The 72,089-nt window shown below is 39.1% G+C and overlaps 1 protein-coding gene across 2 annotated transcripts; it reads right to left on the bottom strand.

The window, feature by feature from the left end:
• Window positions 1-2,028: 2,028 nt before the first annotated feature.
• On the bottom strand, window positions 2,029-35,895 carry LOC120301137 (membrane cofactor protein-like). Of its 2 annotated transcripts, XM_039327901.1 has the most exons (3): window positions 35,774-35,895; window positions 9,327-9,437; window positions 2,029-4,309 (listed from the first exon to the last, which is right to left on the bottom strand). In XM_039327901.1, the coding sequence occupies exon 3, from the start codon at window positions 4,269-4,271 to the stop codon at window positions 3,027-3,029; it is 1,245 nt and encodes a 414-aa protein (XP_039183835.1). In that variant the 5' UTR covers window positions 4,272-4,309; window positions 9,327-9,437; window positions 35,774-35,895; the 3' UTR covers window positions 2,029-3,026. The 2 variants fall into 2 exon arrangements, with proteins under 2 accessions (XP_039183835.1, XP_039183834.1); XM_039327900.1 differs by lacking the exons at window positions 9,327-9,437; window positions 35,774-35,895 and adding an exon at window positions 5,563-5,743.
• Between the last annotated feature and the right edge of the window lie 36,194 nt (window positions 35,896-72,089).

The following is a 72,089-nucleotide window of genomic DNA, read 5'->3' on the forward strand; positions in this document are numbered from 1 at the left end:
AAAGATGGGGATCTGTACCTTTCCAGAAGCTATTTGATTACAACTCCCATGGATCTTGATCACTGCCAATGCTGGCTGGAGTTGATGGATACTGGAATAGCTGGAGAGCTATCACTTTGGTTCCCCAGGTGTGGGGCCATAATGACTAGACTGAACTCTAATGTTACATTTCCTAACTAGCTTTATCCCTAGTATCCACTCAGTGTGAACATTTACAGGAACTTGGTGTATATGTATGCATGTATTATGTATGTATGTATGTATGTATGTATGTATGTGTGTGTGTGTGTGTATGTAGGTAGGTAGATAGATAGATAGATAGATAGATAGATAGATAGATAGATAGATAGATAGATAGATAGATAGATAGATAGATATAGTCATAAGTCATTTTTTTCAGTGCCTTTGTAACTTTGAACGATCATTAAATGAACTGTTGTAAGTTGAGGACCACCTATAATCCACTCAGGGAATAGGGGGCTAAAGAGCAGAGAAGTACTGGGGATCAGAATCAGAATCATAAATAAAACACCACCATCCAGAAACTTTAGAGGATACTGTCAAAGGCTGAGATCCATCCATTTCATTCATACTGCATGCTGTTGAGAAGTTTTAGCCTTGAATTGGTTCCTTAGATAAGAAGAATTAAGATCATACTTCTAAAGTCATCTCCTCTCCTATAAGATACATTATTTTGTGGCATTGAGTCTGTAGAATTAATAGCCTTTTGGTTCTATTTCTGTGGGACTGATTTACTGGCACTTAACGGTGGCTGAATGTCCTCTCTTGCTTTCTTTTTTTCCCTGAAGGTCAAAACAAAGCCTTAAGGAAGTATTTCTCTGCAAGTGTTAAAAAGAAGAGCAGAAAAAACCTGATCTAAAAGGTTTGGCAGGCTACAGAGACTGCATACAGAATGCTAGATAGCCACATGTGTTTGCCTATACCTGTTTTAAAACATAACATATCACTAAACTAACGACTCTACATGCAATCATGTAACCACAACAGTACATGACGCAGCAGTTTCACTAGAACTGGGCACACTCTTAGCCAAACAAAAATTGGACTTAGCTAGTTACCACATATTTCTTTGCAGCAGAAGTGTTCTCTGGAAGGGACACATATGGATCTATTCTTCTGTTTGTTTAATAAACACACAAAAACAAGGCTGTATTGTTTTTTCATGCAAAGAATTATAATATCCAGCGATAACATTGAGTGTGGACAAGTGCAGGAAAGGCTTGTGTGCTTGTGCGTGAGTGTGCATGTATATGAATATATTCTGTCCTCCACTTTTACAAAGCTCTTGGTCTTGAAAACAACAGCTCTGTTATAATTTCTGTGCAACCTCCCTTCGAAATTGCAACCTTTCCCCCTGTGCCCAGCAAAGAAAAGTGGTGACATGTGCACACACCAGATGGGGGCCCAAGGTAACAGAAACAGTCAGAATTCCTTATGAAAAGCACCCTTACAGTACACCAGCTGTCTAATTGCAAGTTGCACTTCATCGGTTAAGTCTACCCAACTTGACAGAGAAATGAAAAGTCAAAGAAAAACATGTATTGTTTTTCAGGCAAGTTCAAACTCGAGATGGATAAATAATTGCATTTATTTCCTTTTTCAAAAGAAAACCAAAACCCGTAGCCGAACATGCATGAAAGAAAAAGAAAAAAACCCACTTACCATTAATTCAGATATCCCAATGGCCCAGCCAAGGATTTAGAAATCACCCTTACTATTTTACTGCTCGTTGGTGAGGAATTTTACAGTGAGTTTAACAGTCATAATCTAGTTCACTTGATTTATATCAAGAGGACATAAACTTTCAATTTTTTTATATGAATTGAGCCCTGAAAAGCTTGATCAGCATTTTTTAGATAGCTATTATGTTATACAACAATTGTATGTCCGGGTTTGGATTGAAACATGAAGAACATTTAGATACTTGAACCAGTGGAACAACTACATCATAAATTATTTACTAGAAGGCTTGTCAAGAAATTATAAGAAATTTTATTCACCGTTAGATTATAATAAGTAGGCATAGATTTCTTCCAAAATATAAGAGATGAGAAAGATACACCAAATTTAGCAATTATTATTTACTCAAGAGCACTTTTTCATTTATTCTGGCATCTTATCATCTATTGCCTGACACATATGTTGAATATTACAGGCAGGACTCCATTTAACCAAAGCACAGTGGTATCTGGTCACAGTGAATTTAGTGATATCAATTATACAATAAGTCTCCTAAAAGTTTTGCTTAATTTATTTGGTCCAATTTACAAAGTTTACACTGACTGCTAAAAGGTATACCAGATCACAATTTATATGAGGCACAGTTTTAGCACAATTTTAAAGCCTCAGAAGCAAACATGACGCTTGTGACTCTTGTTCTGATGTCACACGAATTCAGAAACAGATTTAAGAACAGATTTAAGAGAACTTGCAGAATGCTTTCATTCTAGTATCTCTAAGGCATCATCCCTGAAGCAGATGCCTGGGCAGCTCCCTCAGATTCTGTATCTCAGACATACAGAAAGAGACCCTCTAAGGCAGGGGTGTCAAACTGGCAGCCCACAGGCCAGATGAGTCACGCACAGGCCACACGCACTCCAGCTCCGCAAAGGCAAAAAACATCATGACACGTCACAATACATCACATGAGGCGATTGAATTTGATACCCGTGCTCTAAGAGAGAGGTCCCCAACCTTGGCCACGTTATGATTTATGGACTTCAACTCCCAGAATTCCTCATCCAGCAATGCTGCCTGAGAAATTCTGGGAGTTGAAGTCCACAAGTCATAAGGTGACCAAGGTTGGGGACCCCTGCTCTAAGAGATATCTGGAAAGGGTATAAGTACAGAGTACTAGAATAGAAAAGCAGCATATGCAAAAGGAGCATTTGTTGGAAACTGAATATGAACTATTTCAGGAACTAGCTGCTTCATGCATTGCAAAACCGTAGAACTATGAAAATTAACTTAAACTTTGGACCCAAACTTCACAGAGTCTCCGTTTTCTATTCTAAAGAAGAAAAACGCTGAATGTTTCCTGAAGTTTTACTTCCAAGTTTTTGTGGTCTCTGATCACCCGTTGTTTTTTCTTTCTCTGAAGCTATCTGACTATTTTCAGGAGCATTAGCTTTCCACTGGCTCCACCATTTCACAGCTGCAAATATCAAAGCAGCCAGAACTATAAGGGCAAAAATAATTCCAAAAACAATTCCAACAATTTTGCCTGATTCAGATCCTGATTCAGGTGTAGGAATTGTTGCACTTTGGGTTGGGTACATTGGAATAAAAGTAGTCTCATCTTCTTTTGGAGGAACAAGGGTAGGGAGAATTGTGGGGGGGCCAGGGGGTGGATGAGGGACAGGAGGAGGGACAGGAGGAACTGGTGGAGGTGGTCTGGTTGGTTTGGTAGTTGCTACACCCTTGTCACAACGTGGAAGAGGAGGTTTCCATGTATTATCAGCAGCACATTTAACCACAGTGGCCCCTACCAAAGTATAGCCAGGATTGCATTCAAATGATACACTATCACCATATGTATATGTAGGTCTATATAAAGTTGCCAATCTCCCGTTTCGGATGCTTGGTCTCGCACAATTGACTTTTTTACATTCGGGTGGAGGTGAACTCCACTCTCCATTCTTACCATCAGCTGCAACTACACAGTTAATTGTTGAATGTCCAATAAGGGAGAAATCGGCATCACACCGGTATACAACAATCATGCCCACAGAATATTCATCTCTAGGATCAGCTTCATATCTTCCATTGGAAATTGCAGGAGGGCGAACACAAGGAATCCGGTCACAGTATGGAATGTCTCTGTGCCACCTAACTTCGCCTCCTCTTAGAACACATCGAAGGGTACTTTCACCTATCATTCTGAATCCAACGTCACAAGCCAGGGTTACTGTTTCACCAAGCCGAAGATCATCTGAAGTTACTATTCTTCCATTTTCTAAATGTGGAACCGGACATCGCTTTCCTTGACATAATTCTGGAATCTTTGTCCACGTTCCATCTGGAGAGCATGTCATAAGAGGACGACTCCCAGGTATAAATTCATGACCTGGGATGCACACTAATCGCAAAACAGTTCCAGTAGGATAGCTATCTTTTAGGTCTTCTGAACCTCTTAATCTAGAACTGGGGGGTAAGGTTGGAGTTAAGCAGTCACACAAAACAGTGGAAGCCAGGAACAGCAGGAACAAGACAACTATTGGGACCCCATTGGAACAAGGAGAAAGAGCCATCGGAACACCTACAGAGTCTGGAGAAACATCCTCTGGACCTACAAACAAAAAAAGTTGAAGTTTGTGGAAGAAGTTTTATATTATATTTGTGTTATAATATAAATAACATAAATAAATTTGTGTTATAATATAAATATATATTATATTTATATTACATATGTATTATATCACATATGTATTATATATATATTAAATATAATATATATTTATATGTAATATGTAATACATATAATATATATATTACATATGTATTATATATATAATATTTATAATGGGACTTCGTCGAAACGTCGCCAAGACACTTCCAATTTTACGTGGGAGAAAACCCGAACATCCAAAGACCTAAATATTTATAATATTTATACTATATTTGCAGACTCCACAAAACTGGTCACACCTAGCTGAAGCTGTGGCAGATACATTTAGCAGGCAAAGCTTAGCAATTTGTGTCTATTTTAAAATTTTGTCTTTTTATAATTTATAACCAATCATATTTGAAATCTTGCATTTTTTTAATTTATCATCTTTAGAAACTGCCCAGATTCCTCACAGAGTGAATATATTGTTTCCTGTTGTATTGGGGTCTTGCCCATAGAATGTTACCAAACATATCCATGAGTGCTTAACCTGGCTTTGCAAACCCATAATATGTCTTGGAAACCAAAGTCCTCTAGTGTCTTGCTTGCAGATGAGATGAATCTCATCTTGAGAAGGAAGAGAAAACTTGCAAGTTGCAGATTTTTCTCCCACAGATCCTAGATTATTAGGATCGAAAATGGAACACCACCACTTTTCTGCTACAGGGACATGAGCAGCTTTGCACACACTGTGGGACTTTCAAAAGTACAGGGAGACATTTTGTAAGGTGGTGGCATGTCCAACGTAACATTTGAGTTGATTCTTTAATCTAGAAAAACATTGCAGAAGCATGCTCTTCTGGAGCTATGCAGCAGATGGTGGCCCACTGGCAGGAACGCTTGCCACGCAACATCCCCAAATCTTGCATCCAGGGCCAGTGGCAGGAAAATGACAGGAAAATTGGTAGCCTTCCTCTTTCATGACATAATTCCCTTCCCAAGCTCTCTTTTGAGGATCTAGGCCTGGCCTGTTCTGGTTAACTATGGTGACTCTACATGCCTGCGAATTAATTGGGCCTACAAGGCCCCCTGTGAGAAATTTCTAGAGAAATCCTTCCCCAAGACTACACACTTGTCTTGATCTCTCCCAGGACACCCCACAACTGGCAGCCCTCTGCCCCAGGACCATGCCACTAGAACCTGTTGGTACACACCTGGATCCTCCAGGGTCTACCTCAGGTCTCTCTGACAGGCCTCAGTCACAGCTCCACATACAGCTCTCCTGCTGGGCAGCTTCTGGTCTCCAGGGCCTATGCAAAGACCAGCTCTGCTGGACCATCTAGGCCTCTGCTTCACTCCTGCTGGGCCTTTTCCCGGCTCTGCACAGCACAAGTATGTCTAGGCCAGCTCGGCCCAGCAATACTGAAGCAGCAGCAGGCAAACTTTTGGTAATATAGTTTGTGCTTAATCTTTTTAGGGGCTGGGAGATGCAAACTGGACAGGATTGTGTATGGATGGTGCTAAAATTTGGGCCAGGTTTTGTAGATTCTCCTCTTTTTAAAGATGATATTTGGCTGTTTTGATTGCAGAAATGGCTAAATGGACTTGTTTGATCAAAGAGGGAACTACAATTACTTTGATAAAAAAAATTCTTTATAAGACTATTTTGCTGAAAGTGGATACAAATGAATTGCTGATTTAGGGAACTGATTTAAAAAGTTTGTTTACGGGAAGAAGGAAACAATGGCAGAATGTGGATGGTAATTACTACGTTTGTAATGTTGCAAAGACTGCAGGTCACCCCTGTAAATATCTTTCTTACTTTTTTTATTATTCACTGTTTCTTTTACCGTTTTGTGGTCTTTTTCTATTTCTTCTTTGTTTCTGCAGTGTTATAAATTTGTAAAATATTCTTTCTTTTTTAAGGTGATATTTCAGAGCTCAGGCTCTGCATTTTCATTTATTTCCCATCTCAGGGGAAAACTAACCTTAGAGCAGGTCAGTGAGGATCCATAAAGCATCAGTTGGGATGCAGAACTGGAATGGAAAATGCTACTTAGCAGCTGTGAACCAGTGAAGACACTGCAATTGTTGTTATACAACTCTGAGGAAGTGAGCCAGGAAATGAAATTAACTGCTGTGGGATCTTTACAGGCCTACTATTTAACTGACAAGCACAGAAGTGTGAACTATAATATTTCAAATGCATCCTCAAGGTGATTGGAAAACTTGGCAGACATCATTGTGAATGCTGGAATGCAGGAGGGTTAGTTTAGAAGATGTTCATGGCTGACATTCTTGGGCTTTGTGAATGTAAATCAAAAGCAGAAAGAATCAGTGGGGACTGATCACATAATATGCTTCTCAGTCTATGGGATGTAATGTTATCTGGGCATCAGTCTCAATTCCTATGAAGTTGGTGGAGAGCCTAGAGTGTTTTTATAGCTGCAGGCAAATCTAGGTCCCCAATCTAGCTTTCCAAACAATGATGAAAGAATCATCTTTCTGTTCCCTTTGTTCTCAGGAAAAGATATAGTTCTGTAAGAGTATAAATGATGTATGAAATATAAAGAAAAGCCTAGTTCCAAATGAACAGAGTAAAGGAAGCACTTAATGCTTTAATGTGTTATTTATCTATTTGTTAATTGGCACTGTCTTTAGACAAATTGCCTTTGCAAAGCAAAAACAAAACCTCAAGAGCCTAATAAATAATCCTTTATTTCACCCACATCTTTTCTTCACAAGCAGAGGCATGTTCTCTTTCCATCACATCAGATTTGTTTTGTTTTGTGTGTGTGTGTGTCTGTGTTGTGTGTATGTCCTCAAGAGTCCCTTCCTTTTATCTATCTATCTGACATTTTTCTTCTTCACTGATGTGATGAAATGAGAAGTTGTGGGAGAAGCAAACGCAAAATGTTTTGTCTCTGGAGACGAAACATTGAGAGGAACTCCAGAACATTCTGTTCTTCCTGAAGACAACACCAGACTGGCCATTCTGGGGTGGTCCAGCAATTTTCCAGAAGTAAAGCTTTCCAGAAGAGGAAGTGGTTTTTGACATGAGCAATTACTTTTCATGGTACACAAAATTCTTTCTCTTTGACTGGGTTTGTACAATGCACTAATTGAAACTATACTGTATCCCTGAGTTCTTCATACAGCACACAACTGAACACAATCTATAGTGAGCCACAAACTAACAAAGCACATCTCATCTTGATCTGGTATTACAAAACCAGAACTGATTACAATATGAGAAAAAAGCAATAAAATTAGCCTTTCTAAACTTTGAGAAGTTCTCCATTCATGTCATTTTTTTCCAGCACTCAGGGAAAACTAATTACTGCCAAGTTATTGGAAATACTGTGAATTGAATCTCGGATCTTTTGCACAGAGAAAATGTCAGCTAAGCTGTTCAGAGGATTAGAATGGTGTAATTTAACTAGTTTACCATCACTTATAGAAACACAGAACTCATTGCACCGGGAAACATGACTAGTGAAATGGGTCTGGTGAAAAGCATGTCCAATTGGTTGGAATTTCGTATGAATGTATGAGATACAACAGTCCTTACATTCAAGGAGCAAAAGTTGAGTGATAGCCCTGCAAAACTGTAATGTTGACAGGAGATGATATGATGATTATAAGAGCAGTATCTTTTTGGTCTTAAATATTTAAAATGCCTTAACTAGAATAAAGAAATGTCTCAGAATGTTATGTTTCAAAAATAACTCTTTATGTTTGATTCCAAATTACTTATGAGAGAACCAACTGATGTAGTGGTTAAGGCATCAGATCGAAACAAGGAAACCATGAATTCTAGCCTGCTTTGGGCCAGTCACTCACTCTCAGCCCTAGGGAGCAGGCAATGCCAAGTCACTTCTGGAAAACCTTGCTAAGAAAATTGCAGGGATTGTCAAGACAGTTGTTTTTAACACTGACTCAAAGGCACTGATAAATAAATACTGACTTGGTAATACCATGCAAATCCTGCCAAGTGATCCTCTTTCTACATTCACCTTGTTCTGGCTTTCAGAGTCCTCTAAAATATATTCTGAGTTTGTAGTAAGGCAGGAAATGAGGATTCAAGGCTGCATTTATAGCAGAAAAATTAATGTACAAAAAATAGTTAATCAAAGTGGGCTTTCTGAATTTCACCTCAAAGGTTATTGGTCTACTAATAATTTAGTAGGGGAACAGTTTTCATTTTTCACATAGAATTTATTATTATTTTAGTGCCAGTTTGCCTCCAATTGAAATTATGCTTCTTCGCTCTGTCTGGGACTGTTAGCAGCTGTAGATGTCTTCCAGGCCTGCAATAGGTTTTTTTGTAAGCATGCGGAGGGACATTATATTTCTTTGTTTCTCCTGTTTCAACATTTCTCTTCATTTTCACTGAAGTATCTCTTCAGTTCTTAATCCAGGGATGTGTAATTGGTCCTTGTTCGGTGTTTACACAAGACAGATGGAGCATATTGTACTGGGAATATGTGGAATTGCAGATGCGCCTTTCAGCTTTTTTTTAAAACATAGAATTGGGGAAGGGGAATGGCTTCTTAATAAACATTATTAATAAACTAAATTCATTCTGTGCATTCTCAATTTACTGCGACAAAAAGGACTTGCTGGGCTTCGCTAGGATTCCCCAATCACGTGGTATCACAGAATGAATGGTGGCGTGACCTCACCCCAGCTTTACACATTATGATGCTAACATCATTGGGGCCTGCGACCACACTGCTGCTCCCTGTCCAATATGCTTTCATTATGCACCAATAAATATTTGAAAAATGATTATATTCTAAAGAAATTGGGTATAATAGCTGATCTACAAGCAGCTGCACATATGAAGCTTCAAGCTTTGCCTGTTTGTTATGATTATTTATATCAGCCTCATCATCCGTGTTTTTTAGAAAAAAGGGGTTCCCAGAGCCAAACATGTATAATCAATCATTTTAAAAAATTTAAAAAATATCCTTACCTGCAAATATTGTCAGACTCCAGGAACTGAGAACGACACATGGAATAGTGTCTGAATAATTTCCTTTAGTGTTCTTCACCTATTGTTTTGACACGCAGGCAGGAGCAGATGCTAGGATAGTATCCACAACTACACGTAAATTAAGCAGTTTTCCAAAGCAACCTGACAGCCCCATTAGTTATACTAATAAAGTTCAGCCCCAATTTCCCACAGGGCAGCCACCCACAATCAGTGAGAGCACAGTTCTCGGACAAAGCCCGATCTCTACAAAATAAGAGCAAAGTTCAAAGTTCACAGAGCAGGGTCCAAAATCTACAAGGCAAGAACAAGGTCTGAAATCTACAGGGCAGGATCCAAAGTCCATAAGAACAGGGTCTGAAGTCCACAAAACAAGATCCAAAGCCCACAAAGCCAAAGCAAGATCCGACATTCAAAATGTAAATTCCAAAGTTCACAAAGTCAAAGAGAGTGTGTAGCAGACACAAATGGTTGTTCCTGACAAACACATCTTCCCTTGTGCCTTGCTAAATCACCTGAAATCAGGTGGGGGGTTTTTTAGGAGGGGCAAAGGCTGTTTCCTCACAAATAGCCTTGCTGACCTCTTCTGTGTTACCCTACACTCTGCCCTTTTCTCCCACAGATCGGAAGGGGGGGTGGCAGCTATTTCTAACCAGAAGTGGTTTATTGCTGCTCATCAACACTAACCATTGGCAGACGATCCTGCCCCACTTCTTCTAGTGCAGGCAGCTGACCATCCAATCAACCACTCCCTCGAATGCCAAACTGGCCTGGGACTGTGTCTTCCTCAGCCCCTGGGCTCTCAGGACGCTCCTGGGGATTCATGTCATCCCTTTCAAAGGGCCTCATTTCCGGTTCATCTTCCTCCTCCATACCGACTTCCAATGGGACCATCACACCTATAGACAGAATCTTGCCAGACTGGAGCAGCTATTTGCATCACTGTAGATCAGGGCTTTTCAATCAGTGGAACGGGTACCACCTGTGGTACATTGGCACCTGGCAGGTGATATGTGACCATCCTAGAACAGTGGTAGCGGGGGAGGGGAATGAGCTGAACCGGTGGCAGCACCGCACAAGCCTGAGTGAGAGATGGCTGACAGGGCTCAGCAGAAGCGCCAGGCTTCAGCTGGAAAGCAGCACTGATCCTGGTGCTTCTGCTGAGCCCAGAAGAAGTGCCGATCAGCTGGAATGTTGCAGCATCTCCAGGGTCTTGTGATTTACATTCAGATGCTTGGCAACTGATTCATATTTATGATGGTCACAGTGTCCCAGGATCATGTGAAGTGACCAAAACCTGCTGCAACCATTCAGCAGATGGGGGGAATAAAAACCAACACCCCCCCACCCTACCCCTGCTGCCAATTCTCAACAGAAATGCTCACAACAATGAAAACCTCGGACAGGAGGAAGAGCACCGCTGGGTGGGCAGGCAGGTGTCTTGCTCGGCTGTGCCTTGGGAGGCACTTTTTTCAGTGCCATTGTAACTTCGAACAGTCACTAAGCGAACTGTTGTAAGTCAAGGACTACCTGTACTTTATCACTTTTTTTTCCTTTTTTTGTTTTTTTTTTTTTGGTCATCAAGTTTTTGACACCTTACTAGGCGACTGGTGATACTCAGATATTGCCATATCCTAAAAGTGGTAAAATGGGTGAAAAGGTTGAAAAGCCCTGCTGTAGATAACTCTGAGAAGGCACTTTAACCCTCTTTCTGCTGACAAAACTTTACAAACTCAGCTGCCAATGCCTGCTGGAAAGCAGCCCTTCCTCCTGGGAATTCAGACTAATTCACCTCAGACTTGAAACTGAAACCATCATACAAAAGAGGAAGAAGGATGGGAAAAGGAAAAGGGAAGAAAAACCAATATCTTCATTAATTCTTCCATAATAAATAGCTAGATATAATTCAGGAAAGAGGAATCTAATAGAGTGAATTTGGGGGCAATGCTGATGGAATAATTCTCAGTTTATTTACAAAGGATCTAGTGGGGACCAGGATATAAACACAAGGTTAAAGGGTTAAGTTTGATCTAGGATAGATAGTTTGGTGCAGTGGTTAAAGCATTAGGCCAGAAACCAGGAGACTGAGAGTTCAAGGCCCACCTCAGCAATGAGAGCCAACTGGGTGACCTTGGACCAGTCACTCTTTCTCAGCCCAACTCACCTCACAGGGTTGTTGTTGTGGAGAAAATAGGAGGAGGGAGGAGTATGAGATATGTTTACAGACTTATTTCTGAAAATAATAAAGGCGGGATACAAATAAATAAATAAAAATGGAGCCCTCCTAACTGAGGTAGGAGCTTTAGCACCTGATTTTGGCCATATTAAGCAAATGCAATGTCTGAATCAGTTGTGCTGTCAGAGCTTAGAATAGAATAAAACTGGAAGGGACCTTGGAGTCCAGACCCCTGCTCAAGCAGGAGGACTATACCATCTCAGACAAATGACTGTCTAGCCTCTTCTTAAAAATCTCCAGTGATGGAGCGCCCACGATTTCTGGAGGCAAGCTGTTTCACTGGTTAATTGTCCTCAACATCAGGAAGTTTCTCCTTAATTCCAGGTTGCTTCTCTCTTTCATCAGTTTCCAACCATTGTTTCTTGTCCTGCCCTCTGGTGCTATTGTGAATAACATGACCCCCCTCTTCTTTGTGCAACTTTTCCTAAGACAACATTGTATGGTTAGGTCGGTTAAGCAGCTGGAGAAGAAAAAGAAGAGACAGGATTAGAACAGCCAAGAACAGCTTCTATGGCAGCATAAGAGTTTTCATGGTTGTGTGTGTGTGTGTGTGTGTGTGTGTGTTGGGGTGGATACAAGATAACAGGAACTTCCTTGGCAGGAGTTACTATAAATGCTTCTTATATTCACAATTTGAGTAGCAAGGCCACTTTGGATGTTTGTGTTCAGCCTAAAATTAACAATCCCCCCCCCCCCCAAGATCAAATATAGGGAGAAAACAGATCTTTAAGATCGTTAAAGAAGCTGACTGTACACAAAGTTTATTATCTAACACCTTCAGTATTAGCAATGTTAGCAACAGTAAATCCTGTTTCTTGTTTCTATTAGTCTTGGGGGGGGGGGATGGTAGAAATCCCAGTCATGAGTGACTGGTTAAGTGCACATGGGCCATCCATAAAAACAAAATGAGGTAATTGTATGGAAGAAAAGTTCAGAGTGATGATGACTCCTGTGTTTAGTTGGCTGGTATAAACCTGCATCACCTCACATTGGAGAGAGGGCAAGAGGCCCGACGCATACGAGTCACTTCTCTTTATACAGTACATCAGTTTTCACTTAGAACCACTATTTTGAAGATCTGTCTTAGCCCTGAAATTCTGGAATGTGACAAATATATATTACAGAAGATATATAGATGGAGGTAATACGTCTTTGAGAAATGTGTTAAAAGTCAGATGGATTCATAGCTCAAGATGATGCTGGAGCATACCGATAAAGCAATATATTTGAAAGTTGTTGTAGGAAACTTCCTAAATCTCTCTGATAGGCCTAAGCCTGACATAAATGGTCCAGAGTCAAATACCATAGTGTATTGCGAAAAAGAACAGATCATAAATCAGAAGGAACAGTATTATAATTACTTATTTCACTGATGAAATCTCCCATAAAGTGAGATGTACAGTATAGCAAAGGTCATTAAGGCTTAACCAGAATATAACTCAGTACTGTCAAAACGCCTGACTGATTCTCCAGGGTCACTTGATTTTCTTTTTCCAATTAGTGAGGCTGGAAATAGAAAAAAGAGAGAGAGAAATACTTCATTTTGAGGTAAGTTAATTTAGGACGCCTCTCTGACTCTTTATTATCCCAAGAGCTGCAAAATAACATAGATCCCTTTCTCAGCAGAGTGGATAAGAAGGGTCTCCCCATTCCTGAAAATATGACTACAGTAGTGACCACTTAGAAAAACAATGTCTGGGATGAAATATGAACAAATTGTCAATTGTAATCTACCTTTCATGTATGCATTTAATATACTGCAGTGTCCTGTTTATACATTCCTGTGGGGATTCATATCTTGCACATGTGAGTAGTGTTTTTGTAAATGAACACAAATCCAGGATTAGTAGAGAACATGGGCTTTGACCAATACAGGCCTTCTTCTTGGCAGTGGGTGCAGGATGTCAGTTATTCCTCCACATGTAGGACCAGATCAGATTCTCAAGTATTATTACAAAATGTGGTAATTACTTCTTTGTTAAGTACTTAACCACATTGTACCAGTTCATCTAGTTTGCATACACCTTATTCAGGCGTCCACTCCCTGCATAATTAGTAAGCTATGAATGAAAAGGAATCATACAACGCAAGGGTTGGTAAGGACTTTAGAGCTCACCGCACCCCTGTGCAGGAAGCTAATACTTCAACATCCCTGACAGGTGGTCATCTACCCTTTTCACTAAACTACCTTCCCAGTAATTTGTTCCAGTTGTTGAGCAGCATTTTCCTTTAGGAAGCATCATCTTTCTTCATCCTGACCTCACATTCACATTTCCAGCTCTGAGCTCCATCAGCTTCCATGCCCTGGTGGTTGCCTGTTCATAGCAGAGAGCTTGTTCTACTGTATGAGCTCCCCATATTAATTAACTGATTGATTGATATTATTTTTTAAATAAACAATTCAAGGTGGAGAACATATCTAATACTCCTTCCTCCTCCTGTTTTCCCCACAACAACAACCCTGTGTGGTGTGGTGTGTTGAGCTGAGAGAGAGAGGGGGGAGGGGCTGGTCCGAAGTCACCCAGAAGCCTTTCACGCCTAGGGCAGGACTGGAACCCACAGTCTCCCGGTTACTATGCTGCAAGAAGGTTTATAAATTACGCAAAGAGCTTCTAGAAGTCAAAGTAGAACAATCTTCCCTGCTTCTTCTGCCTAAGGTATCCCTCAATTAGCCAGAAAACCACAAATGTACTAAGTAGTCTCAGGAATATCACTACTAACACAATATTATATTGCAGTGGAGAAATTATATACAGAGCTGGGGTAAGAATTACAGTGATAATATACACAGAAGTCAATGTATAATAATGTTATTTAACTTAGTTAGTTATACTTAAGTAGGTGGTATACTTCAACTAGATAGAGATGCTTGACATTCTAAAAGATATGCAAATAAACAGTCTTAAAAATATTAAATTCTCTAAGAAGGGACGATGATAGGCACAAATACTCACTCAGAAATAATTCAGAAGAAATGCTTTAGGTTTTGCATAAGCATAACACGTCTCTGCTACTCATTAAACCAGGCCAATTCTATTTTTAAATTTTAAAAATATGCTGCTACTTTAAGGAGTTTAATTCCTCAAAGTTAATGTGACTCTTAAAAATCCCCTTTCTTCAGCTTTGAAAAAAAAAATCAGGATGCTTTAGCAAATTTTCAAAGTATGCACAACTATAATAGGTACAAAGCAAAATGATCTCAGTTTATGCAAATTAGCAGGGTTGCTTTTCCCAGCAAGAAGAGAATTTGGTAGAAACTCACCTATTGAAAAAGCCCTCATGACATTTCCTTGCTAAATGTCCCTAGGGGGGAGAGAAATTCTCCCAACAGGTTTTCTGGGTTGTGTTCCCTATTAGCTGTGAAACTTTTCCTTCTTTGTTTTGCTTGCTGCCTAGCAAGCCCTCACAGAAGCATTTGTGTTCACAAAATAGCATTTTCCAGTGACTACAATGACCAAACCTATTTAATCCCAGGGCACTGGGTAGTATACCCTTGTGTGTGTTTATAAGGTGAGTGGGTGGTATAACAACCCATTGTACAAAATAATAAAATAAAATACAAAGCAGATTCCACTAGCAGGATAACGATAACGATAACAATAACCAGTGCTTTTTTGTAAAAAAAAGAAAAAGGTGCTGGAACTCACACACGTCATACAACCCGCCTTGCCTACCCTACAAGGTTCCATCCAAAAAAGGTGCCGGAACTCCGTTCTGGGCGTTCTATGACAAAAAAAGCCCTGACAATAATAATAACAATAACAAAGTTGGAAGGGACCTTGGAGGTCATCCAGTCCAACCCCCTGCTCAGGCAGGAAACCCTATACCCTTTCAGACAAATGGATGTCCAGTCTCTTCTTAAAAACTTCCAGTATTGGAGCATTCACCGCTTCTGGAGGCAGGTTGTTCCACAAATGAATTGTTCTAACTGTCAGGAAATGTCTCCTTAGTTCTAGGTTGCTTCTCTCTTTGGTTAGTTTCCATCCATTGCTTCTTCTCCTCCTTCAGGTGCTTTGGAGAATAGCTTGACTCCCTCTTCTTTGTGGCAGCCCTGAGATATTGGAACACTGCTATCATGTCCCTTCTTGTCCTTCATTAAACTAGACATACCCAATTCCAGCAACCATTCCTTATATGCTTTAGCCTCCAGTCCCCTGATCATCTTTGTTGCTCTTCTCTGTACTCTTTCTAGAGTCTCAACATCTTTTTTACATCATGGTGACCAAAACTGAATGCAGTATTCCAAGTGTGGCCTTACCAAGGCATTATAAAGTGGTATTAACACCTCACGTGATCTTGATTCTATCCCTCTGTTAATGCAGTTAATGTTTTGGCTTTTTTGGCAACTGCAGCACACTGCTGGCTCATATTGAAGTGATTGTCAACTAGGACTCCGAGATCCCTCTCACAGTAGCTACTATTGAGCAAAGTACCACCTATATTATACCTGTGCATTTGGTTTTTCTTGCCTAAATGTAGGTGCTTCCTTTTTTCACCACTGAATTTCATTTTGTTAGATAGCATTCAATGTTCAAGTCTGTTAAGATCCTTCTGTATCTTAAGCCTGTCTTCTGGAGTGTTGGTTATTCCTGCCTGCTTGATGTTGTCTGCAAATTTGATGAGTTTCCCATCTATCCTCTCATCCAAATCATTGTTGAAGATGTTGAAGAACACTGAGCCCAGAGCAGAGCCCTGGGACCCCCCACTACACATTTCCCTCCATGTAGATGCAGTTCCATTGAGGACCACACACTGAGTACGGCCGGTCAGCCAGCTACGAATCCATCTGGTGGTGATGCTGTCTAATCCACATTTTTCTGTCTTATCAAGTAGTCGGTTGTGATCTCCTTTATCAAATGCCTTACTGAAATCCAAGTAAATTATATCCACAGCATTCCTCTGGTCCACTAATTTTGTCACCTGGCCAAAGAATGCAATAAGATTATGTCCAACCCAAGAAGCATAATTAGAAGTCTTTGGGCTTCAACATAAATTTTGTAGATTGTCCCCAACCCAGCATTGGTCTTTTATTGTACAGGTATTGGTTACATTCAAAGGAGAAGATCTATTCTGATACCTGGCACTTCCACAAACAAGACACTGTTGAAGAGAGCAGTTCTAGGAAGCCCTAGGAAGGAGACAATGGCAAACCACTTCTGAAAAACCTTGCCAAAAAAAACCTGCAGGGACTTGTCCACGCAGTTTCCAAGAATTGAACATAATTGAATAGAAGAAAAAAAAATGGGGGTAGATGCCTGCCTGACAGTGTAAAATTAGGTGCCTGTATATTTACTGGAATTATTGAGTTTACACACAACTTTCTTATATCCAGCAAGGTGCTATTATCTAGCTGAACTTGGCTGACCTCAGAAAGGTAACTTGGGTCAGACTGGGTTAGAATTAGTTGGGAAATCCCTAAAAGTGCTGGGGTGTAGGGTGAACTAGGAAATAGACAACCACAATAACAAGGGGAGGTGGAGGAAACGGGAAAGCATTTCCTTATTGTTGCTGAGAACACTATATGGAGTGACCATAAAATCACCAAAAGTGGAGTCTGACTCAGAGAAAACTTCACCTTTCTCCTTGTAATTAGGAGCATAGCCAAAGTGAAGATGGTGTAAACGCAATTTGGAAGCTCCATCTTCCAAAACTCAGAAGCCTTTTTGCCTGAGTGCCTTCAACATTGCTGTCTTTACATTACTGACACCAGCTGACAATGGGGAGTGCAAAAATCAGCATCCAGTGTCTCATCATATCCACTGTTTCCTTTCTTCTGCCCAGTCTAAGAAATATGTAATAATTGTACTATTACACATTATGATTATGTTATTACATATCTCTTTCCGAAAGAAGGAAGTTGCTATCATCTTCCCTATTATTACCTCGGTTACGTTTCATACTATCTGCTTGCTTTGAAAATCCTTATAGTTAGTCCTCGTTTAGTGATTGCCTCGTCTATGGTGACCTTTCAAAGTTATGACAGTGACTAAGTAGTAACTTTGAGACCTGCATTTACAACCTTTGCAGATCTGGAAAACGGGAAAGCTAAAGTAAGATCACAAGCAGATTTGAGGTTTCACCTGGTGACTATTTCCCATAGTGGTTCAGTTGCCAGTCCCAATTGTGGTCGTCACAATGACAACTACCTATCTTGTAAGATTCTTCTAGCTAATAAGCTCATGTTTATTCCCTTCGATAGCAGAGAAAGTAAGACGCTAAGGAATTACCCAATGGATCAAGCAGAGATGGGTCTCAGGAGAGAAGCTGAGTTGTGATACTTATGTTTTCTCTTTCTGAAAGAAGTAAATTACTATCATTATATTTGTTGTCATCTCTGTTGTCTCAAGGAGGTGTGGGTAGGAGAGCCAGCCAGCCTCTTAAAGATCAAGCTAAAGACATGACTAAACATCAAGATGCCCTGAACCAGCAGAGAGAAGATTTGAGGAGGTGGGACAAGACAATAGGAAACCACCAGTTTCACAGTTCCAGCATTAATACTGCAGGTCTTTTCTTGCATTCCTCAGAAGGGCTAGAAGGGTTAGAGACATCTACTGTACGTGTTTGCTATTAAGACCCGCTTCCCCTTGAAACTAGAAGAACAGTGTGACATCAGGAGCCAGTCAATACTTTTTTGAAGTAGCAATCCACACGCAGCATTTGTGCCTCTCCAAGATTGGCACTGCCCTGTTGTGGTTCTCATAGCAATGGGGTTCAGCAATTCTTCTGCTGCAGCCGAGCTGGCTTCTATCTCAGCTAGAAAGTAGAAAGAAAGAAAAAAATTGCAAGAAAAGCTGCCAGAAGTGGGTTAGAAAATGCTAGTTCAGGTAGCGAAGGTTCTACTGCTTTTCCTTCGGTGTTTGTCTCCTGCTACCTGCCCACTCTGAGTTGTCAAAGCAGTGGAGAGGTTGAGGAAAAGAAGCAGCTTCCAGCTGGCTTGGAATCATTAGTGGACTGACTCAGAGAAGGAAAGCAAATGAACAGAGAGGTGGGCTGACTCACCGGCAGCTTGTACAGTGACATATTAAAATTTTCAACAAAGGTCTTTGTTTTGTTCCTTCTGACAGCTATAGCTGGAGGCACACTTCTACACATGCCTCTAGATGTTCCAACGCTCTCTTATTCCACCATCAGATTCGTAAGAGGGCAACTTGCAACTAAAGATTCTTGTAGAGAATCTTGTTCTGCTTCTCTAAGATGTCAGACATCTTTTGATTTTTCTTCATTGTTTCTATCAGGGAACAGTAGCCCAGGCTGGGTGTGGAATGCCTTTTTTAAAATTGCCCTTTACAGGGTTGAAGATCTAAATGGATGGGCCATGATCCAACGGCATGATGCAAGTGGGCAGATCTGGGATGTCCAGACTATTTTGTGAGGGTATTTGGGGCTGCTCAATGGGTTCATACCTCATAGCTTTATTTACCATTATTTTACGTCAGAAATAAACCTGGTTTGTGGCTGAATTTCAATGATATTATTTCTAGGGTCTGCAAAAGGCCTTCAGAATGCTCACCCCAGTTTATGTCATTCCCAACAGAGAAAGAAAAGGTTTCCCATACAGATCTTTGTGGCAGTGGATAAGGATGATGATAAAAGTTTTTGAGTTAATATCCTTACCATAAAATATATGCCAGGCTCAACACAGCCATCTGCTCTATTATCATAAGCACAGAAACACAATATGGTGAGTATTTATGCAACTAAATTCTTAATCCCATAATATAATGAATATAAAAGATCTTCTATCCTAGCTGCTGAACAGGAGCACATCCTAGTGCTTCATGCTGCTTTCCTTCATGAGGTGGTAAAACATGAATTAGATCAAGGCTTTTCAACCAGTGGTACGGGTATCACCTGCGGTACATTGGCACCTGGCAGGTGGTACGCGACCATCCTAGAAAAGTGGTAGCGGAGGAGGGGAATGAGCTGAACCGATGGCAGCACCGCACAAGCCTGAGTGAGAGATGGCTGGAGCTGCAGGGCTGTCAGGGCTCAGCGGAAGCGCCAGGTTCAGTGCTGCTTTCCAGCTGATCAGCGCTTCTTCAGGACTGTCAGGGCTCAGTGGAAGTACCAGGATCAACGCCAGGCTCCTGGAGCTCGGCGCTGATCCTGGCGCTTCTGCTGAGCCCTGAAGAAGCACCTATCAGCTGGAATGTTGCCTTATCTCCAGGGACTTGTGATTTACATTCAGATGCATGGCAACTGATTCATATTTATGATGGTCACAGTGTCCCAGGATCATGTGAAGTGACCAAAACCTGCTGCAACCACTCATCAGATGGGGGGAATAAAAACCACACACACCCCACCCCACCCCCCACTGCCAATCCTCAACAGAAATGCTCACATCAATGGAAACCTCAGACAGGAGGAAGAGCACCGCCAGGTGGGCAGGCAGGTATCTTGCTCGGCTGTGCCTTGGGGGGCACTTTTTTCAGTGCCATTGTAACTTCGAAGTCACTAAGTGAACTGTTTTAAGTCGAGGGCTACCTGTACTTCATCACTTTTTTCCCTTTTTTGTCATCAAGTTTTTGACACCTTGCTAGGCGACTGGTGGTACTTGGATATTGCCGTATCCTAAAAGTGGTACAATGGGTGAAAAGGTTGAAAAGCCCTGAATTAGATTATATCACTATTAGATGGACCCACAACTGGCTGACTAACTACACTTAAGAGCAATTATAAATGGCGTCAGCTCAACAGGAAGTATTGAATGGAGTGCCATGGGGCTCTGTCCTAGACTCTGTGCTGTTCAACATTTTTATCGATGATTTGCAAGACTAAACATCTAAAAATTTGCAGATGACTTCAAGCTGGGAACGCTTCAGGTGAAAGAGAGAAGATTCCAAAGATCTAGACCAGAGGTGGGGAACAATGGCCCCTTTATGACTTGTGGACTTCAACTCCCAGAATTCCTGAGCCAGCAGTCAACTCTGTGAATTGAAGTCCACAAGTCATAAAAGGTCCATTGTTCCTCACCCCTGTTCTAGACAGACTGGAGCAATGGACTAAAATGGAATTTAGGAGAGTGAAATGTAAAGTTCTGCATCTGAATAGAAAAAAAATGTAAAATACAAATATAGGATGTGGAGATCTGGCATGGCAGTAGTACATAAAAAATACCTCTGATACATAAGCCAGCAGTGTAATGCAATTGCTAAAAAGGCAAATGCTGGTTTTGGGTGCATTTAAAAGTGCATGTCATAGAAGAAGTAGTTGTCATGATGCTCTGAGTAAAGGTGCTACTAGTATTTTTGTTTTTTTTTCCTCATATAGCTTTCTGTTTAATTCTATAATTTGCTAATTTGTTTAGCCAGCTGCCTTTTAAAAATATTCTGTTTTGATTACCTTAGCTTTTCATACACTCTTATATTATTGCATTTATGTTGTCTTCACTTCAATGTAGTTCTATTTTACTGTTTGTTTGTTTTTATGTTTGGTTTGCTCATGTTGTACAATAAGACTGTTTTGATGGAATTGGTTTTAAATTCTGCTCTGTTGTCTGTCCATGTCTACAGTACCATCCTACTTACCTATTGTAGAGTGTTCTACAATGTTTCCCATCTGGAATTTTGTAGCCAGTTCCCAATAGTTCAAATAGGACAAGTTGAGTAAGTTGAGAGATCTTAAAAAAAAAAAAAAAAAAAAAGGACGAATAGACATTTGTCAAAATGCTCTAAGTCAGGGGTGTCCAGTCTTGGCAACTTTAAGACTTGTGGGCTTCAACTTCAGGATTCCTTAGCTAGCATGTCTGCCTGAGGAGTTCTTGGAATTAAAATCCAGAAGTCTTAAAATTGCCAAGGTTGGACACCTGTGGTCTAGAGCAGTGGTTCTCAACCTTTTTAATGCCGCGACCCCCAACTGGTTGTAAGTCGAGGACTACTCAACCAGTCGTAACTTGAGGACTACTCAGCTGGTGCAGCACCGTTTGCAGAATGGGACTTTTGGCAGGCTCAGCAGGGCAGAGACAGCCTGGACAATTCCTATTGGCTTTTGAAAGCCAATAGAATTAGACTTTATTCAAGAGAGTCTATTCTATTGGCTTTCAAAAGCCAATAGAATAAAAGGGAGTAGCACAGCTAAGAAAAAGGGGAAAAAATGGCGGACTGCATTGTTTGGCGACCCCCGTGAAATGGTCGTTCGACCCCAAATGGGGTCCCGACCCACAGGTTGAGAACCACTGATCTAGAGGATCTTGCGTTGAGCCACTGTTTGGACAAAATGACCTTTATAATCACTTCCAACTCCAATTTGGGAACTAAATATGGAAAAACAAGGCATGAAGTGTGTACAATGCTGTATAGGTTAAAGAAGAGGAAACAAATTACTAGGTGATGGAATGTTTCCTGCAGAAAGAAATGAAAAGGTGCATTTTTAAAATAATTGTAGAAAACATGTTCACTTGACTTATGAGACCTGTAATTTATCTTTTCCCTGTTTTTGTCAGAGAAATAAATTTATTCAAATATGGGTTGACAGTTGGAATTAAGTCCTAGATGACCGCATGAGGAAAAAATTAAAGTGAAATTCTACTCTCTTTTTTTTAATTTTTTAAATTATTTTTCACCATACACCATACACCCAAACAAACTTAAAATACATAAACATAAATCTTTTCTTTTAACAGAACAGTACTGTACATTTTAATCATTCTTTACATCTTATTTACATTTTATGTACATCAATAATTATGTCTTTTCCTTTCTCTGTTCTAGCCAATTATAACATTTATTCCAAATTTCATAAAATTCTGTCGCCTCCTTGTCTTTTAATTCTAACGTAAGTTTATTCATTTCTGCGCATTCCAAGATTTTGTACATAATCATATCATTTGTGGGAATATTTTCACTCTTCCAACATTGAGCATATGCTATACGAGCTGCAGTCAATGGTGTGGATTTCTTTAGGCAGCTCCTCCATGAATTGCAAGCTTAAATATTCATTCATTGTCATCCTTCTTTCAAGGGAGCATCATCGACAACAATACACTGATTCCTGCATTCACAGCAGTTTAAAAACCTTAATAAAATGATAGTGTTGTACATCAGAAACCACACAATCTACAGATTCCTGCAGGGCTGCTTGTGCTGAGCTGAAAGATATCAACATGGTGTCATGTCAGGAAGCAACAACTGCTCTGGGTTTCTTGACACCTGAGCTATAGTAAGTTGTGCGTAGGATCCTGTTAAATGTCACTCTGTGGTTAATACTCTTTTTACCAATGTGTGGTGCTTCTTCATTAGTTCTAGATGGGAATAGTTTTATTCTGAGCCGTATATATAAATAGTTTTATATACTGGCTGTGAACCCCATTTCTGAATCTAAAATAGCTGTCAGGAAACCTACATATCACATGACAGCAAATGTAAGGTTTTTGTTTACAAAAATAGTTGTCTAAGCTATAATCACTACATAAGATGATCTTAGTCTTAGTGTTTCGCCTACCATTTTATCAGGTAGAAAGGGATAAACCTGGAAATTGTCAAAGGCACTGTTCTGTTCTGTACGTTGGTAAGGCATTGAGATGAGGCAGGAGTAACAACAGTTGCTTCTTTATTCAAGCTTCAACAGAACCACACAAAATGGTGCTGATCTCTTTTATACCCTTTTGTAGGGAATAGTGTCATCCAATAAATGCAATGTATTTTCTTGCTTTGCGTGTACGCAATAGGCTGGAGACAGCCTGTCTGGCCCGGGCATGCCACGTGGTCTGCCTGGGTCTCTCTGCAGCTTCCTGCACCTGCTCTGTCAATCACAGGCCCAGGACATAACACCCCTCCCCTCTTGGTTAAAAAAAAATAGACACTACTATTTTAACTACTACAAAGTCACTCTTTTGAGTGTGTTCTTATTCCTAGAAAACCTAGGCCTGCCAGCTTACTGACAGGAACCTTACATAATCTTGTAAGAACTTTGGAGGACCTCTGACCCGCTCCGAGCATCTCGGAGCTGCTGCAAGTGCCTGGTCTGCAAGCTTGCCTGCCAGGCTCGGCAGACCAGGACTTTGAGGCACGATTGATGCGGGCAAACCCGCATCTTGCTGGCTGGCCTGGTCCGGTAGGCCCAACCCTTTTTCCATTTGACTTCGGCTGGCTTTTTCTGGTAAGCCCAGACCAGAGTTCCTTGGTGGGATGGAATTCCCCAGATCAGCAAGAGACCCTGGTTGGGAGCACTGTCCCATAGGCACAAGGCCTGCAGTAGGAGTGGCATGAAAAGCCGGTTGCGTGCAATGTCCTATGGACCCAGTGCCAGAATCAGAAGCCATCTCATTGGCAAAACCCCTGTTTGGAGAGTGCAAACCCCTGCTTTCGCAGAGAGACTGAGATCCATGACTGTGATCATGGTCCTCTTCCCCCCTGAGAGCAGAGTCAGGAGCAGAAGGGTGACTAGGTAGCCTCCATTGCAGCTGGTCAATGTGCCAATGCAGCACACAACCATCGTATAAGGCCACTTTGTATGACAGTGGCCCAGTGACCTTGCAGACCACTGCTGTCACCCAGAGATGTCCAGGTCCATATTTCCTTGCCCAAACCGGATCGCCCACCTGTAGTCTCCTCGGTGCCCACGGCTGTGATACCTGTCAAGCCACCCAGTCTGGGTGCAATCTGTCTAGTTTGGTAATAAGATGGCGACCCCAATGGAGTTCAGCTGGGCTCTTGCCTGTAGCTGTGCAAGGCGTGGTGTGGTGGCAAAGGAGAAAATCAGCTAACCTGTGGTGCCAGCTCCCATGAGTGAGCCTTTTCAAGGCATCTTTGGTTGTGCGCACCATGCACTCAGCTTGGCCATTGGAAGCCGGATGAAAGGGTGCCGAAGTAGCATGATGAATTATGTTGGCTTTCAGGAAAGCCTGGAACTCCGAAGAGTGAATTGAGGTCCGTTGTTAGAGACAAGAACATCTGGCAGCCCGTGAGAGGCGAAGATCCCCCTCAGCACCTGGATGATCCTGGCAGTAGTCGTGGTGGATACTGGAATGGCCTCTAACTATTTAGAGTAACTGTCCACAACAATGAGGAAGAATTGCCCCTGAAAGGGGCCAGCATAGTCGACATGAACCCTCGACCAAGAAGCATGTGTGTCCTCCCACCTATGCACAGGAGCCTGTGGCATTTCAGGCCTGGACTGTTGGAATATGTGGCACCCCTGGACCTGGGTCTCAATCTCCTTATCAAGCCCAGGCCATCAGAGATAGCTGCATGTAAGCACCTTCATCTGGACTATTCCCGGATGTCCCTCATGCAGAGACTGCAAGACTCTAGTCCTCAATGAGGTTGGGATCACTACCCTGCTACCCCACAGGTCACAACCCTTAAAGTGGATAGCTCATGCTTCCTTTTCCAGAAACTCTGGAAATTGGTGCCAGAACACATGTCAGGCCATCCTGACTGCACCCAGTTCAACACGTGTGTTAGCGTATTATCAGTGGCTATTTCTGCAGCTACATACTCAGGCAAATCCTGGATAGCCAGGATGTGGTTAACTGGAGCAGGATCTGATTCTACAAGCTGTAGAGGCAACCTATTGAGGCCATCTGCATGGCCCATTTCTTTGCCTCGTTTGTGAACCAGGGAATAGTCATACGCAGAAAGGAAAATTGACCACCTCAACATTCTAGGAGAAATTATGTGTGGGGTTTGCTTGTTCATTGTGAACAACCCCAGCAGTGGCTTGTGGTCTGTAAAGACTGTGAAGTGGCAACCATACAAAAAGTCATGGAAGTTTTTTATGCCAGACACTATGGACAAGGTTTCTCTCTCTATCTGTGCGTAATTACGCTCAGCAGAAGACAGAGTCCTTGAATAGTAGGCTACAGGAACTTGTGTTCCATCAGTCTTGAGGTGACTTAAGACAGCCCCGATCCCATAAGGGAATGCATCGCAGGCTATACACACCGGCAACTGCTCATTGAAATGAGCGAGAACAGCATTTGAAGACAACAATACCTTGACCTCAGCAAAGCTCCTTTTGTGGACTTGTGTCCACTTCCATGGAGCCTGTTTATCCAAGAGCCAGTGTAACAGCTCTGCCACTGCAGCCTTGTGAGGAAGGAAGGAATAGTAAAAATTTAGAAGCCCAAGGAAGGCTTGAAGCTCGCTCTTCGACTTGGGATTTGGGGCCTGCTGAATTGCTTTGAGCTTAGATTCAGCAGGATGGATGCCTTCGGCATCTATGTGAAACCCCAGGAATTCAGTGGAAGTTACTCCAATTTTGCATTTTTTTCCTGCTTAAGTTTCAGCCCCAATTCGTGGAAACGCAGCAAAATGGACCAAAGCCTTTCAGACAGGTTTTTGACTGATTCCCCTGTGATGAGGACATCATCAAAATATGGGCAAACTCCCAGAATGTTACAGAGCGTTCGCTCCATCACGCTTTGGAAAATGCCAGGAGCTACATTAACCCCAAACTGCAGTCTTCTGACTTTGAAAGCTCCCCGGTGCATTACAATCGTCTGGGCCTCTGCTGTTGCATCGTCAACCGGTAGCTGTTGATAGGTCTGAGCCAAATCGAGTTTGGCGAAAACCCGGCCTCCTTTAAATGAGGCCAAAATGTGGCTCACCACAGGCATCGGATAAGAGTGCTATTGTAATGCTTTATTTAGCGTGCATTTATAGTCAGCACAAATGTGGACTTCCCTGTTGGCCTTGAATGGCATGACTATGGGTGTTTCCCATGGACTGCTATCCACAGGTTCCAAAATACCTTGCTATAGCAGTTTATCCAGCTCGGCATTTATTTTTTGCTTAAGCGCAAAGGGAACCCGATGAGGCTTAATCCTAATTAGTGCAATGGAGGGATCTAACCACAAAGCAATTGGAGGCCCCTTGTACGACCCTAGTTCTGGGCTGAACACATCAGCAAACTCCTTGAAAACTTCTGCAAGATCTGCCATTTGCAAACTGTATAGCCCAGTCACTTGAATCCCAAATGCCTCAAACCAATCAAGTCCAATTAGACTTGTGCGGTCACCCTCAACCACAACAATGTCCAGAAACCTTTCAAAATTCTTATGCTGCACTCTGAGTGTGGCCTCCCCTTTCACACTGACTTGGGAATTCTGGAAATCTGTTAAGATAAGATTCGACGGCCTGAGTTTAACTCTCTGGCTACTTCTACAGCAGAGCTGCTTGAGGTGTTCTGGGAAATGATTGACAGAGCTGAACCCATGTCCAGCTCCATCGTTAAGGGGACCCCCTGCAAATTGACATCAATATGCAGCTTCTTCTTCAATGGCCGGTGGGCCCCTGTTCTCAAAACACTCCTGCGGGATGCGCAGAAACCCACCCTATTCTGGCTGGGGACCCTGATACCTTTCCGAGGCAATTCTTCCGATGGACAGTCTTTCTTACGACCCAAACAGATGGCGGCTATGTGGTCTTGCCAGGCATGTGCCAGGCATGGCCACATGCCTGGCAAGTAGCAGAGCGAAAATGACAGTCAGAGTGCTTGTGGCGGCCTCCACATCCGAAACACCGAGGAATAGAACTGCCTTGTCAGACCCCTTGTCAGCTCGCTCTTGGGGCCTTCTCTCTTCTGCTGCTGCCGACGGTCGACCTCATTTTCAGAATCCAGTTCAGATACCTCTCGAGCAACCTCTTGATGGACTGAGACTGAACTCGTAGGGTTCTTGGAAAGCCGCAAGGTCTTAACAGCTCCTCCCGCTGCTTCAGCGGCCGTGATCTCCCTTAGCGCATCTTGGAAGGAAACGTCTTCCTTTGCAAAAATCTTTTGCTGCAGTTCTCCGCTCCCAAGCCACAAACTAGCCGATCTCATAGCCGTTCTTCTAAGTCTTTGAACTCACAGGGCCTTGCAGCTTGACGCAGAGCAGTAATAAAGTCCGCAGCAGACTCTCTTGGATGTTGGTCCTGCTGTTCAAATGCATGACGCCATGCAATCACCAATAGCTTCGGTTCAAAATGTTCCTTTAACATTTTCTTCAGCTCGGTATAAGCGATGGATTCCAAAGGTGCTGGGGCAACCAGATTTTCAGCAATATCAAATGTCTCTTGCCCACAGACACACAGTAACATTGTGGCTTTGAGCCGGTCCTCCCGAACTTGGTTTACCCTAAAGTAGTTTTCTACTCTGGCAACGTATGAGCTCCAACGTTCAGAGTGCGCTGTATCAAATTCGGACAGACGCCATATTTTAGCCAACGCTTTTTCTTGGCAGCCTCGTTCAATGCCTCATGCTACTCAGGTTTGCGAAGAGGTTCCAGGACGAATCTTGCCGAGCTCTCCTCCAGCTTCTTCGTACTGGCAGGCAGAGTTGCACAAGTTGGAACGCCGAACTTCCAAGCACTTTGGCCTCCCGTGGTGAGTCAGCCTAGTATTCTTTTGTTGTTTTCTTGCAGCACGATCCCACCTTCATCGCCAATGTTTTGTTCTGTGCATTGGTAAGGCATTGAGGCGAGGCAGGAGTAACAACAGTTGCTTCTTTATTCAAGCTTCAACAGAACAACACAAAATGAAGCTGATCCCTTTTATACTCTTTTGCAGGGAACAGCATCAGCCAATAAATGCAATGTATTTTCCTGCTTTGCGTGTGCGCAATAGGCTGGAGACAGCCTGTCTGGCCCGGGCAGGCCACGTGGTCTGCCTGGGTCTCTCTGCAGCTGCCTGGGTCTCTCTGCAGCTCTGTCAATCACAGGCCCAGGACATAACAGGCACAGAGTGTAATTTGTGGCTATTGATGGTCAACCATAGATGAATGCAGAAGAGAATATACATAGCGTATGGTTGAACTATGGTCCTTGGTGCTCCCTGAGCTTGGCTGTTTGCTTGCAAACACTTCATTATCCAACTAACACCATCATTACAAGTGAGTGTGGGGCTTGCACCCTGTTCTTTGATTTGGGTATTGTTTTCTGCATGTTTGTTTGATCTAAATCCCTGCTAATCTGGGTGTTGACTGCTGGAGAGGATGTGTTCTGGTCTTTTTGTTTCATTCATAGTTTTTTATTGTCTCTTTTGAATTAAGTGTATCTCTATGTGTCTATTGATGGCTGATTTGTCTGATGCCAAGATTCAGGAATTCCCTAATGTTTTTGGATTTAACTTGGTCTAGGATACTCCCAGTTTCTCATTTGAAACTCTGGTTGAATTAGTCCATGTGTTGTAAAATTAAGAAGTTTTCATTGTGTCTTCTGACTGCTAGTTGGTGTTTATGGATGCACTCTGATGTCTTCTGCCTATCTTTCCTACATAGTGACTGTTACAGTCCATACACTGTATGTTGTAGAAGATGACTGTTCATTTTTCTTCTTGAGCTTCTTGGTCTTTTGGTTTACTTAAGATGTTTTGTAGGGCTTTAATTGATTTGTGTGCTATGATAATGCTTTGAGTTTGTAATAGTCTGTTGATTGCTTTTCAGTTGTTTTTGATATAGGGTAGCATTATACTTTTCAGAGCTTGTGTTGATTGTGCTATAATGGGTTGAATGGCCAGACATTTTTGGATAGTTGTGTGGGTATCCATATTGTTGGAAGATGTTGTATAAATAGTGTATTTCCTTTTTGGAGGGAGAGGTGTTCTGGGTTGCTGTAGTGCCTTTGTACTCATCTGAACAATGTTCTTACACAGTTCCTTTTATAGGAGATTGGGTTGTTATACTTCGATAATGCAGCATTTGGTTAGTGTGTGTACTTTTTTTTTCATACACTTGTGTTTCTACTTTGCCATCACTGTCTCTGCTGATGAGGATATTCAGGAAGGATATTGTGTTGTTTTCTTCTTCCCTTGCAAATTTTATTTCTTTGAAGATATTGTTTTATGTGTCTCCTCTGGTTGTTCCTTTTTATTATAACAAAGATGTTGTCTACATACTAAATCAATAATAATAATAATAATAATAATAACAACAACAACAACCCCCAGTGAGGCACTACCTTGACGTGGTTGTGGGGCTTGTGTACTCTGAGGAAGATGAGAGCTATGCCAGAGGTTCAACCATACTGGACAGGTCTCATCAGAGGAGTCAGACAAAGAGTGTCTCTCCCATAAAAAATATGGTGAGACGTAAATTTCAGAATGCCATACCGGCTCGGACGTCGCCCGGGTTAACAAGGTCCGCGCTAGATATTGGAGTTCCTGGATATCTGGTGAAAAATGGGTTACAGGACTCAGGACTGTTGGCTGAGCAACCAGGGCCAGCAGCTGCAGAACTACTGGAAGAAAAGGTGTTTACCCGTCGCAGATACACAGTGATTGAAAACAAAGAAATAATGATCTGTTACTACAGATCAAGTCCAACAAGAAGAGGATATCTAAAACGAATGCACCAGTTCTGGAAAGAACAACATCCAGAATCAGAAATAACAGAACAGAGACTAGCAGATCAACGCCGATTTATAACACGAAATAAAGTATTTACAGAAACAGAATTGGACGAACTGCAAAGGTTTACCCAGGGCAAAGAAATCAAAGCCTTACCAGAAGTAATTCAGAATGTAGAGGCAAACCAGGGGGAGTTGGCAGTGAAGGAATTCAGCAGAGATATACAACTGTTCTCATTTGGAAACCAGGCACCTCTTCCTCAGGAAGAACAAAACCCTCTAACTAAAGAAATAAAAGAATTGAAACAAAGAATAACTGAGCATCTAGAACAGCACAAAAACAACAGAATAAGGCTGCCTGCATTGAAGCTTGTTCCAAAGAAACAGCTAGCACAAGCATTAAAAGATGCAAATACTGCAATATCAAGTATAAGCACCAATTCACTGCAAGAAACAAACCAACTAATGTACAGCACAGCTGCAGTTATAACAGAATACCTGGGATGCAAAATCAACAAAGAAGAAAAACAAACAAACAGTGCACCAGAAAAATGGAAGGTTAGACTAGAAAATAAGATCAGCAAGTTAAGATCACATGCAAGCAAGCTAGAACAGATGAAAGAAAAGAAGCTGAAGAACAAGAAGACCAAAGAATACCTAATCAAGAAATACCACTTAGAAACAAGGAAGATCAAGGAAGCACTGGAAATAATAAAGCAACAAATAACAGCTATAGCCAGGAAAATCAGTAGATATGAAGCTCGAATTGCAAACTATAGGCAGAACCTCCAATTTCAATCCAATCAGAAACGTTTCTACCAATCCATCAATGGAGAAACTGCAAGGAATCAGTCAGTACCTGACAAGGAAGAAACAGTGCAGTTCTGGAAGCAGATATGGGATAACCCAAAGAAATACAACAAGGATGCGGCTTGGTTAAAAGAGGTGGATGCAAATAAAACAGAAGTTGAAATGAAAGAACTAGTAATAACAACAAAAATGGTAGAAAAAAGAGCAAGGAAAATCAAAAATTGGTCAGCACCAGGTGAAGATGAACTGCATGGGTTTTGGTTGAAACATCTAACTGTTATACACCCACTCATTGCCAAGCAGTTCAACAATATACTACAAGGAGGAGAAATTGAAAAGTGGCTAACAACTGGGAAAACCTACCTAATAATGAAAAATCCAGCAAAAGGGGCAACACCAGGCAACTACAGGCCAATTACCTGCTTACCAACAACTTTCAAATTACTAACTGGTGTGGTAGCTGATGCAGTACAACAGCATCTAGTTGAAAACAATCTCTTTCCACCTGAGCAGAAAGGAAACCGCCCCAATAGCAGAGGAACAAAAGATCAACTCCTAATAGACAAAATGATCTTGGAAAACTGCAAGAAAAGGAAGACCAACCTGAATGTGGCATGGATTGACTTCAAAAAGGCATTTGACTCTCTGCCACATGACTGGATAATCAAGTGCCTAGAAATAACAGGAGTCAGTAGAAACATCAGAAAATTTGTGCAAAGATCGATGACACAATGGAAGACACAGTTGCAGATCAATGGTGAGAGACTGGGAGAAGTTAATATCAAGAGAGGAATATTTCAAGGAGATTCATTATCAGCATTACTATTTGTTATTGCACTGTTTCCTCTGTCAACAATACTGAATAACTCAGGACATGGCTATCAAACATCAAAAACATCTGCCAGACTATCCCACCTCCTTTACATGGATGATCTGAAGCTGTATGGAAAAACATCATCTGAAATAGAATCGTTGCTCAACACTGTCCGTATATATAGCCAAGATATTGTAATGGAGTTTGGCTTGGACAAATGTGCCACACTTACTATCAAACAAGGAAAAATAATGAAAACTGAAGGAATCAAGATGCCCCACGAAAATAACATTAAGAGTCTGGATGAGGAAGAGTACTACAAATACTTGGGTATCCTTCAAGCTGACAACATCAAGCACACTGAAGTCAAGAAAAAGATTAGAGGTGAATACATCAAGAGAGTGAAGAAGATCTTAAAGTCCAAACTCAATGGAGGAAATACCATAAAGGCAATCAACACCTGGGCAATCCCAATCATTAGGTACACAGCTGAAATAGTGGACTGGACTCAAGCAGAACTAAAAGCAATGGATAGGCAGACCAGAAAAATAATGACAATGAATCATGCCCTTCATCCACGCAGTGACATTGATAGACTTTATCTACCAAGGCAAATAGGTGGGCGTGGAATGCTACAAGTACATCAGATGGTTGAAGAAGAAAAAATGGCTTTGGAAGAATATCTGAAGAACAATGATGAAGATGCACTGAAATTAGTATATCAGGAAGGCTTACTAACTACTGGAGAGACCAAACTGGCCTACAAGAAAGACCAAATGAAGAACAGAATAGAGGCATGGGAAGACAAAGCACTACATGGCCAATAAGTGAAAAAAATAGCTGGGAAAGCAGATAATAATAAAACCTGGCAATGGCTAAGAGCAGGAAAATTGAAGAAAGAGACCGAGGGACTAATTCTGGCTGCACAAGACCAAGCCTTAAGGACAAATGCATACAAAGTCAAAATTGAGAAGACAGCAACAGACAGTAAGTGCCGCCTATGCAAAGAAGCTGAAGAAGCAGTGGACTACCTGGTAAGCTGTTGCAAGAAGATTGCACAGACTGACTACAAGCAGCGGCATGACAAAGTAGCAACAATGGTGCATTGGAAGATCTGCAAAAAATATCATTTGCCTGTAAGCAAAAACTGGTGGGATCATAAAATAGAGAAAGTCATAGAAAATGATAAAATTAAACTGCTCTGGGACTTCAGAATTCAAACAGACAAGCACCTGCAACATAACACCCCAGACTTAACAATTGTCGATAAGAAAGACAAAAAAGTCTGGATAGTGGAGTGGCAGTGCCTGGAGACAGCAGAATAGAAGAGAAAGAACTGGAGAAGATAACAAAATACAAAGACCTACAAATAGAACTAGAAAGACTGTGGCAAAAGCAAGCAAGGGTAGTACCAATAGTCATAGGCTCCTTGGGTGCAATCCCAAAACAACTGGAGCACCACTTGAACACAATTGGCATTGACAAATTCGCTATTAGTCAATTGCAAAAGGCAGCCTTATTAGGAACTGCTTCCATCCTGCGACGATATCTGTAATACCATCAAACATCCACATCTGCCTATCCAGGTCCTGGGTAAGGACTCGATAGGTAGACAAAATGCCAAATCCAGTCTGAACATCTGGCTGACTGTGCGATGATCCATAATAATAATAATAAAGTTGGAAGGGACCTTGGAGATAATCTAGTCCAACCTCCTGCTCAGGCAGGAAACCCTATACCATTTTGGACAAATGGCTGTCCAGTCTCTTCTTAAAAATTTCCAGTGTTGGAGCATTCACTGCTTCTGGAGGCAGGTTGTTCCATTGGTTCATTGTTCTAATTGTCAGGAAGTTTCTCCTTAGTTCTAGGTTGCTTCCCTCCTTGATTAGTTTCCATCCATTGCTTCTTGTCCTGCCTTCAGGTGCTTTGGAGAATAGCTTGATTCCCTCTTCTTTGCGGCAGCCCCTGAGATATAGAAACACTGCTATCATGTCCCCCCTCGTCCTTCTCTTCATTAAACTAGACATACCCAATTCCAGCAACCGTTCCTTATATGTTTTAGCCTCCAGTCCCTAATCATCTTTGTTGCTCTTCTCTGCACTCTTTCTAGAGTCTCAGCATCTTTTTTACATTGTGGTGATCAAAACTGGATGCAGTATTCCAAGGATGGCCTTACCAACTCCTAGGGATGATGATCCCATGGGTGTTCTTCTGTTTTTGTGATATATTTGTCCATCAAACTGAAAATAGATGGTGAGGCAGAGCTTGAGGTCCATGATTATGGGTATTTAGATCTTAGTGTACCTGGCTATGTCAGGTATGCTGTGTAGCATTGCTGCCATGGATTCCTCCACTAATTCTGGGTGTATAGCCATACAGAGTGTTGTGGCACTGAACAAAATCATAATGATTATTGTGTGCCACCCCATATCACTTTTGGTGAGATGGGTGGCTAAAGAAACTTGACAAACAAATAAAAATTCTATCTTCTTCTAACTGTAGGCCTTTGATTATCTGGATCCAGTGGGGAATAAAAAAAAACTGAATTGGGGAATTGGTTGAATATTTGCTCCCCTCTGTGAGATGTCCAGTTTTCTTTGCATTTTTTTTTAGTTGTGTTATATGTTGGGTTCCCTGATAATAGTACAATTGGATGAAGAGGTACATCTGGCTTATGTATTTTCAGGCATCTATAGAAGGGAGAAAACCCATAATCATTTGCCCTGATGATTTTACCTAGTTGGGTAATGAAGCATTTATAAGCAAACAACAAAGCCTAGAGAGAACCAAGAATTCCATAGCACCCACTCTGAAGTTCTCTAGCCATATCCAGCAGGAGTTACTGTTGTCCAGCTGAATTTTGTACATACCTTCTAAAGTCTATATTTAGTGGGTGATTTTATGGATTTTCTTTGTAATTAATTAGTTCATATCACTCAGCTTTGCATAGGACTCCAAAAGACATTAATTTTTTAAAAAATGTTTTCTACAACCAAGACAGATAAACAGCTAAATATATTTTCAGGCCCACTGATTTTTAAGCAGAAGATAGATTATGCCCATGTTCATGCAAGTTTCACATTTAAACATGAAATACCATTGGTTTCACACTCTGGAATTTTATTAGCCAATTTTATGGACTGTGTTATTTATTCACCATATTCCACCTTTTCACTCTGCCCTTCATGCTTCCTGACACCAACAACCCCTTGAGGCGGACTGGGTTGAGAATTACAGAGTGGTCCAAAGTTGAGTTTCTATGGTTTCAATATAAGTCTCAATTTAATACCCAGCCATGACACCGTCTGGCTGTTACCAATAATACCATATGTATTGACTGGATTTATCTATGACTAACATAAGAAGAAGAATTTGTATTACATAGAATAGGACCTTTAAGCAAGAAAAGACAATTTAAATAAATAAATGCATTCTATGCAACAGGTTGACATTTTGATAGCTCATTCTGAGATTACTCAATAGTAACCAACAGGTAACAACCATATTAAGAGGTGGCGCAGCAGTTAGAGTGCAGTACTGCAGGCCACTTTAGCTGACTGTGTTCAGCAGGTCAGCGGTTCAAATCTCACCGGTTCAAGGTTGACTCAGCCTTCCATCCTTCTGGGGTAGGTAAAATGAGGACCCAGATTGTTGGGGGCAATGTAAATATATATATACATTGCTTACTGGTGTACACCGCTTAGAGAGTGCTTGCACTTAAAGCGGTATATAAGTCTCATAAATAAATAAATAAATATTATTGGTCACTATTGAGTAATCTTAGAATGAACTATCAGAATGTCAACTTGTTGCATAGAATGCATTTATTTATTTATTTAAATTATCTTTTCTCACTTAAAGGTCCTATTCTATGTAATACAAATTCTTCTTCTTATGTTAGTCATAGACAAATCCAATCAATACATATGGCAAACAGATTGATACCACATAACTACATTTAGCCATTTAGATCTTGTTACCCAAGAGTTTCACTAAGCACAAAGCCAAATGAGAGGGAACACACTGCCACCTATATAATGAAGTTGAGGTTCAACAGAGAGCAATAAGATTCTGTTTGTTAAGGCATCAACATTAACACATCGAAATAAAGGCAATTCAAGGCAATTCACATCAAAATCCTCTCCCCCCAAATTAACAATATGAGCCATAGCTTCAGATTCTACTAAAATGTTTGTCCCAAAGAGTGTATATTTGGGGTAAATTATCAACTAGATCCTTCATCCCATCCACATCAAAATAGCAATTGACTTCAATATATTGCATGATAAAATGAAATATTGTACCTGTAGCACCAATAGAAGCTTTGTTGTGCGAGACTATCATTTTCTGGAAAATGTACACTGCATAATAAAATTTAAGGTTTAAATATAAAGGCTAGCATTCAATAACGTTTAGGCACATTTTTAGATTTGTTGCAGCTGTGTAGGAAAGGAGCTCTATAAATTATAATTTTTTTCCAGTCATCATAACCCACAATTCTCACCTTCAATGTAACAGTGATTAATGACAATGTCTGCCCACTATATAGAAGAGAAATGGCTTCACTTATCTGAGTGTCAACCTAGACAAAAGATTAGTGGCAATGCCTAGACCATCATACTCCAAGCTACTGTAGATATAAGGATGGTATTTCATCCCATTCGGAGATTTTTTTGATAGGCAGATACCAGGTCGCTAATCCAAGAAAGTCATATTCAGGATTAATTCAGCCAGAATATTAACAGAAACAATGAAAATGTAATTAGCCAGGTATTAACAGTATATTGACTTGCAGAGGATTACTTTTTATGAAATGCTTATCATGGAAATATGGAAAGTAGTGACAGAAAGTCGCCTTTCTTAGACTTTTCTTGGCAAACTATAAATTGAACCTTGAGTCTTCTGCACAGAAAACCTGTGCTCTGGCAATGAGCCACAGTCTTCCTTTTAAATACTGCATTATGAGTTCTAGTATTAAATATTTAACATTGTAAGTTAGCTTTTCCAAAGCGTCTGTTCAGTTGCTGAAAAGTGCTTCATTTGGCTTCCAAAACTCTTCAGTGGCATGAATATAGATGTCCCTTATCCAGTGAAACCATCAGAGCAGGATGCTGAGTGGTTAGACTACAAACATTTGCTGGTGTGATGCTTCCTCTCTGGGCTACTTATCCCACATTTTATTTTGCATTTAGGACTGTTATGGCAGCTGTGCCCTTTCATGGTTGAAGCAGCAAATAGTAATAGTGATAGCACTTATATACCACTCCACAGTACTTTACAGTCTTCTCTAAGCAGTTTACAGAGTCAGTCATTTTACCAACCTCAGAAGGACAGAAGGTGAGTCAACCTTGAGCCAGTCAGAATCAAACTGCTGGCAGCAGTCAGCAGAATTAGCCTGCAATACTGCATTCTAAACAATGCGCCACCACCACCCTTCTGGAAGTGAAGGTCCTGGAAGTGATGCTTTTCTCACTAGTTACACCATTGCAACATTTTGCATGGGACTGCTTTTGAAAATCACTTGGACATGCAGTTGGTTCACACTGTATTAGTACATTTTTGAATGGTTGATAGACTTACTCATGACACCAATGCTTTGAGTTCTGTGCTGGCTATCAAGAAGCTTCCAGGAGCAATGTACTGTAATGTGCTAGTTTTAACCTTTAAACTCCTCTATGACTTGCCATCCAGGTACCTAAAGGACAGCAGGTGGATTCTACCTGTCCAGATGCTTCACAGGTCCTTCCCACATGAGCTCCAGAGGAAAGTGAGACGATCTTGTTTCTCATCAACAGCTCCTCCTCTGTGGGACAACCTTTCTCCATAAGGTCTTAAAATGCTCTCAAAAGGCAACTTAGTTAAAATATGCCACTAATACTTTTATTATGATTGTTTTGACAATTTCATTATTTCTATAGTATTACCATTTCAGTTTTCATTGTATAATAATAATAATAATAATACCAATAGTAATAGGCGCCTTGGATGCAACCCCAAAACAACTGGAGCACCACTTGAACACCATTGGCATTGACAAATTTGCTATTAGTCAATTGCAAAAGGCGGCCTTACTAGGAACTGTTTCCATCCTGCAACGATATCTGTAATACCATAAAACATCCACATCTGCCTATCCCAGGTCCTGGGTAAGGACTCGATAGGTAGACAAAATTCCAAATCCAGTCTGAACATCTGGCTGATTGTGCGATGATCAATAATAATAATAATAATAATAATAATAATAATAATAATAATAATAATAAAGGCATTTGACTCTCTGCCACATGATTGGATAATAAAGTGCCTAGAAATAACAGGAGTCAGTAGAAACATCAGAAAATTTGTGCAAAGATCGATGGCACAATGGAAGACACAGTTGCAGATCAATGGTGAGAGACTGGGAGAGGTTAATATCAAGAGAGGAATATTTAAAGGAGATTCATTATCACCATTACTATTTGTTATTGCACTGTTTCCTCTGTCAACAATACTGAATAACTCAGGACATGGCTATCAAACATAAAAAACATCTGCCAGACTATCACACCTCCTTTATATGGATGATCTGAAGCTGTATGGAAAAACATCATCTGAAATAGAATCGCTGCTCAACACTGTCCGTATATATAGCCAAGATATTGGAATGGAGTTTGGCTTGGACAAATGTGCCACACTTACTATCAAACAAGGAAAAATAGTGAAAACTGAAGGAATCAAGATGCCCCACGAAAATAACATTAAGAGTCTGGATGAGGAAGAGTACTACAAATACTTGGGTATTCTTCAAGCTGACAACATCAAGCACACTGAAAAAGATTAGAAGTGAATACATCAAGAGAGTGAAGAAGATCTTAAAATCCAAACTCAATGGAACTAAAAGCAATGGATAGGAAGACCAGAAAAATAATGACAATGAATCACACCCTTCATCCACGCAGTGACATTGATAGACTTTATCTACCAAGGCAAATAGGTGGGCATGGAATGCTACAAGTACATCAGATGGCTGAAGAAGAAAAAATGGCTTTGGAAGAATATCTGAAGAACAATGATGAAGATGCACTGAAATTAGTATATCAGGAAGGCTTACTAACTACTGGAGAGACCAAACTGGCCTACAAGAAAGACCAAATGAAGAACAGAATAGAGGCATGGAAGACAAAGCACTACATGGCCAATACATGAAAAAAATAGCTGGGAAAGCAGATAATAATAAAACCTGGCAATGGCTAAGAGCAGGAAAATTGAAGAAAGAGACCGAGGGACTAATTCTGGCTGCACAAGACAAGCCTTAAGGACAAATGCATACAAAGTCAAAATTGAGAAGACAGCAACAGACAGTAAGTGCCGCCTATGCAAAGAAGCTGAAGAAACAGTGGACCACTTGATAAGCTGTTGCAAGAAGATTGCACAGACTGATTACAAGCAGCGGCATGACAAAGTAGCAACAATGGTGCACTGGAAGATCTGCAAAAAATATCATTTGCCTGTAAGCAAAAACTGGTGAGATCATAAAATAGAGAAAGTCATAGAAAATGATAAAATTAAACTGCTCTGGGACTTCAGAATTCAAACAGACAAGCACCTGCAACATAACACCCCGGACTTAACAATTATCGATAAGAAAGACAAAAAAGTCTGGCTAGTGGACGTGGCAGTGCCTGGAGACAGCAGAATAGAAGAGAAAGAACTGGAGGCAGGTTGTTCCACTGGTTAATTGTTCTCACTGTCAGGAAATGTCTTCTTAGTTCTAAGTTGCTTCTCTCTTTGGTTAGTTTCCATCCATTGCTTCTTATCCTGCCTTCAGGTGCTTTGGAGAATAACGTGACTCCCTTTTCTTTGTGGCAAGCCCTGAGATATTGGAACACTGCTGTCATATCACCCCTAGTCATTCTCTTCATTAAACTAGACATACCCAATTCCAGCAACCATTCCTTATATGTTTTAGCCTCCAGTCCCCTAATCATCTTTGTTGCTCTTCTCATTCTCTTTTCAGAGTCTAAACAGCTTTTTACATCGTGGTGATCAAAACTGGATGCAGTATTCCAAGTGTGACCTTACCAAGGCATTGTAAAGTGGTATTAATACTTCATGTCATCTTGATTCTATCCCTCTATTAATGCACCTAGCACTGTGTTGGCTTTTTTTGACAGCTGCAGCACACTGCTGGCTCATATTTAAGTGATTGACTACCACAAGTACATGCAAAATGTGATCATATTGGAAAATAATATACAAATAGGTAAATGCATACAACATACATATATTTCTACATGACATTTCTGCTCTAGCTATGCTAACCATGTTTATTTGGAAAAAATAATAGACAAATGTGAAAAGGAAAAAATCCCAAAGAGTTTCAAAAGGATTAAAAAGTGTTGATATTTACAGTATAACTTTGCTTTACAAAGTAAAATCCAAGAGCAAAACCAAGACAAATTTATATTGACTAGAATAGAGCTGGAAGGGACCTTGGAGGTCTTCTAGTCCAGCCCCTTGCTCAAGCAGGAGAACCTATACCATCTCAGTCAAGTGACTGTCCAGTCTCTTTTTAAAAATCTCCAGTGATAGAGCACCCACGATTTCTGGGGGGTAAGCTGTTCCACTGGTTAATTATCCTCACTGTCAGGAAGTTTCTCCTTAATTCCAGGTTGCTTCTCTCTTTGATCAGTTTCCAACTATTGTTTCTTGTCTTGCCCTCTGGTGCTTTGGAGAATAGTTTGATCCCCTCTAAAATCAAACTGTATATACAGATTTGTTTTAAAAAGGCATTCAATTTCCATATTTCTCACATAAATGTTAAAGACTGTGCATAAAGTGGTGCCGTTTGTAGGGTAAAAGTTAAATGACCAAAATAAAAGACAAAAGTGAGTTTTTAAAAAATAAATAAACCTAAAGGACAGCTTTCTGAAATAAAGGACTGCTTTTTATAATAAAGGACATGTATTCACTGCAGCTATAGCATGTTTATAGATTCCTAGGAAATGATGGTTTAAACTCTTAATCATATTACCAAAATTAAATAGCCAAGCATTAGTAGTTCCATGTTTTAAAAATCTTAAATGTTGCAGTGGTTTTTTTTTTTTTTTTACTGTTTCCTTATTTTTCCTTCCGTGTGGGAAAGAGAGGAAGAGAGTCCAGCATCCTAAAATATTCTGGAATTTGGAGTCATTTTTCTGTATGGTTAGACATAGGGAGTTGCAAAGGATTTTGGGAAATTCCCATGCATCTGCCAAGCAAAAACATGCATTCATTTAAAACTATATCATGGGTGTCAAATTAATTAAATAATAAGTACAGATAGTTCTTGAATTACAATAGTTATTTGGCAACTGTTCAAAGTTACAACAGCAATGAAAAAAAGTGACTTATGACCGCTTTTCACAGTTACAATATTTGCAGCATCCCCATAATCATGTGATCAAAATTCAGATGCTTAACAGCTGGTTCATACTTATGACCATTGCTGTGTCAAGGTCATGGGATCCCCTTTTGCAAACTTCTGACAAACAAAGTCAATGGGGAAGCCAGATTCACTTAACAACCGGGTTACTAACTTATCAACTGCTGTGATTCATTTAACAACTGAGGCAAGAAAGGTCGTAAAATGGGGGCAAAACTCACTTAATGTCTCATTTAACAACAGAAATTTTGGGCTCCGTTGTGGTCGTAAGTTGAGGACTTCCTGTAATGGGAAAATATTGGAATACTGAGAAAAAAATGTTGCTATCTATTATGTTCTTTAATGAGTCAGTTTCATCTAGAACAGAAATGAGTAGCAAAAAAGTACAAAACAGAGCAATCTGACCCTTTTATTATTAACTGCATATCTAATCCTACATCTGTTTGAGGGTAAGGCGTTCCTCTTTAAAACAGAAAGATGAAAGGCTGCCTTGTTTTTAATGCAATATATGGTCCATAAGAGATGTGTGAATAAACCAAGTGTGCCAAATTATGAGATCTGCTCAGACATCCTTTCATTCAAGAAATTAAAGACTTCAGCCATGGCAGGAAAGGCAGCAGCAGGAGCACAAAGCCATTCCTTTGGCATAAAAGAGGAGTTTGCCATGATTTTTTTTGACAAGTAAATTGCCATAGAAAATAACACTAATAACAGCATAATAGGGAATTGTCACAAAACCACCAAAAGGCATTTAAGTCCCTCAGAGAAATACATTCTTCAGAAATCCATGATGCTGTTTTTTGTTGTTGCTGGAGTTTTAAATTTACAGCTTCCATAATTCATTTGTTCATATTCTCTCTCTGCCTCTCTCATATTTTAATTTGAAATAGGAAGCACAAGATGGGAACTCAGCACAAATAAAGAACATGAAAAAGAAGCAGAGATTCTTTGCAAACAATAATGCCTTAAATGACTGGGCAATTTCAGTCTTTGGTCTAATTTCAAATGTACTCTGGAAGCTGTGAATTGAGACCTCTGGCAAATCTCTCATGTTTTGAAATAAAAAATATAAGAAAGGCAGAGATAACAGAAATATATTAGAAAAAGAATGAGTGTTTGGTTCTGGTCTGTCATAGAAACACAGAATTATGGACTAAGAAAGACCACGCCTTTACAGTGTGCAGGAAAATCAGTGAATAATTTCACTGATGTTCTTTTAAAACATCTCCAAAGATGGAGAAAGGAATCCCCTGTAAGTAGACTTTCCACCATTTGTATTAATCTTACTGTCAGAAAGTTGGGTTTTTGTTTATATTCAATTGAAATCTAGGTATTTTGTAGCCTTCAGTCATTATTTCTGCTCTCAGTTTCTGTGGCTATAAAATAATTACTGATCACTTTCCCTCCACACTCTTTTTTTTGGTCCTGGACATGATCTTGTATCTCCTCTCAGTCTTCTCCAGATGGAACATCCCAAGTTCTTTCAATTGGTCACCATACATCAAATCTATATATCCCTTTTGCTAACATCTCCTTTACCTATCCTAACCCATCAATATACCTCTGGAAACCTGATATCCAAAATTGTATACATGACTCTAAATATAATCTCACAGTAGGGAATATGGACTGTATATGTCTTTAATACAACACTGCTTCTAATTTAGCCCAGAACTGCATTAGCCTTTCTAGCAACTGCCCACTTGGCTGGCTCATGTTAACGTTATCAATGACTATTACCAAGTGCTTTTCTTATGTAACTTTCCCCACTATGAATATCTTCTATTTGTGCTCTACTATTTTCCTCTCTCAATGTAATGCACTACATGTCAGCCTCGTGAAGGACATTTTGTTCTTCTCAATCAGTCTTCCAGCCTGTCCAGATTAGATTGCAATTTCATTTTGCCATTCTGGGTAGTGGCCAGGTTTCTCATTTGTTATCTGCCAATTTGACAACTTCATCAACCCCAACAGTTCATTAATAAAAGTTTTCAATAATCCTGGGCACAAGACAGATTCCCTACAGGACTCTACTGATTACTGTTCTCCAACAGAGCCATTAATGCCGAGGGCAATTAACTAGCCAGTTGTGGACTCACCTTATCATAGTGGCATCCAAACAACACTTTAATATTGTGTCAATGAGACTGTCATGTGAAATCTTATCAGAATCAAGGTAGCATTCCCCTTGTCAGAAGAAGAAATGAGATTTGTCTCACGAGACCTATGTTGACAAAGCCACATTGACTCTTAAGTATTTATGGCATGACCTTCAAGAGGCTTGTAAAGAGGCTTACAAAGATGACTACAAACTATATCATTTGGTCTCTCTCCAGCTACTGATATTAGGGTAGGATCCTTTTTTCCTTTTTTGAAGAGGGGCACCATGTTAACTCTCCTTCAGTCATCTAATACCTCCCAATTCTCCATGAATCCCTCAAAACAATTGTTAGCTTTTCGCCCAGTTCTTTCAGTATTCTGGTGCGGACTTCATCAAGGCTTGTGGATTTGAATGCATTCAAATTAGCTAGAAAATTCTTTGCCAAAGCTTAGTGACTTGCACACACTGCCTGCTGCATTCATTCCTATCTATATCATTCAAATAATCATTTCCTATGGATGTAAATTGATACAAAATGGGAATTGAATTGAGTTCCTCTGCTTTCTTCTGGTTATTTGTTAATTTTCTCCATTTGGAGTAAGCAGTGAGCCTACTACTTCCTTTGGGCTGTTGACCTATTTACCCTGAGATTTTGCCTCTTTTAATACAGTCTTAGCCCATTTTCCGTTTTGGGGGCTGGAAGAACGGTCTGTGTAGAAAAATTTCAGGCACCTATGTTGCCTTCATCTGAATCTTTTCCCCAGTGTGTCAACACTGCAGAATTAACAATAAAGTTGCAACCTTGAAACAGGTATGGGAGGAGATGCATGTTTTGGAAGCTCTGGGGCTACCAGCAGATAGAAAAACAGCCAATAAAAGAAGGTGTTTTTATTTTCTTCAAAAGGAATGGATGGTCCAGATGAAAAAGAAGTATAGAAAAGCACAGCAGAGCTAAGCCTAATGTGGAAATATGCAAGTAATTGACATGCTAGCCATTAGCAGAGAAGGAAAAAGCAGAAGAAATCCCAGAGACAGCGAGAGAGAGGAATTAAGGCTGAAGAGGATTTGTAAGAAGAAAACACTGCTAGAAATATTATAGAATCTAATATAGTAAGAAGAAAGAGGAAATGTTGTAATAGAATAGTAGTATAAAGGAAATATTGTTATCGTAATTAGCATAGCAGCGCAGAAATCATTGTAACTGAAAAGAATATAGGATACACAGTAGAAAGCACTCTAGGTTTGTAAGACATTTTTATGTCTTAATTTTTCAAAATAAAACAATTCTTCAACAACAACACACACACACACAACCTGTCCAGGAAATGTTGCTTTTGTGACTCTTGAGTCTGAATAAATCTCATTGAGTATAGTTTTTTTTTTAAAAAAAATCTGTAACAACCTCATTCCTAAATTTTTTGAGCTGAAGACTTTCTAGGTCATTAGCTTCTTTCCATTTCTGATAAACCTCCATCCTCTGTTTGTTAAGGTCTTCCTCTATTGTAGTTAGATCCTGGGAGATTACTCCCAAGGCATTGGGATCCTCGCTAAGGGAACATAAGTTGATGCCTGACAGCTGTATCATAGTGACAATCCATCTAGCTGAGCATCCAAATTCTGAGCAACCAAATCCAGGAAGCAGGTATTTATTATTATATAGGTCAGGGGTCTGCAACTTTGACAACTTTAAGACTTGTGGACTTCAGCTCCCAGAATTCCTCACCCAGATAACTGAGGAATTCTGGGAGCTGAAGTCCACAAGTCTTAAAGTTGTCAAGGTTGTAGACCCCTGATATATGAACACAACTGGGACCAGAATTTCCATTGCTTAAGCAAGACAGTTGCTTAGTTAAGTGAATTGTGCCCAATTTTACAACTTGCCATAGTTAAGCAAATCACAGGGCGTTATTAAGTGAATCTTGAGGCTATTAAAGCAAATTTGGCTTCCCCCATTGATTTTGCTTATTGGAAGTTGGCTGGGAAGATCGTACATAGTGATCACATAACCCTGGGATGTTGCAACTGTGCTAAATACATATCTTTGCCAAGTGCCCAAATTTTGATTATGTAACCATGGGGATGCTGCAATGATGTAAGTAGGAGGACAATCACTTTCCAGTGCTATGGTAACTTTAAATGCACACAGCATGAATGATTATACATTGAGGATACCTGTATTTGGTTTATATCTGTCCCTTCAACAAATTTTCAGGGCAAATTATCTAACAATTTAGAATCCAATCAGTCCAGGCCCTATAAATAAAAGTCCATATCTCTTACCAAACAGCAATTAGAATGTCAGGATGACTTTTTAGGTCTTAAAGCTGATCATCTGCCTTCTTGTTTGTAAGGTTTTGCTATGGGTGGCGTACAAGAGCAAACAGCAAAAGAATATAATCTACTGTAGCTCTGAATATCAAAAACAATTCAGAAGGAAGACATCACTGCAAACCTTCACAGTAGTATTGTCAGGGCTTTTTTTGTCATAGAACGCCCAGAATGGAGTTCCGGCACCTTTTTTGGATGGAACCTTGTAGGGTAGGCAAGGCGGGTTGTATAATGTGTGTGAGTTCCGGCACCTTTTTTTTTTTTTTTTACAAAAAAAGCACTGAGTATTGTTCTAGTAGCCCTGAAAAACACCCTACTAAATTTCTTACTGCTCAAAACAAAGGGGCATTTGAAACACTATCAGAAATGTATTTACCTTCTTCAGTTGCATAATACTATCCCTATCTCTCGGTAGCAATGAAGTTGCTTTTAAGCAACAAAATCAGTTTGCAGATGAAATAAGACTACATAGGGCTCTCAAGTCTCTAGGAAGACAACATCTCACCAATAAATAACTTGATTGGATCTGACTCAACCTGCTTTGATCAATATGCTATAGTTCCTTCGCAAGCCTAAGCTCCAACAGAGTTACAGAACTGATATATTATCTTAAGTGGCTGAAAGTGTTTTCCACTTGTAATTGTTGGAAGAGATGCTGGATGTATTTGTATGACACACAGACTTAATTAATCACATTTCAGCCTAGAGTAGTGATGATCAGTTTTTGGGTCAGTGTATCAGGTAAGCCCCGAAAATTAGAATTTTGATTAAATCATGGATAAATGTGTTGTGCAAATGCATTTATTCTATTTTCTGGCATGTCCATTTGTGGACCATCATTCTGAACTTTCACATTTTTTTTAAGAAAATAAGATTTTGATTGTTTTTCCTATTATAATTAGCTTGCTAATGTAGCTGAACACTCCAAGGATCATGTTCAGATAGGAGTGATTCGAAGTATGTTACACCAGAAGCAAAGGCCATCTGGATGTATGTTATGTCCCTTCCTGGTTCATTTTTGGTCAATGTTATGGTGGCCTCTAATACGAATTAAACAGTAATCAGGAAAGAGACAACCGTGCCTTGCTTCAACCTTGGTCTTAAACTATCCTGTCAGATTTTTATCGGCTTGTGAGTTGTGAGCGTATTGGCTTGTCATAGATGTTTCAATCAAATGCATCACCTCCAGTTCACCCTGCTGAAAATGGCTTTCCCAGACTGCTAGCTATATGACTCCCACGATAGTAGCCACATAATCCTTCTTAATGGGAGCTCGCTTGAAATGGCAAGCTATAATCATTGGAATTTTTCTCAGTCTTTAAAAAAAAAGGCTTCCCTGATTCTTAAATAATATATTTTTGGTCATAAAGAGATTCCTAAATGTAAAAGGACACTACTTCCTTAGGAATACCTTATATACTTCTGACAGGGCCTCCTATAGCTCAAGCCTCCATGTAAAACCTTTTGATTTCATGAACAGTTTCCAGGTGAACAATATATGATCTAATTTGTTCAATCTCAGCTTATGAAATAAGCCCCAGATGGCTGGATTTATGCCACTCAGTCAGTCATAAACCACGGTTTTAAAGCCACAAGGTTCCACTCAGAATGTAAGCCAGCTCCAAATAAATCACACTACAGTACAGGTTAGTGAAAGGCTGAAATTCAATCTGTATTTCTGAAGGGTGGGTGCTCAGAACATGTAATGCTAAAATATGGTTTGTTTGGTTATAGTTTGTTGTATAGCTTAGCAACTCATTATATGGAACAGATGAAACAGAACAAATGTGGTAACAATATTAAGTATGTAGATAATTTTCAAAACTAAAACCGGATAGCTTCTGGTAGTTATGTTGAAGTAGAAATTGGGTGTTTTGGATCCATTTTAGACAGCTGTGAGGCTGACATTTTTTTAAAAAAATTAGTTGGCTGAATATTACATATATATTTTTGTTGTTGTTATTTTGCTTTGTTGTTTGGGTTTTTAGTGCCTTCAAGCCAGTCTTGACTCCTGAAAACTGCCTGGACATGTCCCTGCAGTTTTCTTGGCAAAATTTCAGAAGTGGTTTGCCATCCTCCCCTCCTTCCTAACAGGGGACTTAGCAGTGCTAAATTCATGGAGAAAATGAAATATTTTTCCATTCTTTTACTCCTTTTTTTTCCAGTGTGCCTCTTTCATTACATGTATTTTTTTTAATGCATTAGAATTTACAAGATTCTATAAAGATGCATAGAAGCTCTCTAAACATATGTCATAAATGAGTTCTAGGTGATTTTATGGCTTTAACATTTACTGCAGCCTCTCGCCCCTATCTTCACATTCAATCTCTTAATCTGTGAATGGAAAGAGATATCTGTCTGACTATGGAATAGCTTTCCAGACTTGGTAAAAAGAATCAACGGGACTTTGGGAAAAGATCTCTGCGCAATGAAATTATACAAGCTTTTTATAAGAAGAGGTTTCAAATTGCTTCACAAGATGTTATAATTTTAAAGGAGATCCCATCTAAAATTTTAAGAAGAAGAAAGGAGTTTGCTTTTTTAGCACACGAACTTAAAAAGACACAAATTTTGTTTAGATGGGACGTTCCGACTGGAATGGTGGTGAGTTACCTGGGGATACGTTATAGTCTTAATACTGTTTCTAAAGCAAAAGACTTTTATACTTCGGTCCTGGGGGTATGCTCATCGCCATCTACCACGTTCAAAGCTTTGGAAGATAAAAAGGCAGAATTGCAGTCTGAAGTGCTTACACTTATGAAAATTGGGAAACTTCAGTTTGAGGGGCCTCAACAAGTAGAGATGGAGGAGCAGAAGACAACCTGTGTAACATACAATTGTAAAGAAAAGGATCAACAGAAGAAGGTCAAGGAAGTTTCACAAGTATTGGTTCCTGAATCTGCGGGAGAAGCAGGATTTATAAACTCTTTGGAGCAACCTTTAAGGGCAGAATTGCAGTGTGAAGAGCCTATATTAATTAAAAAGGGGAAATTTCAGTCTGAGGGGCCTCAACAAGTCGAGATGAAAGAGCAGAGGACAACTCGTGCAACATATAAACGTAAAGAGAAAGACCAACAGAAGAAGGAGGTTAAGGAAGCTTCACAGCTATTGGTTCCTGAGCTTGTGGGAGAAGCAGGACTTACAAATTTTTTGGAGCTATCTTCAAGGGCAGATTTTAAAGCATTTTTTTCGAGGTCTATGGACAAGAGAGATTGATAAGGATTGTGTTTATAGTGGATGGAACTGGCTATTGGAGAGAAGATTATGGAGATCGAATGAATTTTAGATAACAAGTTTAAGTTTAAGTACTTAGTTTAAGTACTCAGAAGATTATTGAATTGTGGGAGAAGTAAGATTTACAAACTTTTTGGAATTACCTTTAAGAGATTTATGGACAAGAGAAGGAATGTGTTTATTGTGGAGGAATTTGTTATTGGTAAAGATTTAAACAGGTATAAGGGAATTTTAATGTTTTAAGTAATGTTTAAATATGTGTTTTGGGGTAATAATATAAGTATGATATGAAAAGGTTTAGAGTATATTATAAAATGATGGACAATGGTTTAGAGTATATTATAGTTTGTTTAAAGATTGGTTTAAGAGAAGTTAATTTGTTTAATTAAACGTATTTAGATTTGTTTAGGATTTATATGTTTTTTAAGTCCTTTTTATTGATAGGAGAGAAGATCATGGAGATTGAATGAAAATTTTAGATAAGAAGTTTAAATATAAGTATTTAGTTTAATTATTTAAATGGGTATCCAGTTTTGATGGTATAATGAATGTTTATATGCTTATTTTTGTGTTCTAGAGTAAAGAAAGAGGGAGATTAGATTTTATATTGTAGGTATAGATATTTAAAGAAAGTAATGTTTAAATTTGTGTTTTGGGGATTCTTTATAGAATGATGGATAATAATATAAGTACAATATTAGAAAAGGTTTAGAGTATATTATAATGTGTGTTTAATGTTTGCAATTATTATCTTTTAGAGAAGATATTTTGTTCAATTTAATGTATTTAGATTTGTTTAGGATTTATATGTGTTTTAAGTTTTTTTATTTTTTATTTTCTTTGAAAAATTTTAATTAAGCCTGTACTCAGCTCTGGGAAGGTTGAGGGGGGGTATGGGAGGTTTGGGGAGATGGGGGAGGGCATGGGAGGGTGGAGGGTTTGGGGAAGGGATTTGTTTTGTAAAATTCAAAAACTTTTAATAATAAAAAAAAAGAATCAACGGGATGCAGTTAGGAATGGTGAGCAAGACAGTGAAATTTGTTTTGCCACTCAAGGCCGAACAAGTCAGTAGTGACTCAACTCGTGATTACTGGTTCCAACTGGAACCATGATGGTCATTTATGAATAGGGAGAACAGCAAACTCTAGCTAGCCCGTTTGGCCTGTATGGATGCTTGCAGCAGTGATCGCTGGATGAAAAGAGTTTTGCATACATCAACGTATTCAAGAAGAATTGACTTGAAACGGATAGGCTTAAGGGCACATCCAGGCTATCAAGACTGACAAAATGTTGACATATTTTCTAACCGTTAAATACATTCATTGCCTACACTTAGCTTCAAAAGAGCAAAAAAAAAAAAAAAAGGTGGTGGTGGTAAGGAATAGGAATCAGTTTTGGTTTAATTTGCCAGTTTGGTTTCAAATTGAGATCACCATTGATTTATACATTTTTCAGGTGGCATATTTCAAATGTTGAAATAAATATTGAGTAGCCATAATCATATGTCTTAAGGATATCATGCTCTCTCTACTTCAGTGGTTCTCAACCTTTCTAATACCGCAACCCCATAATACAGTTCCCCATGTTGTGGTGACCCCCAACCACTTATACATCACCGAGTGCCAGGGGCATGGCCAAAGAAAAGGGGAAAAATGGCAGACAGCCTTGTTTGGCGACCCCCGTGAAATGGTCGTTCGACCCCAAACCACTGCTCTACTTCATGTGTCACAACATAAGCATTACTGTGTGGCTACACAAAACTATGGTTTCTTTCAGTATAGTTCTTTTATTTGAAAGGACATTGCTGAAATGATTCACTGGGTATTCAACAACCTTCCCACCCTGCATTGTTCCTATTATGACTTGTATGCAGCCTTTGAGTGTGATTGTTTGATGGGATGACAACGTGAATATCTGTGAGATTACCGTGCCATGTCATTATCACATAGATGACATGGATAATAATAATTTGCCTTAGTTGCATCACATGACTGACACAAATGACATCATTTGAACAGTGATGACATGATATATATGACATCATAATGGCTTCTAATAAGCAATTGTGAATCATAGTCAGTTCAGACTAAAGGGAGGCTTAAATAAAAATCAACCGCATAGTCTGATTAATATACATGAATAATCCATGTATGTTTCCTCTATGCATAGGCAACATGGATGTCCACCAACATCTCTGTGCTGGCAGAACTTTCTTAGCATCTGCCAAGCTCCCTGCCTTACTTAAAGGAAATGCAATTTTAAAAACTGTTTAACATTAATAAGTATGTAAAAACACAATGTTCTAGAATGCGTTAAGCATCAAGTATCAAACTTGAGTGTTACCATGTTTTAGTCCCATAAGCATTCTTAGGAAGTCAAAATGTTTGACAGCTATAGTGCCATGTAGGGCTTGGATAAATGCCTAAACAACACGACATGGTAAGCTAGAGTATTAGGGAGTATTATGGTATGCTAGAAGGGTGCAGGGAGCATCCTCAGCAATTCAAGCACTGGGCATTTCATGAATGAGCTTGAGTGAGATAAATTATGCATACACGAGTTGGTAGCTGTTCAGACTTTCAAAAATCCACATTTACCCCCAGTTCAAAAAGATTGTTACCTCTTGCCCCGTACCATTCATGAAACAATGAAGATCCAGAAAAGACATGGATAAATATGAGGATTAATGTAGGAGATGACCAGGCTGAGCCCAAGGGAGGGATCAAATGCATCGTAAGTCACAAGTCTCTGCGCACTTGCAATAGATCTAAGTCCAGCCCACCTTGAATGCCTCTCTTATCTCCCACACATTTCCCTTGACTTCTAGTTGGTCAGATTGTTGTAGAGAATTTAAGCTTGCACTAGATCGTTATACTCAATTGAACTGCCTGAATCTCCCGACTTCCTCGGCACTTGACAATTCATCCATTATTTGTTGACATGTCCTATGTTTCATTCAGGAGCAAAAGACAGTGTCCATGGCTCTTTGTCCTCTAGTTTCTTTTTTCAGAACCATCACTCTATGGGGATGCTTGGGCAGGAAGAATGTGACTGGCCCCCAAAGTCAGTCAATATGGCTAAAGTTGGACTAGGATCTAGAGTTTCCCAGACCTAATCCAGAGCCTTTACTCTCCCAAACCAGCTCTTGTGGTCCTGATGTTCTCATGGTGATAAGAAAAAGAAGAAGGGAGGAAAGAAAGAGAAAATTAGTAAAATATGTGAAAAAGAAGGAAGAAAATATTAATGAAAAAGAGACAAATACTCATTCTTTAACTGAGTAATAGTTATGTCACATGGTGAAGAATGATTATTTCTATGAAATACCAATGAAACATCTTGCCACAGGTTTATGATAACTTGATTCACACACACACACACATACCCCTTCCTGATTTTGTGAAAAATTTAGAAATGTTTTTATGGAACACTGGTGTATTAATTATTCTCCAATAGAATAAACTGGGCTTCTTTTGGCAATGATATTGAAATTGATAGGCATCTTCTGATTTTCATTGCTAAATTAGTTGTTGATTTTTCTCCCCCATCATTATTTAGACTGATTGGTTGCCATCAATATTATTTCCAGCTCAGCCCTTCAGAAAAACATTTGGAAAAATATGAACATTGCACTGCATGCGACTTTTTCAAGCAGCCACATCTTTTCCCTGGATCACAAGTTTGCCCTTGAACAGCTACACCACTCAATCCTGGAAGAAGATATAGCTGCTTCAAAAGTTGAAGACAAAAAATGCATTCATGCCTCAGTCTGCTGGATATCACTGTTTTGGAACTGAATCTGGGCCTAAAATGCACACCCCTAATTATTAGCAGTATTAGCGTAACATGCTGTTTGTATGCACAACTTCACTGGGCCAAAGTATACCATTGACTCATGGTAACACCCACCCTACAAAAGGGGCAGCTCATAAAAATAAGATTTTTAAAAGGGGATTGTAGGATTTTTTTTTTCATGGAATGGAAGGATAGTTTTGGGTTTTTTTTTTTTTTTAATTTTGCTCTGCTGCTATTTTCAACTAATGCAATCAGAAAGGATTCAATCAACAGCAGTAAAGTAGTTGAGGGCCACACAGATTGTCAAGTTGCCCACTTCTGCATGCAATCAATTTTCATTTCAATTTAACAATGGTTTGCCTTGAACTGAGATCTGCAATTGAGGAGAGGTTTCTTATAGTAATACAGTATAGTGAATGAACTCCCAGAACACATTTGAGATTCATTTGTACTAATCTCTAGATGGGGGGGGGAACCCTACAGTTTTACACAGATTGCCTCTTCACTTTTTTTGCCCCCAAATCCCTTTGTTCAAAATCTTCTGATGAATGTACAGTTTCCAATGAGTCATCTCCGGAAAGATTAGCTATCAGCTGCAAATAGGTACAGTTCAAACCCTGCAGATGCAAAACAAATAACAGTTGAGTGTTCTTAATATAAAGCATTATATCATAGATTCCTCGGAAGAAGCAAAGTATAACCAAAGGAAATGAAAGGGTAGGTTGAGTAATGTTTATAATTATGACTCCTCAACATAAAACCTGTCATTCTTTCTCTGAACCAGACGTTGTTTTACAGAACTTCTATGTCATCTTTGCCCTTGATAGCTGTGGGTGGTTCCGCACATTTTTATGGCACATAATAGTGGCTTAGAACTATTCTGTGTTTTAATTTAAGACTTACTCGAGGTATTTTCACTGTTCCTAAGTCTAGCCACTTTATAATGCTTTATGGTAGATATTAGAAAATTGTAGGGGGTTGTGCCATGCCCAGAGTAGCTTTTGATGAGATGGGCAGCTATACAAATTTGATTAATAAATAAGTAAAATGTTAATTATGTATTACACCAGGGGTCTTCAAACTTGGCCCTTTTATGACTTGTGGACTTCAACTCCCAGAATTCCTCAGCCAGCTTGCCTGCCTGAGGAATTCTGGGAGTTGAAGTCCACAAGTCATGAAAGGGCCAAGTTTGAAGACCCCTGTATTACACTATTAATTAATGAACAACATTTAGTGCCAGTTGTGCTATAATGCCATGGTACAATGATAATGTGTACTTTTATGCTATGTGTTTGTGTGAACGGCCATGTAGAGTACGTGTGGCCCATTCAAAGCAGGCATAAAAGGCAAAAAAGGTTTGTCAGGAACATTTCAACGTAGGGAGACTAACACCTTTGAAGAAGATAAAAAGATGAGAACAGGATGTTCCATTCTCACAATGAAACAAGACTTCCTAACCAGCAGATGGTTTCATGTGATGGGGCGAGGTAATGGGACTCTGGTAAAAAAAAAAAAACACACAAAAAAAACTTGAAAATATGGGAAAAGTACCAAGATGGAGCAACTGTCTATACTGGATTGGTCAAGCTTTGTTGCAAGGTGTAACAATGTGTGGGAATCCTAGCTGTTTAGAGCCATTACATTAATGGAGAAACTATGCATTGTGGATGTGGTCCAACGTGTCCTATCTCAGTTCTTCCAAAACAGAAACTTATGCTGGCCAGCTAAACTTTTGTTCAGGAATTAAAAAAAAATGAAAGCTGTTAGTCACTGCTTGTCTGAATCTTTTTTTTTTAAAGTTTTTTATTTGTAATACAATTAAAACAAAAATGGACAAGCATGACATTCCAGAGTAAGTATTTCAAATAGTTTGTTTCTCATGGTACAAAAAGATAATATACCATTCTTAACCTCTATATAAGCCTCATCCTTCTATGTAATACAGTTAAATATACAATTATATGTACAGTTATATATATATTTCAATCCTATCATTAACTTGAGATCCGAGCAGTTCTTCTTAATTCATACCAACGATACAATTTGCCCCAGATTTCGAAGTATTCCAGTTCTGTCTTATCCTTCATAATCATTGTAAGCCTATCCATCTCAGCACAACTGCATGTCTGAATCTTGGGACAACACCCCCCCACACACACACACCAAGCAATGCTGGAATCACTATGGCATTTTGATTTATGTGCCATCAAATTTGTGTTGCCTTTTAGCAACTACACAGACAGACTTTTTTTCCAATGAAAATCTCTCCCTACCCAGGTTCTTCAGTCTTTCAATGATAAAATATCAACAACTGAGTCAATTCACCTAGCTGTTAGTCATCCTCTCTCTTTTTCCTCCCACATTCCCCAGCGTTATAGACTTCCAAAACAGAATACTTTGAGTTTGGTCATTTGTTCCTCAAGTAAGAATTCTGGGTTGATTTGTATAAAGACCCATTTATTTATTTTCTTGGTTCTCCATGGTATTCTCAGAAATCCTCTCCAACACCAAAGTTCAAAAGGTTCAATATTATTTCTACCCTGCTTTTCCAAAGTCTAACTTTTGCTTCCATATAGTATCGCAAAAAAATCACTACCTGCACTATTCTGATCTTGTTAAATAAAGTCACATCCCATTATCTATCTTTTCCAAGGCTTTCCTTATTACACCACCAAGCACTGGTCTGTAGCATATTCCTTGACTGCTGTTACTGATAGTTGATCCTAAAAGGCAGAAGCTCTCCGTCACTTCAATATCTTTCTTGTTAGTTGTAAGTTGATTGCAGGATCTGTTGTCATTAGTTTGGTCACAGTCCCATTATTTTTTCACGGTGCTTCCTGATTTTTATTACTCAAACTTAGAGCTCATTGTATTTTCAGTTATCAAGAGCCATTTCATCAGTATAGTGCAAGTTACTGATCTTTCTATCTGCTGTTTTGAAACCATGCTCATCATGTTCTAATCCAGCGGGTCTCTCAATATATATATTTAAAAGTAAGCTGAAAAACAAGAGATAGTATAAAACTTGGTCTCATTCCTTTGCCAACTTGGAGCCAATTTATTTTGCTATGCCCCATCCAGATTGTGGCTTCTTGACTTGTGTATGGTGTTATGAGACAACAATAAGATGTTCTGGGATTCCTATGTATCTAAGCACATTCTGCAGCTTAAAATGATGACAAAACTGAAAGCCTTCTTATAATCCATGAAGCACATATGGATTTCTTTTTGGTATTCTTTATTTTTCTCACACTCTGTCCAGTGTGCATCAGCCATAATGTCTCATACTCCTTGGCCAATTTTAAAGGCAACTCAAACATCTGACATCTCCCTTTCCATTTGGGCTACTAATCTGCACTGGACAAACCTAAGCAATATTTTGCTTGCATATGACTGCTGTAATATAGAAATCTCTAATTTGCAGTCAAGAATTAATCTAACTTTTGAGGGGTTGTTCCTAATAAATAAAATGAAATTAATCAGCTTTTTTTCCAATGGGCCTAGGCACAGTTACCAATGACAAAACATTGTAGAACTTAATCCTGAATAAACATAGTTAGAATGGCCTGCAACTCTGTAAAAGGATTAAGATAGTGTTATGATATTTCCCCCCCAAAAGCATGGCTTATGTGCCAACCATACCGCTGGGAAATTGTGGGATTTATAATCCCAAAACCTCTGGCATCTGGTTAGGAAGGCTGTTCTATTATTATGTTGGTTTCAGATTTTGGGATGACATTCATATAAAGAAAATATTTTGCTTCCTTGAATATTTTAGAATCTTGTTTACATTTCAAATCAAAACTCATAGAATTGACGTTTTAAATCTGAAGCCTTTGGCTTAATTTGTTTGTGGCTAAGTTTTGTTGCTTTCAGCTGCAGTTTAAATATGACAGTTCATTCATCTGTACCATCTGGTGTAAATATTACATTATTGAAACTCAGTCACACATAACTCTTGAAATATTATCTACGTAACAAAGTTTATAACCAATTTGCATTCTGATTGCACCATTGAACAACGTCTATATCAACCCAACCACTTCAGTTCAACTAGATTATTTCTACATTTCCTAGGACTACACAAAAGAAAGCTGTGATGGATTGGATAATTTCACTGACATTCTCAAAGTATGAGGCTAGCCTTTATTAATAAAAACCATCCACATGCTATCAGTATCAGATATATTTGGTATGGGACAAACCACAAAGAAATGTTAAAAAAGGCACCCGATCATTAGACAAAAGGAAGCAGCCCTTTTAAATAATGGACTCCAGATAGGTAACATCTGGGGTCAAGGTTTTGCCCCCTCCCTTCTTGATCCATTGTTTGAAAGGTCCATTTCATTCCTCTTAGGTAGAGATACCAGACTGGATAGCAAAAATCCAGATAACCACTAGATGTCAACAGACAGGAAAATATCTGCTATTGAGTGATCATCCAAATATTTCAGATAGTCCTTTCTAAGATGAATGGCTCTCCAGTGTATCTTGTGCCTTTCTGGCTTTCCTGTGGCTACCATCATGAGAAGTTTCACAGAACAAACTTACTAAGCTCCCTGCAGATCTCCTTAGATCAGGGGTCCCCAACCCCCGGTCCGTGGTCCAGCACTTGGGCCACTGCATGCCAGCAACTGGACCACACAAACAAGCAAAGCCACATCTGCGGGATGCAGGTAGCACACAAAATCACACCCTCTCTGGTCCGCAGAAAAACCTCTCTCCATGGAACCAGTCCCTGGTGCCCAAACGGTTGGGGACCTCTGCCTTAGATGATTACTGCTGCCTGGAGGTTGCTGGAAAAGAAGAGATAGCAGAGAAAGGTAGATGGTCCCAGTACCTCAGACATATCTCTTTTGATCATCATCGCAAACACCAGCAGTGTTTTACTAAGGACTCAATTTCTTAGATTTTTATTCAAAATGTAGTCTCCTGATGGCACATAGCAAAAATATCCACCTTTCTTCCATTCAGAAACTTAACAGGACCAAGGTTGTCAACTGGCATAACTGTATTTAAATATGACGTGCTTCTTGTTCAATCTGCTTAGAATTTAATTGGTACTTTTGTCAAAACTGAACAATACATATAGTATATGTATATGTATATTTATATGTATATGTATAGGAACATAAAAACAAACACACAATAAATACAGAACAAAGAAAAAGAGAGAGAGAAATGCAGAAAGAAAACATTAAAAAAATAATGGAAAGAAACAGTTTTCTATTTCCCTTGCAGCAGTTCTAAGTATGATTACAACATTATCTCTTATTCTATGATTACAAAAAAGCTCACTTTTTTCAATTATCTAATTTTTTTTCTAAATCTTCAAAACCACAAGTCATCAGTGCCTTTTTTTGATTCATGCAAAAAGTCCAAAAGTCATTTCCACACAGCCATAAATGTAAATATTGTCTTTTTTTTTTAATCAAGGAAGTTAATTTAGCCATCTGAAATCAGAACAATTTTAAGGACTGCATAAACCTTCTGAAGAATATTCTTCTGACTAAAACATACTTAATGTCCTCTTTCTTTTTAACTTTTTTAATGACATCTTTCACATAAAATACCCCAGGACTTTTTCTTTTGAATTTTAGTGTGGACTATAGTATTTTGGGATCCCCTATAGCATGATTTCCACTCAGTAATATGTGAAATCCATTAATAAATGGATGAAAGTAAAAAAAAGAAAAGCATCAAGTTATTTGGTGAGGTTTACTGGAAGCCAAGATGTTGAATTGGAACAAAACACATAATTAGGTTTAAATGATCACTGAAAACATTTTATGGAAAAGTTAATATATATTTATGTTGGTTTATACATATTTTTGGACTCGCAGCCCAATGCCTCAAACAAACAGATATTTAAGCTTTTTATAAATAACTCAACATTCTCTCTGTCTACTAGCTTAATTTTTTCCCCTGCCTGTTTATGATCTACATATACAAGTAAGGTGGCAATGTCAAAATACAACTCCAACATTTGTTCTAATGCATAAAACTCTTATATAGTTGTATTATAGCATGTTTTGTTGATAAATAGTGAAGAATTATTCTAACATTATTGGCAGCTATTCCTATGATCAGCTGAAATTGTTTTCAGATGTACACGAAATTACATGGTGTTCCATAAATGAATTGTAACCATGCTGGGGATCTTCAAATGGCTGTCATCACTAGTAAGCAGATAGCCTTGTAATGAAGGGTGGGAAAATGGCAGCCTTCCAATCATTTCTTCTAAATCCCCAGTCATTTCTCTCTAGAGGCTGTTCCACTCATAGGCAGTAGGAGATCTTCCTATTCTTTTATTTAACTTCTTTACAGGGTCCCGATTTGAAAATCAGAGAACTAAACAACAGAGAAAAATTGTACTCTCCTGCATTTAAAGCACAGGCAGGCCCACCTGGATCTCAAGGTGACTGGGGCCTTCAATCTTCTTGCATCCCTTGACACATTACATCTTCTACAAGTCATTAATGTGGATCTCTGATCAGAGTGATCTGTCCCTTCCCTGGCAGCCTTTTGCCCAGAGGGCAGAAGGAAAGAAGGAGGGAAGAAATGCAAAAAAAAAAAAAAAAGAAAAAAGAAAGAAAGAAAAAGGAAAAAAAAGGATTGATTGGTAATTGATTACATGCCATTGAGTCATTTTCAACTCAACTCATTTTTTTCCATGATCAGCCAATTTCAATGGTGCATCTACCATCACGTTAACTGAGTTCATCTTGTAGCTACTTGTCTCCTCCTCTTTCCTTCCACCTTTCCTAGCATTTCAGCCTTTTCCAGAGAGCTGTGTCTTCACATAATATGTTTGAAGCAAGAAAGGATAAACAGGGAAATATATAAGAAACAGAACAGTAGATGGTCCAATCCAATCTCCCACTTGCTTCACCTCTGCCCATCACTGGGGTGATGCAATGTGACCCTTAGCAGGTTATGCCTGTGGTCAGATTGTATAAGACAGGAGGGCCAGTAAAAGGAATCACAATGCTTGAATGGACTGAAAAGGCCCTTTGAGGTAGAGAAAGCTACCTGAAGCATTCCGCCTGATCTCAACTATGGTTCCTGTAGTTTTTTTCTGATGTTTGTACTGTTTGAAGCTGTGAGAAGTTGGAGAGCACATTCTGGAGTCTGAGGAAAGAGGCTGTTGGAAAATATAAAACCAATGCTTGTGGTGTCACTATTGGCTTCCTCTGTTTTTTCCTTTTCTAGATCACCATGCTCTTTTAAACAAATCATAATAACCCATGGTATTTCAACTCAGTGGGTTTTTTTTTTTTTTGTTCTCCAGAAGTATATATAGTAATACCAGTATATATAAAATCAGGAAAAGTCCCCAGCTGTGCAATTAAAATGACTCAGCTGTGAATTCAACTGTCAGTGTAAGGGGGCAATTGTCAAAGTTACCCAGGAATGACAATAACATGAACAACTTGTATAAGATCCAGCCCAGGCTGAGGTATTTTCTTCAGCTTTAAATGACCAGGCATTTTCTTGAAATGAATTTGGCTCAAGGCCAAATTCTAAGCTGCCATCCAAGCTGTACTTCTATTATTCTCAACCCAGTTTAGCAAATAATTTCAAGTCCCTACCCTTTTAATCAGGGGTTTTCAAACTTGGTCCTTATGAATTGTGGAGTTCAACTCCCAGAATTCCTCAGCCAGGCACAATGGCTGAGGAATTCTGGGAGTTGAAGTCCACAATTCATAAAAGGACCAAGTTTGAAGACCCCTGCTTTTAATATTTAATGAGTTTATGTTCCAACCATTGTAGGTTCCCATGGACCTTAGAACTGGACAATGTTTTAGCAAATAGATCCCACCCTGAGGATTTTCAGGAAACTATTGAACACCTAGCTGTCCTCTCAGGCTTGGAGCAGGCTATTGGTTGATCTCATTTGATTTGTGTGTCTGTCTTTAGGCTGCTTATGAATTCTTTTTCTTTTATGGTTTTTTTTTATAATTGTAAATTATGAAAAATTTAGAGTGGCCTGTATATTTATTAAATAAATATATAAAACATAATTTCATGCAAGATGTATATAATTCATAATTATTTGTGTCAGGTAGCATGTAACATTGACACAACTTATTACAATCATATTTTATGTGTTTTTTCTCTTAATCAAGGGGTCTTCAAACTTGGCCCTTTTATGACTTGTGGACTTCAAATCCCAGAATTTCTCAGCCAGCGTGCCTGGCTGAGGAATTCTGGGAATTAGTCCACAAGTCATAAAAGGGCCAAGTTTGAAGAGCCCTATCTTAATCCATTTTGTCTCCCTCACTACCTAGCCAACTACATCCCTACTTTTTTTGTATGTTATCAGTTTTTTTAAATTACCTTGAACTTTCTGCATGTTCTGTTTGATCTTTTTTTTCATCAACCTAAGGTAATTGTTTTCTCTATAATTTGAATCCAATTGTTAGTGGTTTAACAAATACATACAGATGTATGGATATTCTGCACTGTTCGCCACTATGCATATGTACAAATAATTATGTAGATTATTATTACCATGTGATGCTAATATACAGTGACTCATATCTCAGATAAATGAGCCAAAGCAGGCTATTGTCATATAGTAGTAGATAATCATTCCATATATTGCAAACTCAAGAATTTTGTTTTGTATAGATTCCTCATGTTTCTCTGTAGTTTTGCCGAATGCTTGGGAAATCCCATGATGAAAGTATTGATTTTAATGTAGTTTCCTCAGTGCAACCTGCTCCTAAGTAAGTTGCAATTTTTAACTTTCACATTAAATGTTTTGCTGTTTCCGTTTAATCTAAAAATTAACACATAGTTCCCTAAATGAAGGAGAAGACAGTTCTGTCAGGTATTATGCCATTACAATGAATTTCATGTTGCATTACCTTTAGATAATTTGCCAAATTGAAGGTCATTATCAATTGCTACTTAATCAACCAAATCAGGCATGTAAGCAAAGGTTAACCGAGCATGAACCCATCTGCCTTCTTTGTCAAGTCATGACAATTTGTAGACTAATAAAACTGCTTTGATTGCACTTAAAAACACCTGCTTTGAAAGCCAGCCTCATTAATATTGTGCTAATGAGTCACAATAGGTTTATTGTAGGGGCAGCACCAAAAGCACTGATTTCCTTTCATTCAAAGTATCTGCACACATATAAATAACCTGTTACAAAATTACAGTCATTATTGCATTAAGGGAGGGGAAAAATATATATGTATAAAGATCTACAAATTGAAATAATGCTAAGGGTAAGACTCCCAAGCTGAGTCATGTGGATATAGTCAATGTTTTTCCATCATTGTTTGTCTTTGCATAGCTTCTATCCTCTTGTGTCTCACAACAGGAGGATACTATTTCATTTATGTTTGGGGGGACTGAATTTAAAAATAATGAATAATATTTTGAAATTTAACCAGATTCTAAGATTAAAACACTAAATTCTAATCAAGCTTGATGAGCAATAGGATATAGCATAGGTCATTAGTAATGTAATGATAGCCACTCTAGTATGAATTCATTGTAAGAAGATACTGCATTCATGATCATGACAACACTGATTTGATTTTTCATCTCATCTTTGCCACTTTTTGTCTTCCAGTAATTTGGAATTCTTTAGAAAATGGAGAAAGTAATTTCACATTCAGATTGAAGAGTGACTCTTACATGTAGGGGCTGGCATGTGCTTTCCCCAAAATCTTCTTCTTTTTTATTAATCAAAGAATGATTTGATATCCAGTTTAAGAGCCAGTTTGGTCTAATGATTAAGGCACCAGTTAGAAAGCAGGAGACCAGGAGTTCTAATCCCACTTTAGGCGTGGTTGAGAATGAAGGTTTGTTGAACATGTTCACTGTCTTCAGTTATTTGTAAAAATAATAAAATAAGGGATTTCGATAAATAAATAAAATCCAAGTCAACAACATGCGTGAGGATTATGTTATGTGATTATCTAGCTCATCATTGCTCAGAAGCATGACTGCCCCCATGGGTTTTTGACGCCACAACAAACTCATTTCTTTGAGGCTACATTGCTCCTGATCAAAGCAATTTGGCAGGATTTTCACGCCACGCTTAAGTCTTACAATCCTGTTTATCTAGAATGAATGCACATAAAATCAATAACAATTCCACTCTAAAGCGTGCCTCTAGCTAAGGATTCTGTTCAGCAAAATACAAACTTCCTTTTCTTAACGGGAGGGCAAGGGAGGGAGGTTTTATTTCCTCCCCCTTTTTCAGGGTGAATATATTGTTCATTTGTAAAACCTCCTACCTGTTGTCAATCCCTAACTGAAAGACATGTACTCCCAGTTCTCGGAGATGAGCAGAAGGTACCACTTCTGGCATATTCCCTTTAGACACTGCTTTGAGACCACAGGTGGTAAATGAAAAGCACCACCCAGGAGAATAGAGAAGATGAAGAAGGAGAAGAAGAGGAGGGCTAAAGCGCTCAACGGCTCAGTTGCCCTGTTAGCCCTTTCGAGAATCGCCATAATGAGCCTTTAGAACTGAGCCTGACACATCCTTTTCTTCTGCCTTTTTTTCATTATTCCCCATCCGACCCCTTTTGACTAAACACACAAATCCATTTCAGAAATGGAGATTAAGCCATCATTGGCACAGATGTTCCGGCAGCATTAGCTATAGAAGAGTATAATGAAGCTACATTGGAACCCAGATAATGGCACGCCCTTGGAAAATGATTCATCTCAAGGAGAGGAGAAGAGGGGAAGAAAACACAGTGTGGCCTCAATGAAATTAAACAGATGAAATGAAAGGATCCCCCCCCCCAGACACACACAACACAGAGAGACACACTATAATTCCAGGACCTATGAATCCTCTCGCTTTCCTTATCTTCATGCTCTTAAACCTGAATAAAGCGTTCATTGTCCAGATGTTTCAGAAGAATTTGACATTGCAATTATAATTCTACGGGCAAAAGATTATTTACTCTTTTTTTTAAAAAAAAAAAAACATCGTCTGTGAACTTCTCAAGTCTCAGTACTTGTGAAATAGTGAGGCTGCACTTGGCATTCACCACTCCAGGCCTGCCAAGTAAGTTGTAATGCATTCTTGGGTCAGTAAGGGAGTCCTCAGCTTATGACCACAATTGAACCCAGAATTTCTGTTGCTAAGCAAGACCATTGTTCAGTGAATCTTGCCCCATTTTACAACGTACCTTGTCACAGTGGTTAAGTGAATCATTGCAGTGGGTAACTTAGTAACCCGGTTAAGTGCATCTGGCTTCCCCTGTTGATTTTGCTGGTCAGAGGTTTGGCAAAGGGAATCGATCACATCCAGAACACTGCAACGGTCATAAATACGAATCAGTTGACAACTATCTGAATTTTATTGATGTGACCATGGGGATGCTGCAAGGGTCTTAAGCATGAAAAGGGGTCACGTCACTTTTTACAGTGCCGCTGTAACTTTGAATGGTTCCTAAATGAATAGTTGTAAGTCAAGAACTATCTGTATATACTGCATGAAGCTTAAACCTTGGGCCATTCCTCAAACTCTCTTAGGAGTTCTGAATCTGAACTGCATGGTAGGAAATGACATCCAAGGCACACCTATACATAAAAAGCAGACATATAAAAAAGCAGATATACATAAAAAGTGAGCTTGTCTCTATATCCAGTAGGTATGTCTTAACTATGCTACTGAGTTTGGGTAAGACTGATTCCCAAGCAGCGGGAAAAGGTTCATAAATTGCCAAATAATTTGGAGTAATCAAAAGATGTCCTTGGTTTTGGAGGATGGGTGGGGAATGACATAAGATGGAAAGTAGCCTTAAGTTACCAATACCACCTTATAGGATATTGTTGCACAATGTGATGTGGCCCCTATGCCCCCCCTTCAGTTCTGTGGCTAAATAACAACACAGCTCTGGCAGCCATCCTTTCCCTTTTTCGGCAACTTCTCTAAGTAAGACTTCTACACTTGTGTGTTTGTGGTGCTGCTGGGGTTTATATACAGATGCTTATATGCATGGGGTATATATGTTCATATGAACAAAGACTACTCTTTATTCTTGCTTTTATTTTAATTTACTTTTATTTTAAACCTGGAGATGGGCGGTGTTACCACCGGTGTTATGACCATATCAAGAGATGGGCAGTGTTACAATGGTGTTATTTCTGTGTGAAAGTATAACTTATTTTTTTTAAAAAAAATTAAAGTAATATTAATATTTTATTCATTTTTTTTCAACTTTATTCTTCCACATTTTCTATGCCCTCTGCCCCCACATCTATTAAGCCAGGAAGGGCAAGTTACGATTGACCTTTGAGTCTCTTGGAACACAGTAGATTCACAAAGAAGTAAACATGCTAGTTGCAGTTGCATCTTGGTGTCCATAAATTGTATGAACAGTCCACTCATGAGATAAGAAGGTTTAGTTAACTGGAAGGTGGGTCATCACCAAGGGCCTTGTGAAATTACAAAAAGATAAGAAACCGCAATAGATAAGAAACAGGGTTACTTTTCATTTGTGTTATCATAATATGGATCACGGATGCTCTGCATTCACTATTACCATAATGAAATATAGAGATAGCCCATGAAAAATAGGGTCACTTGGGATTTATGATACATTGATTTCTCTTCTGAGTTCTGACCCCCCCCTTTTTTTTTTTTCAAAAGACATGCTTTTAACTAGGCACAGGAAAAGGGATACACAGTTGTTATAAACTTCAAATTGAGAACTAAAGAATGTACATGGGATCAAATCGATGGCTTTTATTTGTATTTAAAAAACCTTTTGTGTTTTATAAAGTGTACTTTCAGCCTGACCTGACAATATTTTGTCACAGTATTCTCAGCAAGGGTTATGTAAATATAGAACTTATTTAGCTATCTCTGTTCTGAGATGCTATCTATGTGTTCTCCCAAAACTGGGTTTCTCCTTATGGTTAAAACAGGATGAACTATTCTCATGTTAAATTATGACCTTGATCAAACAAATGCCCCAATATGAATCTATGTTCTCTAGTTTAGAATGAAATGTTCTCCTTTCTTTCAGGATTTTCATTTATTTACGAGATTTTTATCCCACTTTTATCATTTTATAAGTAATTCAAGGCATCAAGCATATATAATATTCCTTCTTCCTGCTATTTTCCCCACAATGAAGGTTGAGTGCCTTTTGTGCTCTTCAAAGTACACAGAAGGCATGGGATTATAAACAATTCATATTTTTGTAATTCCATGTAAACTCTGAAAATGTCAGCTCTGTGAAAACTGTAACCACTTCACATATCATTGTTTCATATGGTTTATTAATCCTCATCATTTCTAAGATTAATAAACAAAACATGACATTGCAGAATGTGCAACTCCTATGCTGAATGTCCATACAAACTAGGAGATCTTCCTAAAAAGACCAAAAGCAGCTTGCATGGAGCTCATTGTACACAGTAGAAAGCCAATTAGGAGTAACTCACAGCAGTGTTGTTTAAATCTGAGCAGACTTCAGGCTGGTGGGATATATTCTGTGTATTTATTTCCTCTGGAACCCTGAGATCTCCTAATAAAATGGAGGGCAAAATAATGGCTTAGAAAAAGAAACAGACATATACTCAATAGTGCTATCAACTCATTTTCAATCCCTAGCTACCGTATAGATAGATTTTTTTCCCCACATAGTATAACTCTGCGGTATAGTTATTTTGGTTAAAGTCTCTTTTTTTTGTCTGTGTGGAAATAGGCACCCAGTAATTGGAAGCATGTATACCACATCTGCTCCTACTTTAGTGTATCTTACACAGGGCACACTGTGCTGGTTACTTTAGTGGGCTGAAGCCATCTGCCTCCTTCAAGGATTGATACCTTTTTAGATAGGTAGGTAGGTAGGTAGGTAGGTAGGTAGGTAGGTAGGTAGGTAGATAGGTAGGTAGATAGATAGATAGATAGATAGATAGATAGATAGATAGATAGATAGATAGATAGATAGGCACAATGACACACATTAAAAATGAAATTTAATTGCTTGCTCTCAAAGTGTACACATACATAACACACATTTAAACAAACTATATACAACATATGTATAGACCTTTCATATAAATAACATATAAATATTGATCACTGACCATCTTGAATACATAACGGAAGGAGGAAGCTTTAGAGTTCACAAGGTTAATACTGTATGGAACAAAACTGTGACTGAATCTGGATGTTCTGCTTTTGCTTTTACTATGAGAGGCTCCCGTGAAAGCAATTAAGTCCTTACAGATGTGAAATGAAAATCAGAATAGACATGGAAGGGACCTTGGAGGTCTTTTAGTATAACAGAAATGGTATAGGTTCTCCTAGTTAAGCAGGGGATTGGACTAGATGACCTATATAACGGGTGTCAAACTCGCCACGTCACGTGACATGTCATGACGTATCGTGACTCTTTTTGCATTGCCAGAAATGTGGTTGGCGCGGCTTCAGTATGATGAAACCAGCCCACGGGCCTGCAGTTTGACACCCCTGACTGATATGGTCCCTTCCACCTCTGTTATTTTATTCTAACCCCTTGCTCAAGCAGGAGAACCTATACTATTTCAGACAAGTGGCTGTCCAGGCGCTTCTTAAAAACTTCCAGATATCCTCCAAATATTCTAAAACTGATGCCACTACCTGTCCAGTTAAACCACAAGGGGGAAGTTACTCCTTCTGATCTTAGTATACTCCTAGCTTTTCTTTCTTTCCACTGACCACTTTGAATGAGGCCAACATCTGGATAGCTGGATGTGAATATTGTAATTCTGTGAAAGGAAGAACGAACAAATGAAAACAGCCTTCTCTGCCCTTCCAAGCTAACCACATTTTAAAAAAAGTTTTCTGAAATCACAAATTATACCTGAAGAAGAGGACAAATCCAAATAAGGTAAATGAAGTCATCATCCAATTTGAATATGAGAGGTATTAAACATGGGCAAAGGCGCTGGCTTTGATAAGCGAAGGCAAGCAAGAATCAGCACACCCCATTTGTGTGATGACGAATGTTTTTTAAATTTAAATTTCTGGTTTGCAATGTAGATGTTTTAGCTCATATCAGAAGGGTGTTTGTTTGTTTAACCCAACCAATAATTAAGCATGATATCTGCGGAAGCATTACGTCCCTGGTCTCTTTGGGTGGTCATTATAACTGTAGCAGAATTCAGTTTTAGCCTCTGCATTAATCAATAGTGGTTCTGCCTGTTTAATAATAGTTTCAACTAGTTTTTTTTTTAATCTGTAAGATCTAACTTAAACTTCCAGATAGTCATAATTCAGTACTTTTAATGGGAAATATCCTTTGAATTTATGCAGCTTCCTTTGCTTCTGCCAATAATTGTATTCAGGATAAGTGACATTCAAAATCTTAGCACAAATTAAAGGGGCATGATTTTAGCATCCAATCTGCTACTCCAGTGCAGTTCACCACCAATTAAAGCAGGGGTCTTCAAACTTGGCAACTTTAAGACTTGTGGACTTCAACTCCCAGAATTCCTCAGCCAGCCAACCCTGGCTGGCTGAGGAATTCTGGGAGCTGAAGTCCACAAGTCTTAAAGTTGCCAAGTTTAAAGACCCCTGAATTAAGGCATCAGGACTGGTCTGAGAACAGCGATTCCAATGTAACTAGGTATCTATTGATTGCAATACAACAGAGTGAGGTTTGCTCTCTCTCTCCTGTTTCACATTTTAGGCAATGGGGGAAAAAATTGTACAGAATACAGTACTATAAATCCTACTGTTGTGTCCTGAGCCTGCAAAAGAAGGCTCAGGACATTGCTATGGTCCCGGGGTTGCTGCAAGCTGCCCGGGACCAGGCTGAGAGGTGCCAGCCTTGCATGCATGTGCGAGGCGCGAAAGCGCGCCATTAACTGTAGCCTTTTTGACCAGGGATCCGGACACAAAAGCAGAGACCTGCGAGTCTCACTGTTGTTGTTGTAGTGAGCAGAAGGAGAAATAAAGAACCATTACTTTTAACATGTGTGATCTTCATTCGCCATCTAGCGAAGGACTTAACACCTACCATCCTAGGGTTGTGAGGGTCAAAAAGGTTAGAAAGGCTTATTGCTCCAGGCTCTCTGAGTTTTGGAAATGCAGACTTAAGAAGTGCCACGGAGGAGCTCGTATCAGATTCCCCATTCCAGACATAAGTTTCATTATTTATTTATAAAATGTATTGGCTGCCCATCTTACCATAATGTAACTCTGGGAGGCTTACAGACATAAAAAATGTATCCACGTTAAAAGATGAGTAAATTAAAACCAAAGGTTAAAATGAAGAATATATGGGCTGGGCGAGTGAGGAATGGGGGATCGGTTGTTACTTGATCAACATTCCTGTCATAAGGAAGAAGTCACAAAAGGTGCTGGACTCTTCACTGCGAAAAGAGTTTAATCAGAAGCTGGATTACCATCTATTAGAGATGATTTTGCTGTGGGTTTCCCTCATGGATAAGAAATGAGATGACTGTTGAGGTTCCCCCTTTGCAATCTTAGCTATGACTTTATGGTTCCTTGAATAGCAAATTTGAACTTAGCTATGCGCTGCATTTGAGGTTTTTCTGAATGATTTCACACACTGCTCTAAAATGCTTCAAACTAAACCCATACATTGTGAGAATGCCTTAAAATGCTTGAAAATAACTTACATGTTTTCAGAAAAATGTAGTTAGAAATTATCTTGAGAAACGATGGGACAAATTATCTGGGACACTACACATCCTCTTCACGACCTGTTTTCCTTGTTACCTTCTGGGAGGAGGCTTTGTGGTATCCATAGCAGAACATCCAGATTCAGCCATAGTTTCATTCCATACAGCATTAACCTTGTGAACTCTCATGCTTCCTCCTTCCGTTATATATTCAAGTTGGACAGTATTTAATATTTATTTGTTATGTATATGTAGGGGTGTGGTCTATACATATGTTGTATATAGTATGTTTAGGTGTGTGTCATGTATGTGTTTTACTTTGAGAGCAGGAAACTAAATTTCATTTTTTTTATTAAAAGTTTTATAAATGTATTACAATATAAACTCCCCCACCCCATCCCCCATCCCCCACTTCCCAGAGCTGATTACAGGGTAAAACAAAATGATAAACAAATATAATCCAACTAACATAAACCAACTATACTATCAATCAAAACCATAACACACTTTAACTCCTTCTCAATACAAATATTAACAAATTAAGTCAAAAATAATAATATAATTAAAACTATTAATAATTATCTAAAATCTACTCAAAAGCAAGATAATACTTTTCAATTTCATATTTCTTCTGAATATAATCAATCCATCTTCTCCAAACCATAATATATCTTTCTTGTGAATGGTCCTTCAAATAGGCGGAGATCTTCGCCATATCTGCTAAATTAGACACTTTAAGTATCCATTCTTCCAAAGTAGGCAACAAATCTTTCTTCCAATATTGCCTCACCAATAATCTTGCAGCTGTTATAAGGTTCAACATCAAATTAGTTTCTTTAACATCAAAATCTACAATAATAGCCAACAAAAATAAACTTAATCTTTTTCTCAAAAATCTTTTGAGTATTCCACCAAATCTTAATCCAAAAAGCTTTAATATCTCTACAAGTCCACCAAATGTGGAAATAGGTTGCATCTAGGTTTCCACATCTCCAACAACTAAATTTCACTTTTGATGTGTGCCGTTGTGCCCACAGTAAAAAAAATGACAATAAAGGTTATCTTATCTATAACTTTCCAGACGCCAGCAATAGCACTTCCTTTGAATAACTTTACAGGTTGCTTAGGTGTTATGGGATATCAATTATGCAATAGTGCACAGTGTAATAATGCACCAAGCCAAAGGGTTTCTTACACCCCTAATTTTATATAGGAAAGGCTTAACACACTACGAATCTATGCTAAAAGTTTGGTGATTTGCTACTAAATGCTGGTGATACTTACCCAGATCATGTGTGTTCTGCAAGCTGTGGGCTGTATTGCCTTGAATTTATGGGATGATAGTGTAAAGCAAGCAGAGGCTTTTGCTGAACCATATTTTAACTCACGTTCTAGTGCACTTTGATTCATAAATCATCTCAGACCAGAAGCCTATCAAGCCTAGTGTTCCTCAACCTGGTCTTTCTCAAATGGGTCTTCAACTCCCAGAATCCCCAAGTGAGAATGGACTGGAGGGTGGTAGTATGATCTATTTGTGTTTTATTTCTTTCTAATTCCCCAGTGGAAATTTAGGGAAGGAAAGTATGACCTTTCTCCATATCTTAGACAACATTTTTTTCTTATGTTTTAAGGAACCATTAAGGTTTATTCACATTTCTCTGAGTAAGCTAACAACAGAGCCAATACTAAAGGAGAAGGGAGTGTTTTTTAATGAATGTGCAGAGCTAATTTTTATGGGATATTTAAATATTTTCAGTATCATGTTTCACTGAATTTTTATTTTCCATTTTCATGGATGAGCTAGTCCTCTCCTTCTCCCCCACCCCCATTACTGAAAGTTATAAAGTGAATCAAAATGAAAATGCAACGCTCTAAAAAGAAACTGATATGATTTGTATCATGGTAGCATTGATTAAAGGCAGAAGACAAATTAAGCTTCAGCCATTGATCTTGCAATGTATAAAACCGGAATGAAATGCTTAATTTAGAAATGCTGAGATACTGGATTTTGTAATTCAAGGGTTATTATTAACCGAGGGAAAAACAATACACTTTAATAAGTCTTTGAAACACTTTAGGTAAATAGAAACTATTTATATTTTAAAAATTAACAATTAGACAGAATAAAAGGGCCAGCCACGTTTGAACGATATATGAATAATGCACATTATGTTTCATATTGAAATGGTACTTCAAATGAATCATCCTTGGAACAAAGCATCCATATGGCTCATATTTAATGCTAGGTTTAGGATAAAAATATTTCTGGTTTTATTCTGGACCTGAGATAAAACATTGCTGACTTGCTTTATAAGTTATAAGTTTATCAATTACAACTGGCTTGAAAAAAAATCATATATAATTAATAATATAGCAGGGTTACTGGTCAAGACTAGTTGATGGCAAAACGCTCAAGCAGAACTAGAACTCTTAGTCTCCTGCTTTCAAGACCAGCACTTTAGCTACTACAAGTCCAATAGAAAGACATATTTTGTGTTGCTTCTTCTTAATGAGCTGTACAAAACTGAAATATGATACTTAAGGCTTTCTGCTAGGCTATTTGTTAAAAATAGGCTGAGGAAAAAAGGGTTTAACTTTTGTTTTTACTTCTCCTGTAAGAAAATGTTTTTAAATATTATATGTTTAAAAGGCTATGTTTTCTGTAAATCATAAAATCCAGTATTCAGCATGTATTATCTCACTACCTAATTTTTGGTTTTGGAATGCAAAAATAAAGGAGCAATTTTCCAGAATAATGTGTAACTTTATAGGTAATTCTTTATGCTTTTTAAACCAAAAACCTGGCTCACATTATTTAAATGTTGCATTCTGAAATGAATGTTTTCAAGACAAAGGGCATCACTGACAACTACACGAAGAATTCTAGCCCCCCCTCCCTGAAAAATATGGAAAAACACTAATGCAGGTAATATTTAATGAATACTCTAAAAAAAAGATATATAACTCTGGAATCCTTGACATAATCTTGTAATCCTTAATTACAGAATCCTATATAATCCTAAATCTATAACGCTGAATTTGGAATACATAAAGTTAAGCACTTTTGAATACATTTGTCTTATTTCTTGAGCAGATCCTTTTTCCAAATAGTGTCAAGGCATCAGCAGCTGGC

Source organism: Crotalus tigris, unplaced genomic scaffold (genome assembly GCF_016545835.1).
Source record: "Crotalus tigris isolate CLP2741 ecotype Arizona unplaced genomic scaffold, ASM1654583v1 scf7180000024369.3102671, whole genome shotgun sequence".
In the NCBI taxonomy this organism is placed as follows: Eukaryota; Metazoa; Chordata; class Lepidosauria; order Squamata; family Viperidae; genus Crotalus; species Crotalus tigris.

Excerpts from the sequence above, each read along its gene's own strand:
- LOC120301137 (XM_039327901.1), bottom strand. The coding sequence starts at position 4,271 with ATGGCTCTTTCTCCTTGTTCCAATGGGGTCCCAATAGTTGTCTTGTTC.